We start from the raw sequence: 72,089 nt of genomic DNA on the forward strand, positions 1-72,089 counted from the left end.
AGGGCTCACCTGCTCCTCAGCATCTGTGCAGACTTTGGGTTACTTTGATTTTGCATGAAAATCAGGCTTTCTCTTTAGGTTTTTAACAATGCTTTGTATTTTGGGACTACAGAACCATATATCAGGACACTTCACACAATGTTATTTTCTTAATGAAAGGAAAAAATCCAGAGCTCTCCCTTTGCAGCTTAATTTCTTCCCTTCTCCAGAACACAAATGACTAAGGGCTTGACAAATCCAGGGATGGCCTTAACATCTGTACCTATGACATGGGGATGGAGCTACAGTGCTCAGCAGCAAAGACTGCTGCAGAGTTATGCGACGAACTGAAGAGATCACCTTCTCCCATCCCAACCTCTGTCTGAGCAGTGAGCTCAAAGATGGTCAATAGGCTGTCCGTTATCTCCCGTGTTTCAGTCAGTGCTAAACACAATGCTAGTGCTTTAAAACATAGAAAGTAACAATAATAGACTATCATATCAGTGTTATGCTTCACTGGAGCTAACCAGACCCGTTCCAGAACAAGCAATATCATTTTTCATGGGGATTATATTACCTGAGGGCATTATACACTGGGAAAAAAAATAATAAAAAAAAAAACCAAAACAAACCACCAAACCACAAATAAATCCTGGGATCATCTACAAAACCCCCACTCTTATAATCTAGGAGTTGCTTTCCCAATTCACACTAAAAAAAATAAATAAATCTTTATCTCTTTCAAACAAAGAACAGCTCCAAGCGATTATCATGCATGTGTGGGCACAGGCCCATATATGTATATCTGCACATGTTGCACATGTCCCAGCACCACAGAACAGCTAATTCGGCAACAGGACATAAGGTGCTGGGCAAACCATGACAAATGCTGCAGCGTGAAGGGCAGCCCATGTGACTGGCAGTGATGTGAGAAGTCACGCAATTCCAGTTCTCAGAAGTCTTTTGCCTCCTGGAAGGCTGTAAATAAAAGGGGAACTATCATCTTTGGCCTGAAGATTGTCATGTTGTGATAAACAGAAAATCTAATTAATCAGGAGCACTATGTCTGATTTGTGCAAACTTGTGGCTGAGCAGCTATAAATTATATCACCATATTCAATTACTGGAAACAACATTTCCTGCGTAAAGCGACCTCTGCAGTCTGTAGGGAGATCTCCCAACTTCAGATGTACATTTGTTAATCACTGCTTTAATTTTTCCACTTGAAAGGGAAGAATATGTGCAGAGCAGGAAGTTCAAAAAGTCTTTAAACGTGGAGTGTTAAACCATTTGACCAACTTTGTGATCTTTAAGCTCATAACAAATACACATAGTAAACAGGCGTCTTAAAGATACCTTGACTGATGTACACAACTAATAGGAACATTTTCAGTTTTCAGCCATTCCATAAAATGGTGATTAAATCAAAGCCAAAATGTTTCACCCAAATGTACTGATTGTGATGAAGTTTGTAACAGAAGGTCTCAAAGCTCTAAGGTAGACTGTAGCCATTTCTTGAAACAGAACTGAAAACTTTATCTTCTCCATTGAAAAGCTTTGAAGTTATTCCAAAGCAGAGTGGAAACAAAATTTAACACTTCAAAAGTTGTTCCAAAAAATTGAGGTCTTGTTTGGAGGCTGTCCCCTTGTATCCAAGTATACCTTCAATGTGCATTATGACCAGGAATTCATTCATGATTGTATATCCATGCAGACACACACATATCCGAGTGTGAGGAATGGCAGGCCTGATGAAAGGAGCCAAATGGACATCCCTTGAGACTACTTTATAAGAATCCTATTATACATCTGGCCAAGAACTGCAGAACATCACTGTATCACAGGTAAAATGTTAGTGTCAAAGCAAGGACTGACTGGGTTGCAAGTTGATGCCTCAACACAATCAGTGCTCCAAGAGGTACTGGCAGAATCCAGAAAATCAGATGTTTTGATGGCACTTTTTACAAGGCCAGAGTGGACACAATGGTAAACACTGTCCCTTGGCAGGGTGTCATCCAAAGCAAACTCAGGCACAAAAGCTCATCCTGGCTGCTAAGCCTCCCAGTGTGTCCTCTTGGAGAAGTCACAATGTTCTGCAAGGAATCGAGGCAGCAGAAACTAGAGGTACAGGCCAGAGAGACATCAGCATGAAGGAGGTTGAGAACAGCAATGAAATGGGGTACACTGAAGACTGCTTTTATCTTGGCTTCTCGGTGCCTGAAAGTAAACCCTGCCAAGCACCTCTGTCATCACTCCTGAGAGTTTGGGATTCCTGTGTGCTGACGTATCTTTACCTTGAACTTTGCTGTACAGCATTGCATGAGCCTTCGCTCCAGCTCCACTTCTCTCATCTCAGACTGGCAGAGTCCTCTCTTTCATATCCCAGCACTTTACTGGTATTCACAGCCCTGAGGCTAGCGAGACAACAAAAGCAAGAGACAAGTGGTTACAGCAAAGACTTTGTGAACTGGAGAGTCCTAGGCCTCTTTCCTCTCTCATACAGTTTGCACTCTCTGTAACCCCAGTGATTTATATCAAGTTACTCTGGCATGACAACTGTAATTGGTGGTAGTAGCTCCTCTTAGTTTAAATCCCAGGAGAAAAACTGACTGCCCTGGTCTACTTTGGATTTATCTTCTTCAAAATTCCCAATGTTATATCTCCAGCATTGCCAAGAAGAACATTTAGTGTAGATAAGACAATGGCTGCGACCAATTACCAAAAGCCACTTTGAACCAAGAGTTTGGGCAGAGGTGGCTGAAAGGCCGATAGCTGGTACTCGCTTGTGCTTTCATTATTGTTGGCTCTAGAATAGAGGTTATAGATTTTGCTTTAGATTGCCAAATGCTGAGGGAAAAACCAACACTGCCACCAGGGCCCACGAATGGTCATCGACATCTTTTGAAGAAAGGAAAAGCAGAGGTATGCAGTGAATTAGTAGGGGCAGTGAGCCCCAGTGGTTATACTTCTTGTACTTTCATTGAAGAAGTGCTGTCAGAATACACAGTCTGTGGAGACAGTTGGAGTTGGCCAATCCATGCTTAGTGAGGCACCCAGATGTGTGGCTATTTGAAATTTGAAAGCATGGAGTTGATCTTAAATGCTTGTACCACAGTCACTGCCGTTATGCTAATCTTAAGATTTTCTGCAAAACTGACTAGGAATGAGCAAGCAGTCAGGAAGTGAACTATGTAAAAAAAACAGATCGCTCTCAGCCATGTCCAAGAAATGAGAAGCTCAGCAGGAGGAATCCCCTTGTTCCTCAGTCAGCTCTGAACTTGGCACTCTTCAAATGGCACTGACGGCCCACGGTCCAGTAGGACTTTCCCAGTAGCAGGGACTCACTGGGTCAGTCAATAGCCTTCCCTTCCTCTCAGTGTTTTGGTCAAAGAACAATCAGGAAGGACATGTCTTTCTGGAGCTCCACCTTTTCAGTTTCTAGGGTGGTGGATGCGGTATCTTTCATTAGCCCTGCCATGGCTGACACACTCAACCACGTTGAAGTAAAGCAGTGGAGATTAACGGGATAGCTGTGTAAATAACACCCCCTTTAGCAAACAAAGCAAAATTTCAAATACTGTCAGGGAATGATTGCAACAGCAGTGAAGCTATCACTAGGCATCTATTAATGTAACTCCCTGCCAAGATACTAACAGCAGCAGCCAGGGCTGGGTTCAAAGTACCTGTGCTTTTTGTCTGTAGTAACCAGTGACGCTGGAACAAATGGCCATGCTAACTTCACAGGCAATATTCTTCCTGGTGCAAGTAGTTGGAAGCCTCAATCTCTTATCTATTCATTCAGATCCTTAGTCCTTCCTTCAAATATCCTACCATCTGCTGTCAGCAGAACGCTACCAACTAGATTGAGTCTACTTGGGGACCACCTGCGTTCTCAGATAGCAAGACCCCATTTGAACACCACTCAGGCAACTCTGCCCATTTTGCAGTGATCATATTAAACCAGCTTGCCTCTCACATGTAAATGGAGGGCTGGAAGGCCATCGACCTAGAATTACCTTAATGCCTCTCATCTTTGAGACATGCAGAGAGAAGACAGGGTCATGTTTTCCCCAGAACTGCAAGACAGTGAAGACAGTCCTTAAGGAAGTGAGGGACAGATCATTAACTGGAGTGCAATACCTCATCCAACACAGATTTGGGAAATAAGGCTCCACCTATAAAAAAAAAAAATATATTAAAATTAGTCAGCGTTTCCCATTCCATCACTCTTTTTCTCAATATTCTGAGATTTATCACCAGATCTTCAGACAAATAAGCAAGTACACTGAGGGATTTTTTTTTTTGTGGATAATGAGTACCTGTCTCCTTGCTGTTCTTTCCTTCCTACCCAAGATTGTTCCCCACCAAGCAGACCTCCAGAGGACCACCCTCCCACAATGCAGCATCCAAATGCTGGCACTGTCCTGTCCTGTTGGTCTCGTGCACTGCCTGAAAGTAGTGAGAACAATTGATAATATTTTGTTTACTGTCAGGTGGGACAAGGCAGGAGACTGGTAATAAGGAGATAACCAGGAAGCAGTATGGTTATGCACATTGCATCTTCCTAGCTCCACCCTTGCTTTGCAGTGAAATCTCACAGAGGCAGATGCAAAGAGCAGACTCCTTCCTACTTATGCTTCTTCAAAAGAGCAGCTATGGAGCCTACCTTGTGCTGAAGTTACCAAAAATTTGCTGGAATAACTCATTCAGGGCAGTGAGATTGCAACATGATCTTCTTCCAGTCATCACTGAAGGTCAGAATGACCCTTTCTGGGGCTCCAGCTGACTGCAGTGTGCCGTCACTGATCATTACACAAATACTTTCTACTATGGATGAGTGCTTGATGGGCTTTTATGTAAGGTACTCTGATATGCAGAAAGAGACAGTTGGAATTAGCCTGTCTTGTCAATGACTGCATATGAGAAGCCCGATTGTCACTCTGATACTCATAGAGAGGACTTCCATTATTGAGCCCTGCACAGCCTTACAATTTGGGGATTAAAAAGCAGAGGCTATAGTAGCCCTGTAAACTTTAGCCCTTAATAACCTTAGCAGCAGATTTCTTTATGAAGCAAATACTCGCTACAGCTTTATGTCAAAAAAAAAAAAAAAATCCAACAAAAAATCCCGCAGAAGCATGAGAAACAAAACCACAAAACCTGCTTTAGGAAACAGCTTGGGACACAAAACAAGCAGGGAACCTCCATTTTCGGTTGACCACTGAGACAAAAATGAAAAGCTTTAAAAATACATTACTGCAGTCCACCAGGTGAGAGCCACAGCATGGAACACCTCTGGAGCTGTGTGGCTGCTGTGGGTTAGCCTTGGCAGGCCACTAAGTATCACACAGCTGCTCGCTCACTTTGCCCCGGCTCCAGTGGGATGGGGAAGGGAATCAAAAGGGCAAAAGTTGGAAAACTCATGGATTGAGGTAAAAACAGTTTAACAGGTAAAAAAAGGAAACAAAGAAAAGCAACACCAAGAAAAAAAAAAAAGCAAAGCAAAATACGCCCCCCAACTGCTCACCACCAACTGACTGATGCCCAGCCAGTCCCTCAGCAACAGCAGCCCTGGAAAACTTTCCCCCCCAGCTTTTATTACTCAGCATGGCATCATATGGTATAGGATATCCCTTTGGTCATTTGAGGTCAGCTGTCCTGGTTGTGTCTCCCCCCAGCTCCTTGTGCACCCCCAGCCCACTTGCTGGCAGGGCAGCATGAGAAGCAGAAAAGGCCTTGGTGCTGTGTAAGCACTGCTCAGCAATAACTAAAACATCCCTGTGTTATCAACACTGTTTTCATCACAAATCAAAAACATAGCCACATACCAGCAAGGATAAATAAAACGAACTCTTTCCCAGCTAAAACCAGTGCAGGCTTTGACAGGGTGATGCAGGGCTGGCAGCATCTTTTACACCCTACTATAACCTTCCCTCACTTCACAAAATGCTGGGCTAGGAGCAGAGGAAACAATTTGACTTTCTGGATATTTATCCCTTTTTGCTTCTGATATTTGTATTTAGAGCTGCCTGTGATATGCTTGAATAGCTGCTGACAGGTATGAGAGAGTGTCTGTGATTACGGGAATGTTACCAGTTGAGGCACCACCATCAAATGCTGCACAGTGAGTGCCTGCATCCGGCTGCCCTTCTGAGACTCTCTGGGTCTTACTTCTCTCTCTCTCTCTCTCTTTCAGTCATTTACCTTTCAGGCTGATTTTCAGCATCACTGTTCCTTCTCCTCCCTGAAAGGATATTTTGGAATGTATGGCTGATCGCTGTCAGCTGTAATTTCTCAAAAATGTAAATGTGCTTCAGAGAAGAGGAAATACAGTATCTGTGACTCATCCATACTTCAAGCAAATTCCTAGTTCAAGGGGAAAATGAAAAGACAGGCCCTAAAAACAAAGTAGGAAGCCGGATTAACAAAGTTAAACAGGAAGCGATACTGAATACAGTCAACAGGCTTCAGAAGCTGCAAAGGTCTGATCCACAAGCAAGTAACAATAGGCTGAAAAATTAATTATTCCAGATGTACTGTATATCCTGCACACAAGTGGAATAGCAGACTTCAGCTCACAAACACGTATAGCCTATTGCGCTTTGCATGAGGACAGGCCAGCTTCTGACACACACGCACACATACACACACACACAATGCGCAACACCTGGCCCCCACACAACTCCATCAACTGCTGTGTGAGGCAGGGCAGTAGCGCCTGGCTCTCCACCAGAAACCCTCTCGGTTGGAAACAATTGTGTGGTGCTGTGGTATTTCCTTTCTGTTTCAGCTGGTGTCCCTCTCGTTTAGTCACTGAGGTCAGACACGACGGCTTTAAAGGGCCACAGGTTGTGTGTATGCAGAATCGGTGGGACAAACCGTTGTCATCCTTCCGCTGCTGCTCATGAGCAAGACCTTCAGTCCTATGAAACAATGCCACTGTGTCACTGCCCGCCACGCAGTGACAGCTCGTACACGTCGCTCCCTATTCCTGGCTGTCCTGAGGACAACAGTTCATCCCGTGCACTCACCCCGGGCTTCTGGGCAGCTGCCGGTGGCATCAGGGTGGTCACTCCACTGGCTTATTTAGTATTGCATTCACTGCTGCTTTTCATGAAAGACATCAATTAGTAAATCAGGATTCGAGTGCATGATTCTACCTGCTGTGGCATAAACGGAGTCTCAGGTAGATACAGAGGAACTTGCACCAGGCTCCACTGGCATGAACAAGAGTGAAGGCAGTCTCATCTCAAAGCAATGCAGTCCTTCGTGTTTCAGGTCCCAACTCATACATCTGCAATCCACATTTTCACATCTCTCTGATGACCTAACGGCAGGCAGTTGCTGGAAGTGTTTCCATGGCAGACTGGCTTTGCAACAAAAAAGCATAATAGGTGGTTGCCTAGGGCAGCAAAATATTAGGAACTGCACAATGTCAGCGCAGCCTGTGAACGGCAGCAGGTCTGGAAAGGCTGGATGTTCTCCAGTCACACCGCTGACTGCAGTGTTGGATGCTCCACTTGTACGCACCTCTCCAGTCCAAAAGGTGCAGTGCCAATGATGAGCATTGACAGCAAAGATATGGTCAGTTAATACGCAGAAGGACCCATTTCACTGAGCATTAACAGGCTTAAGGGGAAGCTATTGCTTTAACGGATTAGTCAGCAGTAATATTTTTTCCCAGGCAACTAAAAAGGGACTATCCCCAGGACATCCTGCTACTGTCCTTTTCACTGAATGGCCAAGTAGAAGACTATTGTATTACTTAAATAAAAATGATTTCTTGCGAGAAAAATTGAAGCCACAAAGTTCACATCTGCATTTAGATGCAAGTTTTTGCTGTGTTTTGATGTAATGTTCATTGTGCTCGTTTGAGGTAGAAGCCAGTCTGAGCATCCAGTTAAAATCTTCCCAAATTAGTCCCCAGGCCTGCTTTTTCAACATAAATCCATCTCCAGGTTTTGCATGACTTTTTTGTTTAAATTTGTATTTTTTATTTTTCCCTGGGATAAGTGCAAATGTAATCTCCCACTACCACAAATTATACAGCCAAGTTTCCTAAGTTTAGGGAATTCAGAGAAGGGCTGACACACCCACAATGTGAGGGAGGAGCCTTCCCCTAGGAAACTCCCTGTCTGATCATGGTGTCTTCCGTACCACTGCTGGTAACCCACCAAGCAACACCCTTCCTGCAGAGTCACTATTCTGATCCGGCACGGGGGATTAGTGTGCTTTAGAAAACCCCCAGACTTTAGGAATATCAATAAGCGTGGTTCCAGAGAAGCACCTGCCTTATCTGCAGCTTAGCATAGACCTTCCCCTGCTTTTCCAACAAAACACGGAGTCCTTCATTCCGCTTTGCTCCTCACAGCTCTGTTGGCTGTGCTGAATACACTGAAAAACCTGTTATTTCGTTTCACTGGAAACATTCCCATTGCTCTCAGAAGGCACTGGGTGGCAGCTTTTGTACTGGGTGTAAATGAGCATGACCTTACTCACGTTCCTTTTCATGAAAGGCAAATCTAGCAATTTATGTAGCTGGAATAAAAGGTCTAAGGATCTCTGCCCTCCAATCCCCACCAGCACCTTGGAGCAGTCAGCAAAACCACTGCCTCCACCGAATCCAGACATCAATGCATACTAGGGAAACCCAGTACCCAGTGTAATGCTACCCAAAATATATACACCTATATTACACTTATGGATATACATATACATATATTATGCATGCTACACATATATACGTTTTGTATGTATACACACACAGAGTAACAGTACAGTATTACTCTAATGCTGAAGAATGATGAAGTTCGTATGTATTCTCCTACTGGAGGAAAGGAACTGACTGGAGAGCTGCCCATAACCAACCACACCTCAGGGAAATTGCCTTAAGAAAGCTGTTTTTCCCCCAACTTAAAGACGACTGCTTGCCATGCAGAACAGTTTCCAAAAAAGCTGTTCACTGTGATACGATCTGCTTGAAAAGCTAGCTGAGGTAGCATTTTATACTTACCTTGGTTGACACCTTAATATAAAGATTTACCCTTTGGGATGATGTTTGGGAGTTGGTTGGCATCTGTGCTTATTCGGCTTGACTTTCCAGTCCCTGACTTTCGATTTACTCCTTGACATCTTGCAAAGGGGCTCCAGAATCCTTCCAGGCAGCAAAAGGGAAGGCATTTTTATCCTCTTTCCCCATGAAGTGGTGCAGGTTGGTTAAAAGTCTAACTAGAGAAATACCTATTTGGATGAAATATGGGTAAGCTGTCTGGAGAGAAAAGCCCTTCAAGAAGCCCAACCTGTCCCATGGCAACTGCTCTGCCCCTCATTCCCCCTCCCCACCCCTCTCCAGAAGAGCTGTCCATACCCCCTAGTTTTAGTGCTCAGGTTGCCCTTGATGACTCCCTGTGATGCCTTGTCCCGGGGGCAGACAGGGAAAAATAATTTGCAGCTTGGTCCAAAGCCAAGCAAGGCAGTTGCATGACTGTCAGACGATGGGGGATGCAGCTCCATTCATTCACAAGTTACATCTTCCTTTTTCCTTCCTTTTTATCTTTTCTCTGTGAGTTCCTGGGGGGTGCCTGCAGGTTCCAGCAGCGGAGTCGCCAAGGCGATGTGCTCCGGGGGTGAGGGGTGCAAAGGAGGAATGGGGTGCTGGGGCTAGGGTGGGCAGCACCAGAGACTTCATTGCAAATAATCCCAAAGTATAACAAACAGGAAAATAGACTGCAGCTGCTGTTTCCAGGGGAGAAGGTAACAGCCATCAAGGAAGAACACACAAATCACAGTGGGGGAAAAAACAAACAATGAAGAAATTCAGGCAGTTGCCATCTTACTGGCATCGGCTTCACTGATCATGTCTGTTCCTGAGGGGCTGATCTGCTGGCAGCTTCATGCAAGCGCTGCGCAGGGTGACATGCCTGGGCCAGGCAGATGGTAAGGTGTTAAAGGCAGCAGCTTCCAGCAGATGCCAAGAAAAACCATCCTGCCCTCAGCAACCACCGGAGGAGGGGGCTGGGGTGATGCCGTTGGTGTACCCCATCCTCTGCACTTCGCTGCCCAAGTTTCCTCAAGAACCGGCTGAGGGAAGTGTGAAAGTAGCTGGAAGTGAAGGCAGATGCTGCCCTCCGGCTCACACAGCCATAGCCGCCTCCCCGCTTACAGGCACTGCTGCTTCTCCTGTGGCTTCCTCAGCCCTCGCATCTCTCCTGTAATTCAGCCAAGCATCCATCACTAGGGGAAAGCTTGAAGGGGGACCAGGCGACTGCAAAGAACATGAGGGTGAAAGCTGTGCCACACAGACATGCATTTTCCTCAATCTGTATTCTATGAACTCAGGGCTGGGATAGCAGTTACAAAAGTCAATCAGATATCAGGAATTATTAGGAAAGAGATACAAACTGAAACAACCAAAAAAAAAAAACCTCACACAATTATGTTGATACAGTTTTGGAGCCCAAAAGTACTTTTTTATACTTGGGGGGGTCAAAAGACCCAAAGTACTTGAAGATGAGATCAGGTTACTGAAGAGTACTCTGTCATGCTCTGGAAAATAACCTGAAAGCAACTGGGTATTGGAAGAGAGGAGCATGGTATGCTCTTGCCCCAACATTATTCCTCCCCATCCCTCTGCCTATGGCACAGTCAGAAACCAAATGGTGGGGCAGAGGGACCCGAGGCCTGAAACGGTACAGCTGCTCCTACGTCCTGCCTTCGGTGCATCAGTCACGTGCAATGAACATTCTGTTAATAACCCAACAGGGACAGGCACTTGCCAGAGAGGTATGCAGGGACACGCATTTCTGTCTGTGTGAAATGGGGATAAAACACCACGTTTTTCTAATTCACTCAAGCAGAAGTGGTGGAGCAGGTCGTGCAGGATTCTGCTCTCACCCCTGGAAATGTGCTGACACTCATGAATTGCTCTGCTAGGAGACCAGAAATGAGGCTGGAGGTGCAAGGCCTTGGCGGATTAGACCCAGAGGGTTTCTGAATTACTTGTTCTCCTTCATTCCTACTCTTTCCTGCTTGGCAGATTCATTCCAGTTTTGAAAGGTCAAGAAGTCTCGCAATGTTATGTTTGACTAATTGACCACATAACTTTGCGTTCAGGCTCCCCAGTTGTTTGGACACGGTCAGGAGTGTCAGGCTGATTTTTGTTAACTGGAACACGTTGTCCAGAACAGGAGGGCTTCCAACATTGCTACTTTCAGCCCTAGAAGTAGCTGGGGAGTGCCAGCCTGGCCTGGCTGCTCTTACATAGAAATGCCCTTGTTTCCAGGCTGCACTGGTGGCAGTTAGGTCTGGTTTGCTAAAACCAACTATTTTAAGTCAGAGGTGGTTTCCCAAAACTTTCCTGATTCCTGCCACTTCTTCCAGGGGTCAAGTTTTCCTTATTTAGCTCAAAGGATAGTCCCTCCTCTTCTGCCTGCCCAGGCAAAGCCAGGCCTGGAAGTCTCCAGGAACGGAGATGCATGTGGAAGCCTCACACCCTCACGCCCTTCCTGACCACTGCTCCCACAGCAAACCAGTATCCCTCTCACATTGCACCTCACTGTTGCTGCTTTGCCCTCTATACCCATTGCTAGGAAGAATGGGTTATAAAAATACTCCTGTCATGAGAATACTTTCTGGACAGGTTGGTTTGGTTTATGTTTTTGTCTGAAAACAGAAGTGGCATGCTGATGGAGGCTTTTTTTTTTCCCCCTCTCTCTCATGTTATTTGGTATTTTTGTGAAGTCCCAGTTTCTAGAATTATGTACAAAGACCTCAGCTCTCATTTTAAAAGACACATTGAGCTGTTATCCTCATAACTATAAAAAGTGAAGCTTGTCTCTCCAAAACCAAGCGGCAAATGACATCCTTTACTTCTGATTCTTGAAATCTTACTAATTTGAAGACAAAATGATGATGTTAGCAGTTACAGCAAGGGTTCTGGTTATAATTTTGAATATTTAGAATTGGTAATGCTGTCTTTGTGATTTCATGAGCACAGGGAATGGAGGACACTGAAAAATCATTTCAGACAGCCTGGGGCTGAAAGCAGTACAGGCTCTCCTCCAGCTTATCAGCTGCTAGAACGCTATCCTCTTACATGAATGTGCACTCCTGAGTGAATAACATACACTGAACCTGAATATTTTAGTTTGCAACTTGAACAATAATCAGAATGCATATTTTGTAACCCATTTCCGTCATAGGAGAAAATAAGCCTCCCAGAAAATAAGCAAGAACAAACCCTTTCACAGAAAGGCTGACACTGGACACAGGACTAAGCAGGACATCTTGGGTTACTGAATTCAGTCTGACAGGTGCAAATTATCACTTTTATCACTTTCGTAAATTGATACAATTATTTTTTAAATTATCTGGGTTTCTCTCAGGTCACTTGCTCTGATAAACTCCCCAGAATTCCTTTCCTCTGATGCTTTGACAGCTTGCTTACATGCAGCCTCTACTTAACTGTGGCTACTTCATAGTTGTTTGATCTTACACCACCTTTGTCCTTTAACCTACATAAACCTCCTTTTGTAGTGTGTTTATTTGTAGATAACAAACACATGGCTTCTCATCCTTTGTTTTGCCATCTTTGTCTCTTCCAATCTAATAGACCGTCTTCCCTCCCCTCAGTCCTCCCCACTCAGCCACTGCCCACCCCACCCCACCCCCCTCTGCTCGGTCCCCCATTCTTGCCTTTTTCTTCAGCATGGTTGACTGGAATTGCACGATGACTCCAAAGGAGAGGTTTGGTTTTTTTTCTGTGTTGACATTAGTATTCTTCTAATTCAGCACACTGAAGTTCTGGGGGTTTTAGGAAGGGAAAAAAAAAAAAAATCCCAGTGTACAACACTCAAATATATGATAACCCAGCACTTAAATCTAAAGTAATCAAACAAAGTAAAAGAGAAAAAGCTATCATTTAAGATTGCAAATCATTCACCCACAAAAGGATGCCAGGAATCTTTAAAACCTAAGTCCAGTGAATTTTATAGATAATTGTGCACATTTTATGTAAACCAGGATAGCACCTGATTTTACACAGCACCTTCCACATCTAGAAGGTCTTAAAGCTCTTTAAATAGTATCACTTCCCAGATGGTTCCATTTAGTAGATTACACCTATAATTAGCAATAAGAGGCTAGGGAATGCTTCCTGTAGGGCCTGTCTCCTCAGAGAGACTTTACTCAAGTATGTGGAGATGTGCCTAATATACCTCTGTAGGACTGGCTGTGAGAAACAAACGTAATTCCCACTTCTTTTTGCAGAGACTCAAGCCCATTTCTCTCACCTCCTGCAAAAAGGTTGCCCAACCTGCTAGCTTATGGGCTATATGATCTACCTCCGCTTCTCCCATTTTACAAAAAGACCAGAAGATGCATTAGATGGGGGAAAAGGAGTAAGCATGTGAATTATTCTGTAATCCAGTGACACAGGTATTCACTCTGTGGGGAAAGAGGAAACAGGCAGGCTGGATAGTGGGTCTTGTATTTTATTATATGTACTGGTTAATACAAAATAACAAAACATGGAACAGGGATGAACTCTAGATCTCTTCTCCCAAGCACCTAAAAGTGATGTGCTGAGAGTTGCAAAGCCTTATGTTCTTCTGTGGATCTGCTCCTAACTCCCCAGCAATAAAAAAGGGGTTCATAACATGCTGTTTCTCCTGTCCTGTGTCTCCCTGTCAAATATAAGAGGAAAGGACTGTTTACTCTTAGAATCGTTTTGGATAGACTAGCAACACGGTACTCCTACGCATTCATCAGCAAGGCAGAAGCTTCTGAGAAGATATGCCTGCCTTTACCCTAGGCAATTCATACAGTCCCATTAATGTACTTTGGCTTCCAATGGATGCCAGATCAGCCAGAAAAAACCCCAAACCCCGCAGATTAATTACATACAGGCAATAATGCTCAGCTATTGTACGTAAGCCTAGACTCATTGACTTTAGTGAAAGTACACTGGTTCACGTCGGTACAGAAGTGACCTTTGAGACTGAAACAATCCTAGATTCTTCTCCTATTACAAATTTACTGGAATCTCTAAGACTTCACTCTGACAACAGTGCCTCTCCACAGACAGTAATAGCCCATCAGCCAGCAATACAGCTTCCCGTCAATTAGCTTTTAAGACGAACAGAGAGGAAGGGCCATGTATGACTTTGTGCATTTGGTGATGTTCAACCCACTTATTTCAAACTCGCTGGATTTACCAGGCTTTAAATCACAAACACGCAAAATGTGTGTGCAGGTCTCTGCACAAGGATGTTCTAGGCAATCAGTAAAAACTCTAACTGGGGAGCATCTGAGTAAGCGTAAGAGAAAATTACAGTGTGTAATTCCCAGAAGGCTTTAATATGTTTGTACGTGGGATGAAGAGATCATTTGTATTGTATTTGCTTATAAAGCAACCTTAGATGTCTGCTTGACTAGGATATTTGGGTAAAGTAGACCTTGAGCATGGAGGAGTGCAATTATTTGTAAAGCGTTCACCACTGTTTTGTGGGAAATCAAGGATAAGCAGAAGCCCTATAATAAATACTTTCTTTTAGGACTGGGCATTAAGCAGACCTTTGATAGTTAAAGTTCTCCATTTGGAGAAAACAAACAAACATTTCCATCCCTCTTTCCAGAATAGGAAGATTTTAAAAAAAATCTAAACACAGGCAAAGGGTAAGATCGCCTCTGTCTTTAAAAAGTGATGGGAAAATGCATGAAAATGTAGATTTCTGTCACCAAAACTTAAATTCCCAGAAAAAAAAAAAAAAAAAAAAAAAAAAAAGAGTACATCTATTTGTTACAAAATATTTGTTGAATGGAACATGGAAATAAGTAGCATTCAGAATGGACTTGTTAAGAACAAAAATTACAGCATGACAATATAATTTCCTTCCTGTAATGGGTAACAGGCTTTGTAGCTCAAGGACAAGCAGTAGGAGTCACATATCTTTATTTTGTTATGTTCATTCCCCGAGTTCATGCAACATTTTCATAAACAAGCTAGGGTGCTGATGAAACAAGCGCAGGTTGGGCGCAAAACCGCAGGGTTTTGCTCAGCGACTCATACTCTGGTTCACCATTGGAATGGAAAGAGAAACTGAGCAAGGTTTTGTAGGTATCTGCCCTGGATCTAGTCCCGCTTATTAATTTAGCTCATGATCTGGAGCCCTGAATAGAGAAGGAGCTGACTAGCTCTGCAGAAGATATGACGCTGGAAGAGACCACGAGTAAGACAAGATTAGAATTCAAGGTGATTTTACAAGTGTCATCCAAGACTTTATAGACAGGGATGTTGTCTGCAGGACGTACAAAGCTACCCCTCCGTGTGGGCCGGCATTTGTGAGGCCCCAGCAATTGGTTCCTACAGAAGAAAGAATGACTCAAGTTATATATTCAAAGAACTTAGTAAGAGTAAAAGGTCTGAAATAGATTGCCAAGGGAGGTCCCTACCATCTCTTTCCTTGGACATCTTTAGGAACAGATTAGACAGAAGTTTAAGAAATGACTTAGGTAGAGATGATCCTGCCACGGAACAGATGGATGAACTAAAGGAGCTCTTTAAGTCGCATGCCACATTTCTTTTTCTCTCTCAACTTTTCTCCTTGGTGCCCACATTCTTTCTCCTTGGAAACAACAGAATCCAAAAAATGTTATTTGCTTGCCTCATTTCTAACTACAGTGCAATTTTAGTAGCCACTTTTAGTGGCATTTCATGTTACCAAATTGACAAATTGCTGCCTTGGTTTTTAAACTCAACAGCTCATCTAAATTAGATGAAAATTAAGTCACTTGATTGGTCTGGCCCCAGATTATAATGAATTTTGCTGTATTAGTTGCCAAAAGTAGTAACTGCATATAAACACAGGATGCCATAGAATCAAAGAATCATTTAGGTTGGAAAAGACCTTTGAGATCATCAGGACACAGTACTTACACATTACCCCCCCTGCCCCTCGATCCTTTTGAACATGCATTGACCCTTATGGAACTTCACACTGACTTTGCAGCTTTTTATCTGGCTTCCCTTTTCACGAAGCCTCTGCCAACACACTTCTAAGGGGCTAAGGGGAGCCTTTGAGCCTTTGGAAAGCAGCTTTTTTTTTTCTTTTTTTTTCATTTTATGTGCTTCGTGATACTAAATAGATCTTCGCAGAAACTTCTTAGGGAAAAGCAGAACGTCAGAGGCAGAACTCCCTTTGGTAATTCACCATGCCCGGTTTTTGTTAAACAGAGTCATGCTGAAGGAGCAGGTTTCCAGGTTCAAGTTTACAGGTCAGCTTCTCTCTTTATCAACTCACGTCTTAGAGGACTGGAGGGGGGAAGATGATAAGCTAAGCAGGGAAAAAGAAAGATCAGCCATGACATAGGTGAGACTCTCAGCCTTGGAATAGATATGGAAGAATCACTGAGGAAAATTAGTATGCTGAGCAAGTCCAGGGAAGTCACTGAGGCAAGTTGTCAAATAAGTTCAATACCTGAGAATTGATCTGATGGAAAGAGTTCAACCAGACAGAAAGAGTGCATCAAACCCGAGCAGCAAGTCAAACAGTGCTTCTGAACTCTTAAAGGAAGTTCCTAAAATCCCATAGCATTTGGAGCATCAGAATGCTCCACCAGAGAAAAAAAGGGCCTAGTGGCAACTCTGTAGGAAAAGTATACAAACCCCACAAAAACTAACAGTAGGTATTCTAACTCTGTATTTAGATCTGAATTCTCAGTCCTCCAAAGAACAAGCTATTTTAACCCAGTGATTTGCATTAGCCCATTGCCTGCAAAAAGATTCAAGGTATGAAACCCAAAATGAAGACTAAGGCACAATTTGTGACTATAAGCCTAATTTTGCACTACGGTCATTTCTAACGAGTACGTATGTTACCATCTGCTTGTCATAAATTCCACCATGGACTCCCTTCTCTATGAGGCCGCTCTGTACTACTTACTGAGGAAGGCTACATAAGGAACCCAAGCCGTCTGTAAAATAACAGGCTCTCTCCATAAGCATCTAGGGGCTGAACACGTTGCTCGCGTGTGTCTCTGGGAAAAGTCTCAGCAGGAGGGCTTCCTGCCTGAGGAGTAAGATTCATCAGCAGGACCGTCCACAGGAAACTCCCACTGTCCAGTATTATTTCACTGGAGATAAATGTTGCAGTGATCCTTGGTACAGGAACATTAACTTCAGCCCAGGTTATGTTGTTCCAGGCCTCAAACCAGGTTTTCTGCTTATGTTTCAGTAACGTTTCAGTCTGTTACACACAATGAGCAGAAAACACCCTAACTTGATAACCTTCAATGCCAGCTGATTTCATAAACAATCCCGCCACCTTCAGTGATGAAATAGCAGAAGGCCCTTCGTTCTGGGCAAGTACCTGGTCTGGTCCATCTGAACCTCCATCTGGGAGTGCCACTGTTTCCCCATTAATAAAGAACGCACTTAGGGAGCCTAGATGGTTAATTGAGTTGAGTAGCTGAGATGCCTGATCTATTCCCCCATCTTTCCTTTGAAGTTTGTGCAGGTAGGACTTTTTTTCTCCTACCAGAAGGATATTAACATAAAATTGAAAATAAGTAGAAACCATGAATGATTACTTTTGCATTACACAAAGGAAAACATTTCCTCACTGAGAGGGATGCACTGCATGGGAACCGCTTACCAGAAAGGCCATGTAGGCTCCATCCTCGGAGGTTTTTCAAGACCCAAGCTAAACACAGTCATGGCTGATCTGACAGTGCTGGTGGCAGCACTGCTTGGAGTGGGAGGTTGAAGTAAGCGACATCCAGTAGTCCCTGCCATCCAAGATTTATGTGATTCTGTGACTTTTATCCAAAAGGATCAACTTACTGCTTTCAGATCTGCAGCAAACATACAATATAATGCAGTTTGATTTTTGCTTCGCTCAGATATACATACATTTTCAGCAGTCTCTCAATTATAAAAGTCAATTTCACAGTCAGTAAATGGTTCATTTATTGATTCTCATCTACTAAATCCAAGTAGCTCCACAAACAACAATATACTGGTGATGTACTGAGAGCTAAAAGAAATTGCTCACATTTAGAGGGAGAAAAAGCACAAAGCTACAAATTGACAGCCTCTCTTCGGTACTGGAGCTATAATTTCAAATGTCAAAAACCTTTGACATGCTCGTAGATTACATCTTTAGGAGAGCTGTGCTTCTGTTTAAAAGCCGAAATGAAAGGACTTTTACACCCATTTTGAATTGTAATTTCAGCAAACTCTTTAGGCTGCAATATTTATTCTGTTTATCTGAGGTGTGAGTTACTCATGCTGCCAGAGCTCTGTCTTAGCAGAAGCTGATCTCTGTTGGAATTCTGCACCTACACCCAAAAATTAAATAGAAAGGAGGAAGATTTAAGAATACAATTAATTAAAAGTCCATGCCAGGACCTTGACTTGTACAAGAATGTTTGCAAACCAAAACACAGGCTTAAGCTCCACTCATTGCAAAATGAAGCCCTGAACGCTTTCAGCCCCTGGGATTAAGGTCCCCGTGGTTCTCCAATAGCAATGCAAAGGACAAGAAACAGTCGACACCTCCTGGCTGGGTTTTCATCTCTGCAGAGGGAGCCTGCACAGCAGACAGCTAGGTTATAACCTGCACCATTACGTACCAAACCCTGTCTCATTACAGCCCCTGTTCCACTCAGAAGCTACCATGAACAGCTAGATTCATACTGAAGTCGCTCTTGTTTTTTACCATTCCTCTCCAACATAGGAAGGCCTTCTGGAGAAATAGCCCCTGCACCCTGCAGCACCTAAATCCCTGGCTGGTCAAAGGCACCAGAACTGTTCCCAGGGGCCATAGTTTAAGACGGCCTCAAGGCTCAACACAGGTTCAGCTTAAGGGACCTGCAGGTATCAGAAAGTATTGGACATATTTACAGACAAAGCCAGAATTATTTGTGCTGAAAATCAAAATTAATTACCATTCATTCTGGTGATACCCCACCTGGAGTACTGCATCTAGCTCTGGAGTGCTAAGCGCAGGAAAGACATGGACCTGTTTGAGTGGGTCCAGAGGAGGGCCACAAAAACCGTCAGCGGGATGGAACACCTATCCTATGAGGACAGGCTGGAGAGTTGTGATTGTTCAGCCTGGAGAAGAGAAGGCTCCGGGGTGACCTTATTGCGGCCTTTCAGTACTTAAAGGGGGCTTGTAAGAAAGATGGGGACAGACTTTTTTGTAGGGTCTGAAGCAATAGGACAAGGGATAATGGTTTAAACGAAAAGAGGGTAGATTCAGACTAAGGAAGAAAATTTTTACAATGAGGGTGGTGAAACACTGGCACAGGTTGCCCACAGAGGTGGTAGATGCCCCATCCTGGAAACATTCAAGGTCAGGTTGGACAGGGCTCTGAGCAACCTGGTCTAGTTGAAGATGTCACTATTCATTGCTGAGGGGTTGGACTAGGTGACCTTAAAAGGTCCCTTCCAACCCAAACTATTCTGCGATTCTATGATTCTTTGATTTTGTATGCCTATTGACAGACTCATCATGCATGTTCTGGTCCTTTAATAGAGAGCTGTGAATGTGTGTCTTCCGCTTCTGTTGATTAAAAGAAGATGTGAAGAGTTTGATTTTTTAAGGGTTTAGTAATCAGAAAAACAGGTCACTAGTTTGTCTGCAGTTCTCTAACTGCTGCAGTAAACTCCCTGGTGGTCCTTCTCCATGTGATGTAGTTTTACTCCCTGATTTTCTTCTCCCTTGCAGAGCAGAGATCTCACAATGAAAAGGCACTGAGATTTTCTATAGTGTACTCTGGATTCCTTTCTATTAGTCTGTTTAAGAAAAACATTTAGAGTGACTTAAAAAGCTATCTCTGGAAGAGAATGTTTAATATAAAACTTGATTAAGTCAGTCTTTAATATTCAATAATTAAAACTACCATACCTCCGGAAGGCTGGCATGGAGGAATCCATGTTTAGCATAATTTTTGTAATTTCTGACAGTTAAGTATATTGATTTTATTTTTTTTTAAGTAGCCATGGGCATGTTTAGTCCACTCTGGTATGTTTGTTGGCCTTAAGGAATCTAGCAAATGGAATGGAAATGCCTTTTCTCACAGATAGCCTATTGAAGGTAGCAGTCTGTTAGGAACTAGATACTGCTTCTAGATTTCCTGCCCACTGCTCTGGCAGATTTTCCCTCCACATTTCTCCAGAGTTGTCCTACAATGCTCGGAAGTCTTTAGCCTCCTGCTTAAGCTGACTTAACCAAGCTCTAACTCTCTCCTGTAGGAAAGCCAAGGGCATCCATCCACCAGCATATGAAGGACTGAAGCTACTGTTGCCAAAGTCAGCATTCTTCCAGTGGTTGCAGTGGATCCTGGAACAGACTCTGTGAGTGACTTTTAATGGGAAAAAAAAAAACAAAAACCAACAACCAAAACAAAACAGCAAGGATGATTTTCCAGAGAAACAATTTCAGCTGAGACTATCTGTATGCAGTGACTGTGGTACTGCTAAATGACTAAGGAACAAGTGGTAATAGCCAGTCACTTTTCACCTTCAGGTCCCCACTATGTGCCCACCATACCATGGTGGGGGTGACTGATAATGCTCACCATCCTGAAATTAGGGAATGGCTTCTGTGAAACAGACAGAGAGACTGACTAGCAATCTCAGCACTTTTCTGGAGGCAGGTGCACTTTGGTGGAATATTAACAGTTGACAGGAATGAATATGCAAGCAAGAATGCAAGCGAAGTAGTAACTACTCATTTCAAATAAGCAAGAGGTGGAGTTGTAGGTGTCCTGTCTTCCTAAATACTGTTTGTTTCTTGGTTCAAGGCTCACATAAGGACTGACAAAATGCAGAGGAGTTTCTAAACAAGGATGGGATAGGAGTTTTGCAACCCTCATAAGTATAGTGGGGCAGTTTCCGTAAAGATCAGTGCAAGATTAGAAATACACAGAGGGCTTGCTTATCTCCCTACAACGGATGAGAAATGTGAAGCTTGTTCAGAGCAGCAACCATCAAGACGTTCCCAGCTGGACTCCGGTACCTGTTTCCAGGGAGGTCTATCATAGCTCCATAATTTCAAACTACAGGAAGCCACTCAAAAAGGTAACTTGATTTGATTGAACACAAGAGACGCAGACTAATGGGCCTGCAATTAGAGGGATGTGTGTGTGAGAAGGCAGAGCCGCGGACAGGAGGAAAAGGGTCAAGGATGGCTGACAGAGAAACAGTGTCCTGGATGGCTGCATGATTTACTGATACTGGGGCAAGGGAAGGAGTCTGTGTCACCCTAGGAGAGGCTTATGGAGCTTCCCCATATTTTGTGTCACAGAAAAAGCCAGGTAAAACAGGTAATCACCTGCTCCAGGCACATGGTGGTATCTACTGGGATAGGGAAGATGTTTTGTCATCAAAATTTACCGCAGGAAAGAGAACAACAGAAAAATCAGCTATTCTGATTAATTCTAATAGGTCCTATTTGACTATGACAACCCCTTCTCCAGTACCATACTGCACATCAGCCTGTACAGAACAGCCCCTTTTTTATGTTTCACCCTCAAAAGCCTCTGCTTGCACTTCTGCAGCTTGGTAGTGCCTGCTTCTATATGGGGTTATGGTATATTCGGTGACAGAAAGCAGAAGCCAGTGGGAGCAAGGCTTACAGAGGAAGAGGGTCCTGCTACCTTTTATCTGCCATAGCTATTTACATCTATGGCAAGTAAATAGGGTGGTAAACAGGTGGTAAATATTCCTCTTATGCCAGCCTCCAGCCATGGGTGCAACCAATGGACAAATGAAAGATGGAAGGCACCAGAGCGTAAGAACCTCCATATCCTGGGACATCTGCACTGATACGCCTTTAAGTAACCCTGCTGTCCAGGATCAAGCCCCACTCTCCTTCCTTTTCTTATTTCCACAAGGAGATAAATTGGTCATAAGTCTTTGTGGTAGCCTTTCAAAAGCAGGGGGTTCCTGGCTGAGCATTATAGACTCTGTTTTTGTGCTAGCTTGATAGTCGATATTAATAACATAAGCAGCCACCTCTGAACCAAAAAAGGAAAGATGAAAGTACGTGGTTTGGGTTGCTGACAGAGTCCCATCCTCCCAGCCCACATCATGGGTGTGTGCAAGGAATTTCTGATGCAACTTATGTGAACAACCAGTATGCAGCGGAGCAGTTTCCAGTAAATGGCTCTTAAGACTCCATAGCCGCTGCCGTACAAAAGTCTATTGTTCATATGCAGGATCCGCCTCCCTACCCTTTCATTATAAAAGCACAGATCACAACAGTGGCATGTTTATCTTAGCAGGGTGTTAAGTCCTACCAACTGAGTCACAGCCTCTTGTTTAGGATTAGAAACGGGTTTACCCCAGCTATTCTGAAACATCCAAAATGCAGAGCAAGGCACATGTGCAATGTCAGTGCTCAGGCAACAGTTTTAAGAAGGTAAAATATGAATAGGCTGAGTCTGAATCAGATGAAAGCACCTTTATATAAGAGAATGAATGCAAGACAACTCCAGTGGAGAAATAAGGGGTTGCTCACGGGCAGCTGTCAGCCTGGAGAGGCTGATCTCCTTAGCTGTCCTCTGCAGAGAGGTCGGCTGCTACATGAGGCAGGGGCTTACCTTCAAAATGCTTGAGTCTCTCCCTAGCCTAGAATTAGTATCTGTGAACACCCTCATAGACGTGTTCATGCATTGAAAGCTCCAGCCAAGAGAGATGAAAATCTCAGGAGGTGAGTAAAATCTATAAGAAATCCAACACTTAAAGATTTAACTGTTTATCTGGCTCATAAAAATTTATGAGTGAGCCTGGACTGGCATCACATCATCCTATCCTAAACTGAGTCCTGCATTTACTATAGAGACAATACTGGTTATTTGGACAGCTGGATTCAGCAGAGCAGACAAATGCCCTGCAGGGAAAGTCCCCTGCACCGTCCCACTGATAGAAAAATCGCAGCTGTATTCAAGCCTATGGCCTGCACCCTCTCTGCTCTTTTTCTGTTCGGTCCCCGCTTCTACCATGAGCTGGCTCCCAGCCCAGAAAACAAGGCGTCTCTCTTCTTCTTCCTTGAGGGATAGGTAGTGGAGCTGGAAAAGGGCCTTGTGAGATACTAAGAGCCGTGTTGATGGAGGACGGAGAGGGACCTTAGAGCCATCAAGGCTAAAAGTAGTGTAACGACCTGTGAGACTGGAACACAACCAGCAGTTTTCAGGTGACTCCCTTAAGAAGCAAAAAGTCTATTGTCACTCCGGTGACTCCCTTAAGAAGCAAAAAGTCTATTGTCACTCCGGTGAGGAGGGAGAAGTAGAGAGATGAAGGCAGGATGATGGCTAGGGAAAGGCAAAGCAGTAAGGAAGGACAGAATACATCAAGTACATAAGGGAAGATTGAGATAGACAGTTTGGTGCCTCCAGAGAAAGACAGAGGACGTCAGCAGGTAGGATTCAGACAGAAGTGGCATACTGATGTCTCTGCAGCCATGCATGTAGAGGGGTCTTGGAAGAACAGATGAAAGGACAATATCTGTGGATGCACTGCATGGTGGAAAAGGTGCAGTATTTGAAAGGAGAGAATTAAAATACAGGAAATTTGGAAATGAGAGCTTAAATGCTAGAGGAGGGGGAGATAGTTAGACCTTCAGAGGCACGCAGGAGCAATTCACTCTGCTGGAGCCTTTGGCACAATAAAAATTATTCCCCTCCAACGTTGTGGGCAAAATGAGTTCACAGACTAGCAACTCCCTTCTGGCCCCCTTCCCAGCAGAAAACAGCTTTTACTGCTTAATGTGTTCAGCTCAGTGTTATGAATCTCACATCTGAGTTGTGACCCTCTCTCAACATATAACAGCCTGTATTTTCTACGGCCCCTGTCAGGAACGGCTGGGCTTCGCAAGGCACGTGCATCACATTTAGCCATTCCTGCTTCAACTCCAAAATCAGCAGGGCACATTTGCAGGTGAAGGAGGAAGGGAAGAACAGAGCAACATGGCCAGGCTGTCACAGCAAGAAAGGAAACGCTGTGTAGGCAGCCTAGACCAAGCAGCCTTGAATTTAATTAGCCCCTTTTCTTCTGAAGCAGCTAATAAAAATGGAGAACTCAGACATTGGTCTGGCAGGTAGGAACACTGCAGGTATGTCAGGACAGGATAATTTCCTGGGAGAATAGGTCTTTGGGAAAAAAAGGGTGGCTACAGTAGAGTTAGAAGTGCTGGGGCATCTCCTAGGAGTCAGCCATGCTTTCCTACGCCACCTGCAAACTGCGAAAGATTTTTCAAATCCAGATCACTTAATGTTGCCTGTTGTGTCAGGCTTGTGTTTTACAGGTACCCCACTCTCTGGAGAAGTAATTTATTTCTGCAGGACACTCACACTGCTGTGGCCCATGAAGAGTGTCTTCTGTGTGACAGCCCCAGAAGGTGAGCATTTGGAATGGTGGTAGCTTAGTCAAAGGAGGGTCCTGACTACCCCACAGTAGGCTCTGGAAAGACAATTCAGGGCTTGTGTGTCTAACAGGATGGATTGAATAGCATCAGCATGGGTTCAGCCAGCTCAGCATGTGGGTCAGGTAGTTCTCTGTAGCTTACCAAGAAGGACCATGCAATCTACTGTCTTTGTCTCAGTTAAGAGCTCCAGCAGAAGAGAGTATACTAGGGGTTTTCTAGTATGGCTGAAGCCCAGGAGAATAGGCTCTGTCCTGATGTTCCCCTCTAGTACATCTGCAATGCCTTCACCACAGAAAAAGGGCAGAAATCACCTTCATTTCTCCAAGTGGGAATACACAGACTCTGTCTCCACTCTCTCCTCTCCCCATCCCTGTGTTTGGAGGCACCCATGGCCAAGCACTTGTCCTCTGCAGCTCCTGCTCAGTGTCAGCTCCTCAGACACTAGTGCCAGTTAGGGCCCGCTCTGAGAATAGCTCTTGCAACACTTGCCCATATTATGTGCATGGCCAAACCACTGGCCAGCTGGCATATAAAAATACTCATCCTTTCTACCGATAGATGCAAGGGATAGTGTGTAACACCAAGGAGCTAATCAATTAAATGCCTCTTAAGACAGAGAATCTGAGTGTTGGGTTTCTTGTTTTGTTGTTGTTGCTATAATAACTGCCTAAAGAATATACTTAACCAGCAAAGAGTAAATAGGGAAATCATTATTATGAAGCACAAAACTCCCCAAAGATTAGCTTCTGGTGCTATAATCTCTTAAGCAAAGGCTGCCCTCATTTACACTGAGAAAATCAACAGAGGAAAATAAATGTGGGATAGAGTCACAAATTTAACCAGCCTCTTTTATCTTCCGTTTTTGTGATCGTGCTCTGCAGGACGTTTCAGTTTGGTGGCTGCAGCCTCCTGTGCGTAAACTAAGCCCAAAATGCAGTGCACAGCTCCTAAAGCTCACTTAATCTTAGTTAGACCAGCAGAAAGAATGAAAGAGGTGTCAAGGGTGATACACAGCAGGCCTGCCGGAGCCACCCGCTGCCTGGTACCAAAGGAAGAGATCCTCGGCCTTATCAGATCTCCTTGGTAAAGAGTCCACACATTCCTAAGGAGGGGCTCAGGACCAGGCAGTTGGCTAACTGAAAGCTCTGGGCAAGGGATGTGGAACAGGCCGAAATGTCTTTGATCAGTCAAAAGGAGAGAAAAAAAAAAACAACCCGTTCCACACAAAAACCCCCACCATCCCCCGTATGCTCTCCAACATTTGCTGCTAAGCGGACGTGACTGAGCTAGGAGTCAAGAATTCCTCCAGAGCAGAAGTGCTGCTGAGATAACCTATCCAACATTGCATTTTAAAAATAGCACCCAGTTAATGCTGATTTTTTAAAGCTGTGTTGTTATTACTGCTAATGGCAAGAAAGAGCACTGAATTAAATGCTTTTTGAACTGAGCACACTTTGCACTATCCTCGGTTCTTGCCTCTGCCCAAGCAGGTATTAGTTACGCTTTTGTTTATGACAAGCATTATTCTTACATTTTCTCATTCCTTTTTTTAATGATTTTCAACCTATGACCTCAAACCCCTAGAATTTTGCAGACTATTTCTAAAGGGTCCAAAACAGAAACAAGCATGTTATTACCAAGTGTAAATGTCTTATGCAGGGGTCTGCACTGGAAAATTGCAAGGGTCCATAAACCCAAAAATATTGGAAATCACTAGGCCCAAGTACCACCAGATTGTTTTATAAGCCTTATAGAGGATTACAAACACTGTCAAACAAGAGTAGCATTGTGATCTGACTGAAAGTGTTTGCATGCTGAGCATAGTAGTCTGTAAAATAAAAAGCCAGTATTTCACTATCTAGACTTGCAATATAGAAGTACCGTTAACAATGGAGAATTAAAAGATTATGTTTTCTGCATTATTTAATTCAAGAAGATTATAAGACAAAAGAAGAAAATGAAAAGGCACATACTGGAATTTTCTCCAAAGTAGAAACTAGCTGTGACCTCTTTAATGTATTAAATGAATTAATGCCTTAAAGTTTCCTCCCCTTACCCTCGAATGTCCCTCTGGGAAGCAAAATTGTGCCATCTAGTGGGAATTACACTGTCTTAGCTGTTCATTCCCACTAGACACCGTGGACACCCTACAGACCATCTCCACTTGAATATGTTAATGTTATGACACGGACTTTTTTGGGTTCCACTTTGCTCCCAAGTTTAAATCCCTCCTCAGCTACAGCTGCAGGAAGGGTCTGTTCGCCAAGCCTGGCTTAGGGGCAGAGAGGGCTTTGTGTGCTCAGAAGGGGAGTGGTCATGTCCTGGTTTAGGCTGGGATGGAGTTGGCTTTCTTGCTATCAGGTGGTGTAATGCTATGTTTTGGAGAGTAGTGTGGGTAGCACACTAGTGTTTTTAGTTATTGCTAAGCAGCCAAGGCCTTTTCTGCTTCTCACACTGCCCCACCAGCGATCAGGCTGGGGGTGCACAAGAAGTTGGGAGGGGACACAGCCAGGACAGCTGACCCGACTGACCAAAGGGATATTCCATAACATATGACATCATGCTCAGTATATAAAGCTGGGGCAAGAAGAAGGAAGGGGGGGGATGTTCAGAGTGATAGCATTTGTCTTCCCAAGTAACCATTACGCGTGATGGAGCCCTGCTTTTCTGGAGATGGCTGAAGTGGTTCCCACCCTGCCCATGGGAAGCGGTGAATGAATTTCTTGTTTAGCTTTGCTTGCATGGGCAGCTTTTGCTTTACCTATTAAACTGTCTTGATCTCAACACATGAGTTTTCTCACTTTTACTCTTCTGATTCTCTCCCCCATCCCCATCCATATATATATAAAGATGTATATAAATATTTATATATAAAGAGATACATATCAAGGACAGGAAAAGTGGTGGTGTCTTATTGAAAAGTGTAAGATCTGGGCATGACGTAAATGGTATGAAATAAGGGATGGATACTCTCCTTGTTTCAGCTGGGATAGACTTAATTTTCTTTCTAGTGGCTGCTGTGTTTCAGATTTGGTATGAAGGGAATGTTGATAATGCATACTGGTTTAGTGGTTTCCAGATGACTTTTATATTAGTCAAGGACTTTTTTTCAGCTTCCCATAGAAGCTGAGAGGGAGCATAGACAGAACAAGCTGGCCAACAGAATATTCAATACCATAGACACCATGCTCAGTATATAAATGGGGGTTGCCTGGGGGGTGGGAATCCACAATCACTGCTTGGGACAGGCTGGGCAATCAATTCACCAGGTGGTGAGAGCAACTTGTGTTGTATTTCTTTATCTTGTATATTCTTTTACCATTATTATTATTATTGTTGTCATTTTCCTTTTCCATTATTGTTCTATTAAACTGTCTTTATCTCAACCCATGAGGTTTGTTTTTTTTTTTTTTCTTTCCCCTCCTTTTCTCCCACTTCTCCCTACCCTTCTGGGGTAAAGAGGGAGAAGTGAGCAAGCGGCTGCGTGGTCCTAGTTGCCAGACGGGGTTAAACCACTGTTCAAAAGCTCAGTCAGGACTTGCAGGATGGCCAATGTGTTTCAAACAGAGACAATACAACTTCACAAGGGCAGGCTCTGCAAATAGGGGAAAGCAGGAGCAAACACAGCAGGGGTAGCTGGGTAGGGGGAAACTTCACTCCTTTAGCCAGGAAGCACTGGCAAGGCAAAATACATACCACAAAGGCTGTTTTTTTTTCCAGAAGCTGGAGGAGGAGAGGGGAAGCTGTTTTTTCATGTATCTGCTCAATCCACATTTCTTCTTGGCTTCTGAGTTTGGTTTTCACAAGCATGACTTGGTAAATTTGAAACACCAAAGCCATGGGGTTCACTGCAAGTGAAGACTGTCTCGCTTGCCAAGCAGCCAGCAGCCTTGTTTTGGTACACTGCACAGCTATAGAGCTGGTGTATGCAGACAACACTGTAACACAAACAATCTCATTTCCTAGTACGCTTTTGTAACCTTAGTTAAGCAATAGGCCTGATGTAGATTTCAGTACAATCTTTTAAACTTTGCCCTTTATGGATTAGTGTATCTTTATGCCAGGCAGGCATTTCAATGCTTGCAATTTTTTTTTTTTTTTCTGTGCTAGTGATAGGAGAGAGCCATATAATGAATGACTGCAATACTAAAATTGGTCTAAGCATTGCAAGTGACTTATATACCTATCCAATAAAACCACACTGATGTCCTTTGGGAGCACTCATTATTGCCTCAGTCACAACAGGTGAATGAGTAACAACTCTGTAAGGAGTTTTCACTATCAGAAAAAGTAAAGTTCACTGGCCAATCCTCAAATAATTAACAACTCTTTCCTCTACAAATGCAGTGAGAAGTGACCTTTTCCAAGAAAACATAAGCTGTTTTTCTCCAACTCAAAGCATCCCCTGGAATAATTGGATCAGCTCTGCACACCGGCAGACCTTTTGTCTTGTATGAATCGACATGGAAAGGAATCTTAAGAATGTTTTGATCATTTCTTTTGGATTTTTACTTCTCTTCACTGCTTATGGAGGACTCCAAAGCCTACAGGTAAGTGGAGCATCTCCCACTGGTTGGCAGGACAGCTGGCCTGGAAGGGCATCAGGCCAGCTGGTTGTGTGAAACCTGGCAGCCTTTCCCCAGTTTCTGTGAGGGGGGTACACACCATATTTTTTATGAGGTCAGTTAGGACATCAATTTCACACAGGTTAGTATCCCTCACACAGATCCATAGCATTTACTAAATATTTTATTCTAGTACTTCTCAAATAGTTTGAATACTTGTGTTAGACTGCTTCTTCAGGTCCACAAAAGTTGTTTGAATGAAAACTAAATTTCTCTGAGATTTTTCTCAAAAGAAGATTATGCAAAATGGAAAACAAACTTCATTTCTGAAAAAGGTTTGTTCCGAATATTTTGAAATTGCTATGATTTTTTTATTATTATTATTATACAGCAATGTAAAATAATAAAAATGTATGTCCAATCCATTAAATAATATAAGTATTAAAAAACAATAATACCTGGTGTCATGATGTAACATAATAATGAAAAAAAAACTATTTTAAATCAAAGGCAGCTGTGGCTTGTATTTGCATTAACATCTTAAAACACAGTAGCAGAGATGGTTTCCAGAATGACTTGAACACTCAGGATACCACCAGAGCTGGCTTGTTTAGTATAGCGTAACTGAGCGTTACTGTTGCTGTCTGTGCATACTTGAGAGTAAATAAACACAAGGAGGAACTTTTCAGACTAGAAGACTCTTCTGGTGTAATGACAAATAAATGGATATAAGCCATCCATGAGGAAGATTAGGCAGGATATTAAAAGTTGGCCCTGACCAATTGGGTTCTAGAAGGATTTTCTAACCATCGTGGGAATCTATATGCTTTAAAGGTGGAGCTTGATATAGAACATGATACACTAGTTTGCAATAACAAGGGGTTGACCTCATTTCAGCAGGTCCCAGCTAGCTCTATACATCTCTCTTCTCTCCTTGAGCATTTTCTGTTCACTGACACTGTCAAATTCCAAGTTCAGGGAAGTTCTGCAAAAACGGTCCCCAAAATGGATGGAGATGTTACAAGCTGGGCAGACTAACGAGGAGGGGAATGATGAACCCAAGAAGCCATGAGCCAGCCCCACCATCTGAAACGATGCATGCTCAGGTTAAGTGCTGGAACATAAGGTCTCCCCTAATGCGGCAGGGGGGAGTTGTACTGATTCACAAATTGGTCCTCTCTCCATTTTGTCTTGGTGGTTAAAGAGGACTTGCTGAGATGCAATCAAAAGTAGGTTATTTTATTGTATTGTAGTCTGCAGGAGAAGCATTAAAAATATGCATCATTTATTTCAACATTCCACACCTCCCCCCCAAAAAAAAACCCCAAACCCAACCCAACAAACAAACAAGAAAACCCCAGTAACAATTAAGCTAATCATATGATTTTGGAGTCCTGGCTCCTAATTTTTAGAAGCTGTAGCTGACAAAACCAGGCATGTGGTGTTTCAGAAATAAAACCTCGGAGATCAGGAAGCCTCTTTGCCTTTTTGCAAAACAACCATTCCAATTCCCAAGTACGCTGACACTGCTTGACAGAGCAAATTCCCACCTCACTCCACTGTCTTGATGCCTGCTTCTTGCCAAGGGAGCCATGCAGCTGCCACCACAGTCCTGCGCGGCCAGACCACGCAGCCACCCCAGGGCTTGGAAGTGTTCGGTGCAGCTACCAGCTCTCCCCCAGTGCTCTCCATTGCTAGTCCCCATCCCCTGGCCCTGCACCCATTCCCCCCTTCCAAAATCACACTGGATGATGTAAGCTTTTCATGAAAACCTAACAGGAAAATGTTGGTAAGCAGCATCTTGATCATCTCCTTGCAACTTTTACAGTAACAAGATAAGAGGACTATTTTGACCATAAAATTATAAAACCTGGTTAGATCAGTAAAATCTTATTCCTCCCTTGTGAAAATTTGAGTGAATTAATTACTTTCAACCACAAAGGGTTGCAACAAGCATATTGGGATATTTGGACCTTGGCCTCTGAAGAATTTCGAAATTATCAGACCTGTAGTTTAAAGCAAAGAATCTTCCACTGTTGCTAAGTCTGCCCTTGCAATGCAGGTCTGAGGATATTCCACCCTGAGACAAAAAGGGAAGGCCCAGAAAAGAGGTTATCCTTCATTCAGCTTGCTTTCAAAGAGAAATTCAAATGAATTACATTAAATAAACTAAAATCTAACTTACCAAAGTTTTGAATCTGAGCAATCCTCACCTGGTTCTGTATCATATTTTCATAAATGGGCTATCATTGTGACGAAAACCATAAATCCACAATCCAGCTGCTTTGGGGAAATGAGAGAGCAATACCCAGCCATTCTGTGTCTCTCTATTTCTGCCTGAAGCCGCTCTCTGTACACCATAGTAACATGTGCCTGTGATAAAATTTGTGTCAACTGCTGGTTTTGCCGATGCAGAGCAGTCTCCACTCAGAAGAAGGCCTGGGCGTCGCTTCCCTAAGTGTTCTCTATGCTGCACTCATCTTATCATCCATGTTCCTCCCTCCAATCCTCATCAAGAAGCTGGGCTGCAAGTGGACCATCGCAGGCTCTATGTGCTGCTACATCGCGTTCTCCTTAGGGAACTTCTACGCTAGCTGGTACAATTTAAATACTTTAACCCTGTCTATTGTGTTTGAACAAAATTGGTAAGGCAGAAATTCTTTCTTCTTTTTCTTCTCCATTCCTACTCTACCTCTGTGTTTGTATGTTAAAGCTGGATGCAAAAGGTGTTACCTACAAGAAACAGGGATAAAGAAATACAGTAGCAGGTGAAGTAGAGAGGTGAAAATGTGCAAAAAGCCAGAATGAATGCATCCATCCACATACCTGAAGCTGCTTCTCTAGGTCATGCGTGTAGCAGAGATGTCCCTTCAGAAAAAAAAAAAAAAAAAAAGAAAAATCAGAAGATTCATTTAAAATCCAAAGGACTTTTAGGACTGCTTCTGAAAAGATTGAGGGAAAGCTGTTTTCCAGCCAGTGGCTCTGGGAGCAGATGACCACAGAAGAAGGCCAGCTCCTGCCTTGCCCTTTCAGAAGTGGATGAACAACTTCTGCTCTTCAGTGACAGGGGACGCAACTCTGAGGAGGAAAGTTGTTGTGATCCATCTTCTGAAGCACAGGTGCAATTCAATTCTCAGTTACAAGAGGACAGGGCACGTGAGCGCAGACCGAGCCAGCCTAGCCTAGACCTAGCCCCTGGACGCAGCTGGGAGTGCTTGCACATCCTAAGCTTCATAGGACTGGCCTTTTCTTGGTTTCGTGTAGTAGATTTACTGAATCACACAAAGGATAAATCTATTTCTTTGATGTCTATTTTTGCCTCTGGATCTTTGGGCAAATTATTATTATGCTAATGGATGATAACTATGCTAAATAAAGTGTTCTTCGGCAGGTATACACTAATCCCTACCTCTGTGATCCTGGGCTTAGGAGGAGCACCACTCTGGTCTGCCAAATGCACTTACCTCACCATTGCTGGCAATTCATATGCTGAGAAAGCAGGAAAAAATGGGAAGGACATTATCAACCAATACTTTGGGGTCTTCTTTCTGATATTTCAGTCCTCCGGCATCTGGGGAAACCTTATCTCATCCTTGGTATTTAGCCAAGCTTCCGACAAAGGTAAAATATATTTTAAAATCTTGGTGCTTCTAGCTAATAAACATCAGCTAGTTCTAGATAGTTGAAAGGTAAATTTCTGTAGATAAGCTAGTGACCCTCAATTGCCTTCATAGTCAGTGGAAACGGGCACTACAGATGTGACTTTGCTCATCTGAAGGCAGATGTCTGAAATAGATGGGCTAAATTGTTCTATTTTCTATCAACTCTTCATCACTAGAAAGAGAGTTCAGACAGCTAACTCAAAAATAGATGTCTATTGAATTCCTTTTGAATTCCACTCCTGTGTCGTAAAGCATAGATAGGCTGCTGGCAGTGACAGTCTTTCACATCTGACTTCTATTTAAAGTGGTTAAAACAAAAGGCAAAACACTAAAGCAGCCTTTTCGCAATGCTTGTAGTCTTGAATTAATTTGCTGTTAAACATTCAAGGTTAGTCAAGTGATGCTGGTGCTTGCTGAAAATGAGTGCTTTACAGAATTGTCAAGAAGAAATAGAAGTAGCTGTTGGCAGGAGTCTGCATGCCAGGGCTCCTCTGCTGTATTTCAGGCTCAGACAGCAGATGCCAATGTAGCTTGAAGAAATCACTTAACAGTGCTGCCCTCATTTCCCATGCTTGTAATTGGTTTAAGCTTTAAAAGGGCAGTCATGAAGATAAATTAATACTTGGATGCCACCTTAGAGATTCAAAGTGCTACGGTGTATTGTCATTGCAGTCTCCCGTGCATTCCCTATCCTGTCAAAGTCAGAACAGGATGGACATGGAAAGAGCTTTCCAAATACACTGCTACTATGAATAGCAAGAAGTTACCTCTCTTCCCCGGCTCAGTTAAGCAGTGTGCCCTCTGGAGGGTATTCAACTAGGTATTCAGTTAAACCTAAATGTCAGGGAGGTGGCACCAGGCTTTAATCTTCGAATCCTTGGGTTTATGGCACAGTAGTTGTCACAAAGTGTCATACATATGGAGAATCGTGCTTCCTTTAAACTCGAGCAACTATAGATGAAAGACCATCAAAGCAGAATGCTAAAGGACTGTATCAAGGGCAACAGAGCCCTGCTGACCTGATGACTGAGCCACACGATGTCTCAGGAGGGTATGGGCATTCTGATTTCATTTGCAGGGAAAAATTTGCTCTGCCTCACAGAATACATCACGTTAACTGATGTTAATAAGAGGACTAAAATACTCTTTTTTATCTTGAAAATCATCTCCTAGTTTTGCATCTGAGGATGTTCCTCTAAATTCTAATGAAACTCTAAATTTTACTGATTTTTTATCGGTTATATTGTATTTCAGGAAATGCTGTGGTTCTGGGAGGTGTGCTGTGAACAGCTCTCAAAGCCAAAGGCCTTGCATATCTTCACAACAGTGATGAGCAGTCATATTATAAGCTTCCTAACTGAGCCTTCTCAGTGAGACTCAGCTTTAATCTAGAGGGAGATTCTTGCAGGGGGGTGAGGGTCTCCAGACACTCACTTCTTTTCCTCTCCTCTGACAGTGTAGCAAAGTTATCCACCCATATTGTCCATATACTTAAAATCTATAATTTCACTGAGGAGTAAGAAAGATATGGTATGTATCTGCGGAATCAAAATGCATAAAATTCAGATACGTACATACACTTGACATATTGCTTGCATCACTGCATCCAGACACAGCAAGGCAAGCTGCACTATGAGGTAATACTACAACAGAAGAAGGTAATCAATGTAAATTACAAGAGTCATCCTTTCTCACTCATCAATATTGCAGCCTTATTTCCAGAGGAACAGAGCAAACCCTGCCTTGCAGATTCCATATCACTAATTGCTTGTGCATCTTCATCTTCAGATGATGCACGAACAGATAAAAAGCTTGTTTTACACACTTCCACACTTTACCAGTGTGACTCATCTTTTGCATATGGTAACTTTGCTGAGGGTCTGTTTGTTCAGAACTGTGTAGTGGTAACCACTGGCTATAGTAAGGTAATGATTTTCTTTACATTATCAAGTTTTATCTGATGTTGAACCTCAAGTTGTTTATGAAGCTAGTTGTTTAACTAGCTGATTCACATTGCAGCAGCTTTGATTGGAAGCAATGGGGAAAAACTCAATAAAAGTAGTTACACAATAACCCTACTTGAAAAATTACAGATCAAGTCCTGTTTAAGGAATTAGCCAAGGTACACTGTATTGCCCTTTATTATGCTTGGACCAGTGACAATTCTGCAGTGAAAACATTGAAATAATTGTATGTTTTTTGATCACCCTTCCCCACGACACAGCCTATTCAGGCTCACACTTTGGGTTAGTCTTTTTTTTTTGCAGAGAGGGTACTGGAGGAAGTGGGCATGGTGTCATGGTGACACACAGGGTGTGTGAGTACCCGCATGTGTGTGGCTTTGACACATGCTCAGCACAATGCCGATGGGATTGAACAAAGCAAAGGTCTTACTCCAAACCCTGTTAAACTGTTCTAGTTTCAAGTACGTTCTCAAGGAGTAATAAAGCCAGCAATAAAGTAATAAAGCCAGGAAAAGCTAGTTTCTTGGAAGACTGCATTAGTGGGTAATAGTAATTTGAATTTATAATAGAGAAAGATGTCTTGAGGTGGTTTCCGTTCCTATAACATATACAGAAATTACCTGGAGAAGGATAATGTGCTCTGGCTGTAAGAACTGAGGTCCATTAGTTCAGTGGTGGTGTAAACTGAGGGACCTGTCTTGTGGGGTATTATGATTAAGAGGTACAGATACACACTGAAACTTTAAATACTGCAAATTGAGCTTGGATTCAGATTTCAGTCTCTGGCTTTAGTCCATGTCTCCATGTAACCATCAATTCAGAGTTCTGTCTTGAGCAACTGTTTCTATTAAACCAAATTTTTGTGTGTTAAACTGGGATTCTGAAGTTAGACATCTCTAATCAGGAAGGATTTGAAACCACAACCAATCACTGAGCGCTGGATTCCCTTCTCCTTGTATTCTTACATATAGTGTGCACACATCTGATTTCTTCCCTGTCCTGCCTTTCTTTTGGTTCTTACTGAATCAGTGGAAATCTCAGAAGAAAACCTGGCATGCTGTGGAGCGTATGACTGCATGACTGATGCCACTAACACCACTGGGTCAACAGAACCCTCCAACTCCTTAATCTACACTCTGCTAGGGATCTACACTGGTAAGTAATCCACCCAGTCTTTAATGAATATCACTGATGGGGAACCTACTACTTGTGAAACCTGGCATGACTTTGCAGATTAGGTTTCCAACTTCCTCCTTCAATCCAATTTGCTAAAAGGAAATAAGATATGAGAGCTGTAAACAACTCCTTCCTAAATAGTTTCAAATGCTTTGTGCCAGTGCTGTATCATTTTTGTCTAAAGGAGCAAGACATTCTTTATACTTTTCACCTGGAAAGCCAGTACGGTGACCCCACTGTTTCACCCAAAGTCAGTATTGCTCTGCAGACTAGAATCAAAAGTATGCCCACATTGCAATTAGAGGATTGCAGCAGCTTATCCAGTTATGCATGAGATAGTTTTAAATTCACTACCTTCTCAATTGGCAATAGTGAACTAGTTTACTGATGGAATTGGGTGGATTTATACATGTATCCAGAGGTCCAAGATGCTAGGGGCAGCTCTGCTAGTGGTACTTGAACTCACCAACTTCTAGTCATCTGGGGATGCCTATCAGAACTGGCTGACATCCTACCACGTGTAAAACAGCTTTAGCAAAAGAACTGCACTGTAATTAGAGGTGGACCTGAACCATGGCTCCCAGAACATGCAGTCATTTGGGGGGAGGTTTTTTGATCCCTGCTGAGATTTTACAACTTCAGTCAATTCTCAGCTGTGATGCTTGAATTATAATACCTTAGCATGAAAGGCAAAGATAAAGAGAAGCACTAGGCAAACTGGCACATCTCCCATTTAGTAACTACAGCTGCTATAGACCTCCCTTGCATAACGTTACAAAGGAATCAAAGACAGAGAAGACTGATTCCATCAAAAAATTGGAAGTCAAAAATAAATATGCGAAGATTCATTCAGTGAGGAAAGTTCAAAAAGTATCCATCTCAAAACAAGCTCTTCTCTGGATAAAGGGAAAGTATCTGGCAAGGCAATATGTCACCTTAGCTCTGTTAAAATATCTTTGCAGTCTCTGTACATAGATGTGCTCTCTGTGCTGAGCCAGATGCATGGAATTTGTCATATGCTCAAACAGAGAGTATGTGATCTGGTCAGAGCCAGCCTTCAGTGGACAAGCGCATCGCAACAAACCCTCTCTCCTTCCCCAACCTCCATTCCTAATTGGTGAGAAAATGCAAAGAATATCCCCCCACTTCCCTTCCAGAGTGTGCTGGAGCTGACGCCTTTCTGCTAAAGGCAGGTTTGGCTCACAAGTTTAAATTTAAATTTGATGACTAACATATACAGCACTCCCTTAGGCTTTGCTCATGCAAAATGAATGCAACCCTGCTGTCTACTGACCCCGCGTCAGTAGGGTTTCATTTTTCTTTTAAGCTCTTATTAAAAGATATGTCTTTTCCTACCTCGAGGGAAACCAAATAGCTAAATATTTCATTCACAGACATTTTTAAAATGTCTCCTCTATTTGGTTGCTGAATACATATTTTGCCCAGCTTGGGTGGAGACAATAATGGATAAGTCTTTTGTTGTTTTCTGGAGGACTGTGGGTGTTTCTACTTATGTTCATACAGCTGGACTTGATCTCAAAAGTCTCTTCCAACCAAAACGATTCTATGATTTCAACAACTATTAAGCCACGCAGGTACTTGTTTCCTGTAATTGGTCTTGATTCATTTGACATATTTGTTTGAATATTTGTCCTGTAAATGTGGATGTCCTGCTCTCACCCATATAAGCCCTGCAATCAGCGTATAAGCACTAATAACCACTCTGGCAGAACCAACAACTTACGTCATGAAGCATTTACAGCTCAGCCACAGTAGAGAACCAGGACATTGGAGAATACGATTTCATTCTAGGAGACGTGGATGAGAAATAATAAGCAATAACAAATTGAGGCAATTTACTGTAAATCTGCTAATGTATTTGTACATTAAAAGTTCACAGAAAAGAGCATGCCCATACACAGTAACATAGGAGCACATTAAACAGGTAATGTGGATGGGAAGAAGTGCCTGGTTTTCCCCTTACTCCACTTGTTTCCATGGATGGATTTCTAGTCAACATAAGTAAGAGAGGAAACATAATCATGCCTTCCATCCATAATGAAACAACCAGTTGTGAATCTATGGCTGCTTAATGTATATTATGAGCCACAGTTATTTTCTTGATAACATGAAAAAAATTGTATTGATTCACTCCACAAGCAACTAACCTAGACCAATACATACATGATCATTTTCTGACTAACTACCCCATGTATTCCTTCATATGCTGCTTTTGCTAGGAAATTATGGGTTCAAAGCTGTAACTTCCATCTTTTTCAAGTCACCCAGAGTTGCTCACTATCATCTTTAAAATAGCACATATTCCGTAGTCAAAGCATGGCCCCAAGCTGACCAAAAAAAAAGACAAAAAGAAAAAAAGCACCATATACTGGGATCCGAGACAGCAGTTCTACTTCTAGCCTTTTATTTTTCTTTCCATGTATTTGAAGGAAGATTCCCCCTAGCCATGAAAACCTTGGCACTGGAAGTGAATATTCCTCTCTCGTGTTGATTTAAAGGCTTTTGATAGCTCCTGAGGGAGCTGTTTCTGGCCAGCTCCCCATCCCCGCGACCCCTGGCTTGCCCTGGAAGGGTGAGCGATCACCCTCTGCGGCCATGCAGCTGGCCCGGCGGCTGTCACAACAGGCCAGTCACAGTTAAGCCGAGGGGATTTGCGAGGTGCGCAGCTGTATGCATAAGATGTGAATGTAGATCAAGCCTTCTTGTTTACACAGAAATGGCCTTTACACTGAAGCGGAATCAGATGCGTCTGCCAAAACATCCCACAGAGAGCTAAGCACTAAGTCAGAACAATAACAGCAGCAAGCAACTTCCCATCATTCTTCCAGCATTCCTCATTTTTTTCATGAACTTTTTGTTTTGTTTTTGCAGCTAGTGGTGTGCTAGCTGTGTTGCTGATTGTTATATTTCTGGACCAGATCAAATCTGACCAAGCAGAGACTGAGAAAGAAACACTAGAGACACCATCCTTTTGGTCTACGTTCCTAGCAACTTTGCAGCATCTTAAAGATAAAAGACAATGTCTTCTAATCCCTCTGACAATGTACAGTGGGTTTGAACAGGGATTTCTTTCTGGTGACTACACAAAGGTGTGGATGACAATGAAAATCTATTTGTGTCTGATTGGTTTTTTGTGCCTTTGTGTCTTACTATTGCATCTGATCTATATTTACTTGTTAAATGAAGATGTTTTCAATGGCTATTTGTGGTTTGCTAAATTACTGCTTACTTCTACTTGAATGAACTCTGAGTGACATCTTCAAATAGGAGAGGCCAGCAGTAAATATGTCCCTTGGAACAGCCTTAAAAAGCTGTAGAGAGCTTAACTCACCAGCTAAGGCCACAGCAGAGAGCTACAGGTTCAAACTCTTCAGCTTGTTGTAAATAACAAACTGGGAAAAAAGCCAGAAGTCTGCAAAGCTTTTATATCTTCTGGTTTCCCTAGAGTTAGTGTAAGTGCAAGTCAGCACACATACCACATATTTTATTTTGAGAACCTTTACAGTAAGAGGACAAACCCTCAACATGGCTGGTTGAAAGCCCTCACCAGTCACTAGTGCATCAGGTCCAAACCCTGACGGCCTGAAATGATCAAAACCACCTCTGCTCCTCCAGTTTCTCTACAAACCTAGACACACAGCAGGTGTGTTCTCCAGACATGTGTTGAGAAAGCCTCCAGAGAAAAGGGGGCAAACTCCCTGAGCTGCTTATTTGACACTTAAGCTTTCAAATCTTGCATATAAGCAGACGGAAGAGGGCACTTGCTGCTGTGTTTGAACCGATTGAAAGGGGCACTCACTCCCTGGCCATCTCCATTGTCTGTACGCTCTTATAGGTGATGCCCTCTTCATTTCTTGGGAGCTGCTCTGCAATGACCATAGTGGCAACTGTCAATTTTCATTTCTTGGGCTATGAAAATTCCTAGTGTCATGTCACTTCTAGGAATTCTATTTGCACAGTGAGCAGTGCTCTGGTTTCTTCTCCTGCTTGTTACTGCTCTGTTTGCATGGCATCAGTCTGATTGGGAACTGGGTTAGGAATATCGCTGCTGAAGGCCAACTATGTCAATGCGCCAGGGACTTGTCAGCAAACTCTGTAGCTGTGCTCCTTTGATCCCATCCATGCTGGTTATTTACCAAATGCTCAGGCTAAGACCCTTGAACCTTAGCTGCATATTTTCACTGAAGAAAGCATGTCACCACTGTCTCTTCTCTTCCAGACGTATGTGACCTGTGCCCTGGGGATACATTATGTTGGTTATGTGATGATCTGCTTTTCAGCTGTAAATTCCCTCTGCTCTCTGCTCTTTGGAAAGATCTCTCAGTTCACGGGTAGAAAACTTCTATTTGCATTAGGTATGTAAAGGTCACTTGAAAGACTGATCACCTCATGTAACGTATCAAATCTAGTGCTCCCCCCTTTGCATGCACTACAAAGGGAGAGCTCGCTGTCAGCTATCAATTAAAACCAAAGTCAATCTGGAGGCAAACTTCATTCATGAGAAGAGAGGAAGCAGAGTTAACCACGGTATTGAGGTCATTGCCTTACATGACTTTGCTGGTGGTGTAGTTCACCCTGCTTTTGAGGACACTGTCTACTCAGAAAGTGTCTTACAGCTTTGATGCTTCACAGCTTTAATGCAACTGGTGATAAATGAACTTACAACACAGATGTTGAGCCCTACGCTATACCTGAAAATTATTTCTCTATTTGGGTGAAACCTCCTCACCCTTATGGAGTGAAAGCAACTGCAAACCTTTTGAAATACACTGTTGGTTTCAGTCTCAGGGGTTGGTGAACTTGAAATTTAAGCAACCAGCCTAGGAATTTCAGGAAGATTTTTAAAGGTTGGCCTGATGTCCTTTTCACTGCTTACTCTACAGGGGAAAAAAGAAAAGAAAGAATCATATGCCGGTGTGTCAGGATAGAATAACTTGAGGACCTCTGTATGGGACAGTAACTTTCAGGCTGGCATGAGAAGAGATTTGCATATTTAAGAACATGTCCCTCTCCAGAGAACACTGTTCCAATGAACAACAGAGTAATGGAGTCAGAAAAATACCAAGAAACATTTCATTTGTGTCCCCATATCTACTAAGCTATTCATACTGAAGTGTTCTGATACTTTACTTCCACTACACAGCAACCCATGTCATTAGAAACTTTACTGAGTCAATGTGCATCTAGACATTCTAGGCATTTCCTCCACAGGAAATTTTAAACCTGGACAAGGAAGAAGAAATTTACAGTCTTTTATGCTACAGGTACCAGTTCAGAGATTCTTCTCTACATGTCTGTCTTAGGTGTAAGTCTTACTCTATGAAGCTCATTTCAGATTTTAAAAAATCCCAGATAATAATAACAACAACAAAACCCTACAGTGTTAGTAATGCAAGACCTCTGAACCTCTCTGTTCTGTTTAATGCTTTTTGTACACAGCCTTTAAAGGTTGTTCCTGTGAAGGGAGGAATCAGTGACTTGTTTATATTCTGCTTGTAAAAAGAAAGATGAAAAGTCATCAGACCCTCTAGATATCCTTAACTGTCTCCTCTGGCCCTGAAGGAAACCTACATTTAAGGACTAGGCAAGGAAAGCAGAAGGGTGCTTCCTTCCCCTTTCCCCATGCCTCACATGGTGACTGCAAGTCTTTCAGCAGCCCCTTCTCCTACTCAGTGGCAGTTCTTGTCCTTTGGGCTAACAGTCGTATCAGCGCCGAGGATCTCTCAACTCAGGACGCTGCTCAGAATTATTAATTGAAGCCTGCCAAAGGACTGCATTGTCTTGTATTTCATGTGATATCAACTCAGCCAGCGCAAATCTCAATGAGCCAGAAAGATTTTAAGATTGCCTTGTGCTCCAGTTGGGGGAAGAATTTAAAAGTGTTACTGCCACTATCTGTCGTGTTTGTAATAGCATTTGTATTTCTCTTCTTTCTTTCTAAATCAACAGCCACAGTCACAAACGCCGCCTGTATAATAGCACTACTGCTGTGGAAACCTCATCCTAAGCAGCTTGCTGTGTTTTTCATATTCCCTGCTCTTTGGGGCCTGTCTGATTCCATTTGGCAGACACAAACTAATGGTAAGTCCTGGTGACAATGAAATGAATTCTCTTGAGATATAAAAATCTGCATGTTTGTACTTATAAAAAAAACCACGTGCATAAAAATGATAATGGGTTTAAGACAGCATCTAAAAGAAATATGTTAGCTCATTTGAAAGTAAAAGAAATAAGAACAAGTTGGGAATAAGAAAGTTATAATACTTATTAAACAAATTTTTCCAAGATGAAGAGAGAAGAACACTGCAGAAGATGATAACAGATATTCAGAATAAATATTCTGGAGGAGTACAAGTATTTCAAAGAAAATTAGAAAACTCAGAAGAATGATCCATTTAGTCTGTCTTTTGCAATAAAGGAGAGCACTCTGGATAAAAAATGAACTCAAAGCTTAGCAACAAAAGAAGCAGCAAATGGGCTGTTAGGAGTTATTAGAATAAAATTGAAGGAGAAAACCACAGAGAGCAACGTTATGCAGCCAAGCAAAACCATGCAGTTCTGATTTGCTGCATTTCAAAAATCATAATCAAATGTGATAAGCCATAAGAGGCAATAAAAAGGAGCCGAGTCATCGGAGACTTCCACTTGAAGAAAGACTAACAAACTAGAACACTTTAGCCTGGACAAGTGATAAGTAAGAAAGCAGTCAGTAAGATCATGAATAGTAGGAAAATGTGATTAGAAACTCACTGCTTCTCTTGATAACAGAACTAGTGGCACCAAATAAAGTTAACAGGCAGCAGGCTTTACGGAAATCAAAAGAAATGTTTTTTTTTCACACAATGCATAATCAAAGTATAGAATTCATTGCCAAAAATGTAAATGTTTTTAAGCTGGAATTACATCACTTCAGGGGAAAATGTTCGTGGGGCCTATTAAAGCCTGAAGGTCCAGAGGAAATCTCCAATTCAGAAAGTCCCTATGTCTTTGCCAGAGTCAGGAGGGCACTGTGGGGGGAGAAGATCACTGTATACTTGCCTCATTTCTTGCAATCTTATCCTAGAGGTGTTACTGGAAGTATACTGTTGGACTTCTTATTTGATGCATTACTGTTGTTTTTATAATCCTTTATGTTCTACAGCTTTGTGATACAGTGCAATTATTATGTACTGACAGTTCAGATAATGAGCTGATGCAAACCAACTTCCATAAGGGATTATTTAAACATATCCTTCAATCAAAACTAGAGAAAGTTCTCTTTTAGAGACTAAAGGCAGACTCTAAAGTGCTGGAGATGGCAAGAAAGAGCTGTAGTCTGTGATGACTTGAAGCAGTCTGCTAATCACTGTCAGTCACACTCTTTTTAAATCAATGCCATAACTGGTGTCAGTAAGGCAGTTAGATGCTCTCCCATCTGCTCCCATATTTTGGTTCTTATTTCATGAATATTGTTTCTCTCTGTCTCAAATTCATATTTGGCAGATGCCATAGGAATATGCACGTGACAGAACTAGCTCATCTGGGCCCACATCAGGTTATGTGTCTTGGCCTCCCTCCCTCTGGTCCCTTTGGTCGCTTCAGTAGCTTATATTGATTTCACCCACTTTCACCCATTAACACATTCCTCCTAGAGAGCCAAAGGGAAAACACCATAGTCCTCTGCCTGGCACTAACTGTGATGTCCTTTGCAGCACGTGTGGAGTCTTCCCTCTACACACAAGGAAGTGACCAACCAGACTTCTCTGCCCCTCAAGCAGCTCCAGCTCATATCCCTTAGAGGAGAGCTAATACATACATCAAGTGACAACCTCTCATCTTCTCTCATCCCAACCCACAGCCTTGTGTCTTTGGTACATTTTTAAATCCATGTTCTCATTATTCAGGTTCATGGAAGGACAACATCAGTGAGGATTTGCTCTCTCTGAAGTAAAGCTGTTTACTCATTTCCTACTTCCTCAGCCACAGTCTTCCTGACCGTTCATCAGGCTCCTTCCCAACACTCTTGAGGTCCATATCTTAGTCTTCCACTGGGATAAAGGACCTGCCCTTTATCCTGCTTCTCTCTTCTCCAGAAAGCCTTGCCCTCAGACACTTGGCTTCTTTCAGAATCACAGAAAGGTTGAAGTTGGAAGACACCTCTGGACATCACCTAGTCTAACTCCCCTGCTCAAGCAGGGCCACCCAAAGCCAGTTACCCAGGACCATGTTCAGTCAGCTTTTGAATACCTCCCAGGAGGGAGACTCCACACCCTCCCTGGGCAACCTGTGCCGGTACTCAGTCACTCTTACAGTAAAAAAAGTGTTTCATGATGTTCAGAAGGAACCTCCTGTGTTTCAGCTTGTGCCACTCGCCCCTTGTCCTGTCATTGGACACCACTGAAAAGACCCTGGCTCCATCCTCTTCAGGTATTTATATATATTTGAGTATATAAATACCTCCTCAGTAAGGTCCCTGAATGCCTGATGCAGAGGCAGCTGGTGCCCTCGTTAGGAAAAGGGATAAGTACAGAGGGCCTAAGTGTCAGAGAGGAGGCTGGGAAGTGGCTGCAGTTCCCAACCCCCGGATGAGCTGGTGGACAAAGCTTTGTGCTTACTTGATGGCTAGTGAGCTCTGCAGTGCTGTGGCAAGACTGACCTCTTATTACAGCATGGTAACAGGTCATCTCCGTTCCCAGATTCCTGCATGATACCTGTGAAAATTTCATGTCTGTGTTAGCTGGGAAAACAACAAATGTTCCTTATGCTTGCACAGTATCTTTTTTTTTTGTCTGTACCTTCTTCAGCTGTTCCACAGCTCCCAGTTATAAAATTATACAGTTTGCTTTGTCACACTGTCACACCGAAACATCGAGTGATGACATGAAACCTTAACAGAGAGGTGCAGTGACATTACTCCATAATGCTGCATCCCAGAACAGGATCTTCAGTTTGACGTGCCCATTTAGGACTAAATGTCTTTTCTCCTTCATCACTTTTATACAGATATACATCACATGAGAAGCTCCCAGCTCCAAAAGCTATGAGGCGAGATAAGACCTCTAGAACAACATTGGGGACCGAGGTCTGTGGTCCTTCCTTTGGCAGGCTCCCATGACTGCTGCTTGCGTGTCAGTAGATTAACCACTGAATAAATACGATGGCATCGTGCCACATCCTTAAGGCATTTTGTGGCGATCGAAGATGGCTTACTTTGGCCTGCTGTGGATAGGTAATATTGGAGGTCCCCCTAGAGGACATATAGGCTCACAGTAAAAGAGTCACGTATAAGGGTTTCCTAATATGTTTGTGTACGTGTGCGGACACTCATTTATTTCCAGTGAAAGCTGCTTCATTTCAGAGTGTGTAGTGCCCTCTCTTATCTAACCTGAACACAGTTGCTATTATTATCCCCCTGGCAATAATTGGACTTGGGGCATACCAACTGTGTAGCACAGAGCTATTGGGTAGACTACAGTAAAATTAAGTTCTTTCCAGGTTGATGTGCGTCTTCAGAAAGGATATGAATCAATCTGGAAAGTTTATAAACCTGGATTCAAATGATTTCCAGCAGCCTTGTTATATACCCATGCCTACCAGTACTAGGGGAAGGAATGGGAACACGGGCAGTGGTAAAGAGGGAGGATAATTTCCACGGAACTTAGCTGCAAGGATTCATAGCCAGCAGCCTCTGTACACAGCCAGCTTGGCAGGTCCTGCTAAAGCTTCAGCCAGGCAACTTGTGTTACATTTCACTCGACAGTGTTTCTCATAAGGGCAAATGTTTCGGTTTGAGGCAAAACCACCATTGTGCTCCTATGTAACTGCTAGTTAATACCATATATGCATCCTGGAAACAAGAACTTTACGGCCAAGTGAGCCCTTTCTATAGCTGAACCTCGGACTAGATCCCCACTCAATTCTCCCATTGTTTTTGATCAAAAAAGGAGGCTTCAAAACAGCAAGGGAAAAGGTACCAGCTGAAAGCCAGAATCTTTACACATCAGAAACCCTCCTGTATTAAACCTTCCTCATGAATCCCTTTTCAGAAGATAACACAGGACATATTAGCAAAGTTATATGAACAACATCTACTTGTTCATTTATTAGGCAAAACCATGAAGGATTATCAAATAATTCACACCATGCTACTCTCAGGCAGTTTAACAAACTAAGTACATGTTGTGATGCACTTGTCCAGGTTTTTCGTCATGTCTAAATTGAATCATTCAGTAAATGTCCTCTTATAGTCATCAGGAAGCAGTGAATTTTTACATACAGATGATGTCTCCCCCTTCTTAACAAAACTGAAGGGTTAGTTGAGCCTACCCAGACTTCTAGAGAACTTTGTACTTCTCTGCGCCTTTTGGCTAAATATGCATATTTCAGACAGATGTGTTCTTAGATAGAAAAGTGGACGAGAAGAGTCAAGGTTCATGACATTCCTCCCCTTCACTCCCTGCACACCACAGCTGAGTCAGTGGAAATCCCTGCTTCTTTATCACCACTGGTGCTAGCTCAGCACCTGGAGGAAAGCACCCCTTTCCCTGTGTGCCCAGTCAGTCAGACCCACAGGCTGGGAAACCCTCCCTCACTCCCAGTTGTGGGTGTGCAGCTGACTGAACTCAGTGGGAGCTTTCCAGTGAACACGACTGCATTAGGATGGTCAGCTTAAGGAAGTCTCTCTGTCAAGCAAGTTTTCCAGTTGCTGCCCAGAGGTTCTGTACGCATCAAGGACATTCTTTTCACCCACCCATCCAGGAGCTGAATATTTGAAAACCTGGTTATCTCGGAGAGGCAAATCTCCTTTGCATATTAAATCTGAGCCCAGTTGTAGCGGTCTCCTCAGCTTTCTGATTTAAGTGTTTTGGGTCAGTTTGTTTCTCTTAACTTGGCAAGTATGAATGGCCCATGTTGCTACCATTGGCAGTACTGCGCAAGCCTCCCCTGGGGGCTCCCTAAGGCCAAGTTCTTGTGAAAACAAGGCACATGCATTTTAGGTGAACAGTCTCTGCCTGTTCTTAGGTGGGTGAAAGAAACGGTTTGAAGAACAGATAGACCACGCACGCAGGGTTCATGTAGGTTCTCCACAAAAGTGGTGAAGGATGGCAGCAGGGAGGTCTCTATGGTTCTCTGATCCTTTTTGTCTCACACTGAAAGAGCAACTTGGTCCTTAAGGACTACATCCCTAGACAAAACTGCCTGTTCTTTGAAAGCCTGTAAGGACTTGGTGTAACCTTAACAATAATTATACGTGGAGTCCTACAGTGTCAAGGTCCATTCCTGGCCATCTCCTTTTCCTCCTTACTTGTCAGCTCAAGAACCTTCCCTTTTGTAGCTGATAATTTGAAAAATAAGCTTCCTGCCATCTTACTTCAATAGAACCCATCCTTTCTTCCTTCCTCCCATTTTCTTTCCCTTTTTCTCTGATATTCTCTATTTTGTCATTTTTGCTCTGTTATTTCACTTATAACAATCCATGGGAGGGCAAACATGTTTTAAGACAAAGCTTGTATTTTCCTTTCCCTGACATTTATGAAGGAGATGGCCCATCTTCCCCCTTGTGGTCTATTTATTCCCTTCGCAGAAAATACATCGTTTCAGACTTGATCTTCACAAGCTGTGTCTTTGCTTCCTTCTAGGACTTTACAGCGTTTTATTTGAGAAACACACAGAAGCTGCCTTTGCCAATTACCGTCTCTGGGAATCATGTGGATTTGTCATTGCCTTTGGTTATAGCACCAAATTGCAAGTCTACATCAAACTGTACATTTTATTGTCTGTGCTTGTGTTATCTATGGTGACGTATGGAGTGGTTGAATACCTGGAAGCTAAGAGCTCCCCTGGGACACCTGCTGCTACAAAGAAGGAAAATGTAGGACCCCCTACTCAGGAAACATACATGTAATCCAACAGGGTCAGAGCGATAGAAGCAAAGCAAACTGGCCAGCTCCTACAGGCATGTCTCCAAGGGTGTTCCAACGTGTACTGTCTCCAGAAAGGGGTTAAGGAACAGATTCCAAGGCCGGTGTAATGCAAATGTCTTAGGAGTAAAAATCTCTTTTGACATCTCAGCTTTATAAGTGAAGATTATCTGGCTTCACCCTTTCATACAGACAATGAACTAAATGTTTTCTCTTTATTTAATTAATAAAGTCTTAATAAACGTAAACAAGACTCCTAAAGTCCTCACATTTTTGTATCATCTGTGGATCAGACCTCGTACGATAGCTTTATAATCAAACCTGAAAAGCCCACATGCAACACCAGAAGATGACAGCAACTGGGATTGCTCAGCTGACTGCAGACAACACACATCATTTCGTGGAACTACTATTTATAAAGATTTGTATTGTTCTTATCCTGCATTCTTTAACACTTGCTGTAAATAACATTAAATTATAAACTGACCATATCTACAGCTCATATCTGAACATGTCCGTCTGTCCCAGCACTCTTTTACTTTTGGTTTTCTTGTTTCCAATTTTTCCCTCACCACTTACAGCAGCTTTCTCCTAAAACAGATGCCTTCTGCATAACCAAATCCTTCAGTCATGATGAACTTTCCCCACTTTCCCCATCCATGGACAGAGCTGTTTTCAAGATAAGCAGCCAGGGCATGTTACCTGGGAACCAGCCATGAAGAGGATGCAGATAACAGTGCAAGTCATCAAGTGAGGAGAAAAGGAGGATGGGCCTATGCTGTAATATCTCCTTGAGACCTATATGCATCTATCTGTGGCTCAGATGAGGATTTCCCTCATGTCATTTCAACTTCTTTTTAGTTTTATACGTGTTATATTGTTTCCAGGTTTGGCTTTTTGTGGTTTTACTGCAAGCAGAAGAGTGCTACAGTGCAATTACTGGGCAGTGTCCCTACACCTTGATGAGAAAGCACTATATAGATATCATGATCATTACTGGTAATGACAGCATAATCAGATCCTCTGCGTGAGGCAGACAGCATAAAAGAAATTGAAGACAAATGCTGTTCATCTCCAAGACTGGTGCTGCCCCAGCAATAAACTACATGGCTAGTTAAATTGCCACATGCCATGGAGCTAACATTTGAAACTACTTCTTCCAGTTATTAACCGTAACAGGAGGATGAGGCACCATATGGTGTGACAACATGATAGAAATCAAGAATACAATTTATTTGAAAAAAAAAATCCCCAAATTGTTAGGGCTTTTAAATAACAGTACCTTTCATGCTATTTTACTATCTCTCTAACATTTCTTGTTCCCAAGCACTTGGACTCCCCTCCAGACTTCACCTGTGTTGCTTCATGGCTTTTCACATGATAAGCCTCTTTCCCAGGCCTCATACAATTAGAGTTCATTATGTCCTGCAGATCCACCTTCTCTTGTGCCTTTCCCTGTCAGGTCAAAGGCGTGCTGTTAATCTCTCTGTTGGAAATACAAATGGCAAAACACTGTGGCTGCAGAATCCTGATGGCCTCCCAGCTGCCCAGAGAGTACAGATGGGTTTGCTAGCCTGCTGCTGCTTCTCACCCTGCTCTGCTTTCATCTGATACAGAAACTTGATTTCATCTTGATAACACAGTGAAACACATCTACAAGACCTCCTGTGATTCTCTTTTACACAGCAATGTTCAACACCAAGTGAAGCAAAGAGGATTTTGGAGATGAACCTCAGTGAAAATCTGATCTGTGTGAATGTAACTATTTATTGTTTATTTGTAACAGCTCAACACAGAAACCAGGATCTCACTACGCAGGATACTGTATCTGCCTCAGAGCAAAAAGATGATCCCTCCCTCAGATCTTATACAGCTTGATAAGTTTTTCTCCTTCCTTCTATATCATGTCTGGCTGGGATGGTGTTAATTTTCTTCATAGCAGCCCATATGGCACTGTGGTTTGGATTTTGTGATTAAAACAGTATTGATAACACACCGGTGTTTTGGCTATTGCTGAGCAGAGCCTGCATGGTGTCCAGGTCTTATTTTTTTCCCACTCTGCCCCCTTCCACCCCCCTCCCCCCCCCACTCCCCCCTCCACCCCTCAGTGAGTAGGTTGTGGGTGTGCAAGAAATTGGGAAGTGACACAACCAGGACAGCTGAGACAGATTGACCAAAGGGATGTCTCATACTATACAATGCTGTACTCAGCAGTAAAAGCTTGGGAGAGAGGAGGAGGAAGAGGGGATGTTTCTGGTTATGGCATTTGTCTTCCCAAGCAACTGCTACGTGTGCTGAGGTCCTGCTTTCCAGGAAGTGGCTGGACATCTGCCTGCTGATGGGAAGTAGTGAATGAATTCCTTATTTTAATTTGCTTGCACGCACAGCTTTACTTTACCTATTAAACTGTCTTTATCTCAACCCAGGAGTTTTCTCACTTTTGCTCTTCTGATTGTCTCCTCCATCCCGTTGTGGGGGCTGGGTGGGGGTGGTGCAACCCAGCATACCTCCTTAATTGTTTTGTGAAATAAAACTGCTATTGACTCCACAGATTCCAGCTGAAACCATGAGGAGGTACCAAGGACCAAGAACATGAGGAGGTACCAAGGACCAAGAAAAAAGTGCTCTGATCTTGGAGAGAACCACTGAAACAGAGTCAGCATGGGAGACATGACCTTGTGGTTTGGGGAGCTGTTTTCCACTCTTGATTTTGTCACGTAACTTTACTTTAGACCTTTGCCCAATTATAAAACACGAGGAAAAACAACTCTTCCATCTTACAGGTAGTGTGAGGAAAAACTCTGTTACCTTGGTAATGGACGACACAGCTACATGTGGCAATGCAGTGAACGTGCCTACTTCTGGGACAGGCTGAGGATAAAGGTGCTCGTCTGTGTTGGACATGATCTAAACAGAAAATACCATTTAGGACACATTATGCGTGGACAATACACAGTAATAAAATTTATGCAGTTTTGTTTACTATAAAGGCAACAGGAATTTTGTTGCATAGTATGTCAAAAAAATTTCAGGCAGGAGTTCAGCTAGGAACACCTCTTCACTGAAATGCAAGAAACAAAATGATGGTTGAGGTCACTGTGGCTTCTGCCCTTCCATAGCCAAGGAAGACTCCACTAGCCCCGCTTCAGTCTAGCAGGCACAAAGCAGCATAGGTCTGTCTGTGCTGAGTCCTCAACCAGCAGTAGGTGAAAGTTGATTCACCTTTCTTCACCCCATGTTTCACTACCACACAAGCTCTTGTCTTACCCACAGCAACAACCGGGCTCATGCTGCAGTGAAACAGTAGCTTCTACCACCCTGACTCAACTGTGGGAGGTTAACGAGAGCAGGTGTAGACATCTCAATGGGCACTAACTTTGGGAGTTGATGCTGTGGCAAGATGACTCCCTCTCCAGTCACGTGCCTGAAACCTTCCAGAGCTCTAAATCTGGCAATGTGTAATAAGCCAGGTAATGCTCCTCTACCGAACGCCCTGTGTCCCCTGCTATCCTCAGCCCCAAACTGTGGTTCCCTAGAGGCATAGGAAGAGAGTTAGGCCTTCACGCCAGAGAATGATGGGACAACGTGGGCAATGAGGACACTCAAGTAAGGGGCCACCCATGCCAGGCACGAGGAGCGTCCCTGAGAAAGGGGGGCTGAGCCATTTCTCACAGAGACCTCAGGGACTAAGGCTGGGTCACGCACCAGTCTCTGTTGAGGACGCAGGTGTTGGGGGCACCATGGATCAAAGCATTCACCTGGAATGTAAGATAGTCAGGTTCAAGTAATTAATATTGATAGATTAAGTAATTGCTTTCTTCAGGCACATACTATCATGGTGCCTTATGGCATGAGCCAAAGGTGCAAGCAGCTCGAGGGCCTCCGATGCACACACAGAAGGTGGGAGATGTCCAGAGACTTAACCGGCACCTGCAGCTCCCAGGACATCTACGCCGGCCTCTGCCTGTGTGCGGTGGGCCTACGGAGCGGGCTCCCTCCATGTGGCCTGTGGGGACGGAGGTCCATCCTGGGCAGGTGGCCGGGCTTGAGCCAGCGTGCCCGGACACTCGAGGGAGAGTAGCGCAGCGTGAGCAAAGGCAGCGGGTATGGAGCGAGACCAGGAGAGCCAGGAGAAGGGCAAGCCGCAGGGGACGGGTTGTGGCCGCCCTGGGCGCGTGTCCTTCCCGGCCGCAGCGGGGAAAAAGGCTGCGGGCGGTTAAACAACGAACAGCCCCAGCCCCGGCCCGGCAACAGCCGGCGCAGCTGGGGTGAGCTCTGCCGAGGCGCGCCGCCTGCGCGGCGGCCCTCGGCCTGAGGGAGGAGAGGAGGGGCGGGGAGGGCCAGGCCCGCCCTTCCCCATCGCCAAGCAACGGCCCGCGGCCGCCCGGGGGCCCGCAGCCCGGCCCCGCCGCTCCCCCGCCCGCCTGGGCCGGCAGCTCCGGCCGGGTGTTGGCTGTAGCGGCCGGCGGGGCGTGCAGCGCTCCGGGCGGAAAGCGGAGCCAGCCCGCGGCGGGGCCCAGGTAGGAGGTGCTCCCCCCCCGCATAACCAGCGACCGCGGCTTTAAATACTAATATTTGTTTGCTAATGTGAGCGCGATGTGCAGCAGTTCAGCCTCGCAGCCCAGCGCGGGCTGCAGCCCGACGCCCTGCGGCTGCGGGAGTCGCCAGAGGCAGCTGCAGAGCCTGGGGCAGACCGGGCGAAGCTGGATGGGGCACCAGGCAGAGGCCATCACCTCAAGAAATAATTAAAATGGGTATTTCTGAAATTAAATCCCAAGGCAGGCAGCTCCCAGCCCCATGATTAAATCCCATTCTTTAAACCCTCAGGGTCACAGATTATAGGAAAGATTACTGGTCGGTCTGCTGAGTTTAATTACACCGAGACATTCTGCATTAACTTGGCAAGCTCACATTTTTAATGCTTAACCATTAAGGATCGTATTTCCTCCCATAGGTGTAAAACTGAGCAGCTGGAACGCATGAACAGGCTGGAAGCAGCCATGGCCAGCACAAAGCCCGGGCTCACCTGAGTGCTACCCCAGGGACGTGGGTGCGGGGTCTACCACCACGGCCTCTGCACGGCCCTGGAGCCAAGAGGTGACAGACACAGATAGTGACATCCTGCTCATCTTGGGGAAGGTCCCCACTTCTGGGTGCAGGTCGGCAGCAGCAGTAGGTAGGTAGGTGTTAAACCCCAGTGTGGTCAGAGACAGCTGTAGCAGTTCTTGCGTTGTGGAAGAATGTCTGCAAACACGTGGGCAGGTTTCCAAGTTATTACAGAGTAGGCTGAACACAGAGGGTTCTGTGAATGCGGGCTAATGAGGAGATGGGCATTCGTCTGGGCACCCATTTATACCAAGTCAAGTGAGTGAAATTTGTGTTCGTTCATTTAGACCAATGCCTTATCCTAGAGTTACTGTTTCATAATTGCACTTCAAGAGCTTCCGCTTCTATGTGGTATGACTTCCTTAAAAGTAGGTAGGTGTTCTTTGTTAGTTAAAATGTTTTATTTTCTTTACGCTTAATTATCAGGGAATCTGATGCTGACATTTGTTATATCTAGGCTTGGTGAGCCAATTTCCTGTAAACTACTCCCTGATTGCCAGAGGTATGAAAGCTGTTCCATTAATACCAGCTGACATGAACAAACCACCAAAGAAGGCTTCATTGTTCAGACATTACTAACAATTTATGATTACCTAGTGGAGACCACAATGCAGAGTTTACCACGCACTGGATTCATGTACAACAGTGCCTTTCACTGAAATGCTCCTAGTAGCAATGTTGAGGAGTGCAGAAAAGACAAAGCTAACTGCAGTCTAGAAGCCAAGTCATCCAAATGCTTAGCATCGCTACTTTCAATTACATGTGTTTTTTCTTAGTTTAACAGTCTTTACCCAAGGATTTGTAACAGCTACTATAAAACTTTAGTTGCTTGTTTGGTTTTTTGCATTTTAGCATGTGACATAGTGCTGTTTAGTAAGGACATAGGAAAGAGAACTCCCAGGAAAGACAGTGGAAGCAAAGATAAACATTTCCTGGAACCACCATGTTAGGTTTGTGTGCAAGCTTAGAAGCAAGCCTGGAAATCTGGAAAGCACTGACTGCAAGAGGCACAGCAAGACTGCTTTACCCTTTGTGGCATTTTATGTAAGTCCTATTATATCATGACCGCACTTCAGTACTTACCATGTTTCGCTACTGTTTCGCTGCTGTTCCCTACAGACCCCTTACCCAAGGAAAGCTGTCACTAAGAATTCCACTTTCACTAATTCCACTTCAGTCTGTACAGGGTGGGGTGGGGGGGCTGGATCAAGGGAATCTCTGATCTCTAAGGGAATTCAGAGAAATAATCCCAGTGCAGGTTAGATCTTACTCCCTTCCAACACTAGCTTAAGTCAGAGGTGGAAGGATACTGCAAGTCTGACTGTAAAGCATCAATAAATATATTAATACACATTACTATTGGAATATAGAATTAACATGTTACTTTGGAACATAGAAAGTCATTGTATACAGAAATTCAAATTTTGGCCACAATCTCAGTCCTTTAATGAGGCCTAAAGTCCCTTTCCAATAGGAGCCTCATTCCTCACATCCTGGACCAAAGTTTGCTTCAAATATCTTCATTTTTTAAGCAGTGATTCCCTCACTACAGGATATAGGATAGTCCAGGGCTATTTTTAACCTACCCACTACGTACCTATGGTAAAGTAGCCGTATATGTCTTAACACCACTGCCCTGCTTCCTAGCTTCCCTGAAATACCTCCTGGACCCTTCTCTAAAACCCTCCTCCCATTCAAGCCCCTGTTGAGACGCTCCTGGCTTTGCTCTCTGTGTTGTAATGCATTTGTTACAGGTGTCACAGCACTGCTTGTGGAAGAGCTGTGTGACTGCTTTGTGGTTTCCCCTCAGAGCCTAACAGTAGCAGAATGCGTTGGATAGCCAAGACGTAGGTACATCATACAAGAGAGTCATCAAACGTATGAGTGGAGAGAGAAACTGCCAGAATTTTTGCATTGTTTTTCACATTCAAATAAAATAATGAGAATCTTAAACGGTTTTGTGACTTGCAAAACCTTTGAATTATGTAATTTATATTTTGATAATGGTAAAGCCATTTCACATTGGGCTTTTAGTTTTAAAACTAAATTAGCATTTGAAAAAAAGTCTTTCTGAACCATTGTCTTTTAAAAATGCAAATAAGATTATGACAATTTCAAAACAAGAAAATTGAAATAAAAAAAATGGCAAAAGGTTACTTTTGTTCTCTGGAAAAAAGCTCTCAATTCCAACAAATTGTAATTTTTACACAGAAAAAGCATCCCAGGCCAACTCAGCTGCACATTGCATTGAGTACTTCCAGGTGTGACATGTTCCCTTGGTTTCTGTAGCTGTTAGGAAGGCAGAAGCTACTCATTCTGGAGTCTAAAACTCAGCTGTAAAACAAACAGCAAAGATGTCATTCTGTTAATGGGATGTGAAGGAGTCTTGTGTAGTGTACGTCCTGCCCACTTCATGTTTCTTTTGCTTGCTACTTTCTGAGAGGGGATGGAGGTCGGTACGTTAGTGCTGTGCTGAGGACCATTCTGATACGAACACTCTTCTCTTATCCAAGACAGTCTCTGTTCCAAACATGGAGTCTAATCACTGGGGAGCAGCTCTGTAGGGTTTCAGGAAATTAAAACTGAGAGAAACAGCAACACTCTCAAATCTACAGGTCCATGGGACTTTTTGTCTGCTATGCCACCAGTCAGCAGCAAGGGGGTTTTAGTTTGAGTCTTGTATATATTGAGCTAGCTGGGGAGGGAAGGGCACACTTCATGAACTGTTTATATGAGAATTGCTGTGCCCAAAATAACTCAAGATGTGTTTCTTACCCATGAAAATAGACAGGGACCATCATGTACTTCCACTATAGATACTGGGAAATGGTATTTCATTCAGAATCTACATACATTTCTATGGAATGTTATTTTCTTGAGAGGAAAGTGATGGGACAAGAATGTGCCCTGCTCTTCAGGAACTGGGGAGAACCTCACTGGAGGAGTAGCAGAAGATTATCAGTGATTTAAATCAGTGTATGTCAGAGGAGGAAAAGAGCATTGGAATCAATAACCATTTTCCTACTGTCTACCATCAGTTTTTCATTGGCCTTTATAATCTTAGCCAAAAGAGTTTGCTCAGAGCAGGGCAAGTTAGCAGAATGTCTCAGTAATGCAGCAGTGCAAAATATGTCTTACTAGGCAAAGTTTTAGCCATTAGGCTGAAGGCAGTTCCAAAAAAACCAAAAAGTCTAGGTATCCGAGAATTACAAAAGCTTTGGGACAGCTATTGCTGTAGTAAGCCACCTCAAAGAAAAATTAAATAAAGTGTGGAGACATATAACTTTGCAGCAATCAATGCTTTGTGCTATCTTAACAGCTATCTGGAATCGATGCCCTTTTATATATATCTTCGAGCTTGAATGCACCCTTTGACTTCTCAACTGTGGACCCTAGAAACACACTGGCGACATGCATTGAGAATACTTTGAGAGTGACAGGCATTAAGAATACAGTGACGGTGATGACTGCTAGCACAATCTATGGCATTAATTTCACTGTTTTCTTCCTGGTGATTCTTTTTTCTTTCAGCTAGTAAGATGGAAATGATGGCAGATGACTATGACACAAGAGAGATCTTGAGGCCGTTGGTGTTTCGTCTCCATGAGAATGTCCCTGCAATAGTCCGTGAAGTTTTGCTGGAACGTGGCTGGACTGAATTTGACAAAAAGGAGCAAGATGATGCAGACTGGAACCTATACTGGCGGAATTCACCTTTCCGCATGACGGACCACCACAGCATTAAACCCTGGCAGAGACTCAATCACTACCCAGAAGCTGTCCGGATCACCAGAAAAGACTATTTGGCAAGGCATCTGAAACGTATGAAAGGAGCATATGGATCAGCTCTGTATGAATTTAGTCCACTGGCATTCATCATGCCCAATGACTATGTCAAATTTGTAGCAGAATACAGCAAGGATTCTGTAGACAGAAGACCTAGCTACTGGATTTGCAAGCCTGTGGATCTCTCCCGTGGAAGGGGCATACTCATTTTCCAAGACATTAAAGACTTAGTGTATGACTGTACAGTCATTGTGCAGAAGTACATTAGCAACCCACTGCTCATTTCAGGGTATAAACTGGATCTGCGCCTTTATGTGTGTGTCACCAGTTTTTGCCCCCTCACCATTTACACTTATGAAGAAGGACTGGTGAGGTTTGCCACTGAAAAGTTTGACCTCAGTTCTCTGGACAATGTCTGTGCCCACCTAACGAACACCAGCATCAACAAATGCGGAGCTTCGTATAAAAAATATAAAGAAGGGATTGGCTGCGGCTGCAAATGGACATTCAGCAAATTTCGCTCTTACCTTCGAATATTTGGGGTTGATGACATTCTCCTTTGGCAGAAGATCAATAACATAGTGATTCTCACACTGCTTGCTGTAACACCCTTACCAGTGGCTTCCAATTGCTTTGAGCTCTTTGGCTTTGACATCCTGATTGATGACAAATTCAAGCCGTGGCTTTTAGAAGTCAACTACAATCCGGCCTTGTGTTTAGACTGTTCCATTGATGACACTGTGAAAAGAAAACTTCTTCACGATATTGTTGAACTGCTGAACTACAAACAGATTGACACTTTCAGGCAAAACCAAGTGTCGGGGACAAAGGCTGGCAGAAGGCATGTGCCCTGGAGCACAGCTAGTGAGAGTGCCTCCGGGGAGGCTCCTGGCTTACTCACTTGCCGAAAAGTGGCTAAATGTACTTCTGCTGCTTCTGTCCAACCTGCACTGCAGGCTGCAAGAGGATCAATTCATAAGGTGGCTACCCTGAGCAAGAAAACTGCCAGAGCACATCCAAGAAAAACATTGACTTCCCAGCTGCGGGAAAGGATGAACATGCCAAAAACGCCCTCCCGAGCAAAAGCTGAAGCTAAAAATAAACAACTCCCAGGAGCTGGGCATTCTCTGCAGAAGTCTGCCCCACTCAGCCACTGGTTACCTACACCTGACTTCTGCAGCTGCAAGTTAACTACACGTCCCTATTTCCTCTCAGATAAAGACCAGAGGCCTATCCCCCGAGTAGGAGATTTTGTCCTTATTTTTCCTTTCAACGAAGCTGCACTTCAAGCTTCCAGGGATGGGACAGATGTAAAGAGCATCATAAAGGAAATAAAAAAATTAGTGAGCAAACAGTTACCATCAAAACAGCAGAACATAAAGAAAAGAGTAGGCTGTTTAAGTTCTGTGTAACTTCATGATGTTAGGTTATCTAGACATATCGTAAATGACAATTTTATCTTGAAGGAGGTAGATGTACACTGAAATTGTATTAGAAAGAGAGATAACTCAAACAATAGACAATTTAAAAATTGTAATTTAGCAATTACCATGAGAGATTATTTTTTAAAATTAAAGTACTGGCTATTTTTTTTTAAAGTAATTCTTGAAACATTGAAGTAATCCCGGAATAAACATGGAGAATTTTATTTCTCAAAACATCCTCAGAAATGCCATTCTTTGTTTGTTATTTTTCTCAGCAATCTTTGCTGCTTTTCTTTTCCTAAGGGGGCTTTATGACTTGAAAAACTGGTCACTTTACACCAGGGAGCATTCTACATGCACTCAGTTTACAAAGGTGCACGTAATATGACTGATGCAAAACCGTCATGTTTTTGAATAATCCAGTGAACTTCCCAACATTCATTTCCAGAAATTAATTTTGCATTGTAAGAAACACCAATATGAAATAACTTCCATTTTATGACCAGTAGGGTTCCGTAGAAACTCTTATGGAAGGTAATTTTTAAAAAATCTCTATACTGCTCCAGTGTTTTGATTCAGATAAACTCTTAGTAGAGAAATAATTAGGCTTCCCAAGGTACCAGAGGGCAGAATACAAACTGGAAATATCATGTTCAGAAGACTGGATCGACCCTCTCTCTCTCTCGCAGAGTCTGCATTAGCCACCTGATGGGTACAGTGGTTAGGCAGCTTTGTTTTGCTTGCAATAAAACTTTGGTGATCAGCTGTGCATGCAAGAAAACTGAACTGAAGCATTTGAGATGGTGATCAAAATACCACCCTGCCCTTGTACATCTCTGCTGCTCCCAGCTGTTTGAATGGAAGTAACGCTGTTCAGAAGTCACAGCGTATTCTAAATTTGAATCAAAACTGAGGCCAAATACTGGCTTTAGCATTCTTCTGCTAATGCCAGAAAACCTGTGGAAAGATGAGAAGTGGGGTTTCCCAACTGTGTTCCATCTCCCTGAAGGATTCATAAGATTTTGTTCACTATCAACCCTCTAGAACAAAAAACAGAGTAAAGTAGGTATGTGTATTCCTACAGTTTAAGTACATATGCAGTCACGCTTAAGTTGGATTATTTGTGTTCAACAATGAACTATGGCTGGTAGACCCATTACTGCTTCTGGTCACCTAACGCAAGTGGAAGGTAGAGGAGATAGGATGTGAGACTCAGCCTGAGAAAAATAATGTGGCATGCGTCATAACTGGTCTGTGAAGGACTCCCAGTTATAACATACCTGACAGACTTGTCATTTAGATAGGTGTTTTTCTGTCTCCTCCTTTTCACACCAAATTTGTGCCCCTGATTTCAATAATCCCTTTGCTATTACACTATAAAATATTACTTGAAAAACATGTCTTGGTAAATATGGTGGCCACAGACTGGTTGACAAAAGTACTGTGAAATGCTCAGTGGTCTCACCCTTTGATTTCACCAATGGAAGTTTTGCCATTGATTTCCAGAAAGCAGAACCATCCCATGCTTATGTACCATTACGAATTCCTGTAAGCAGGTCCTAACAAGGCGCATGCATGCGCTGGCAAGGTGAATGCATACACTCTCAAGGTGTTTGCACACATGCATGTCTGCATGTGTGCAGTTTTAGAGACTGACATGCGCATATCCCCCATGTGTTGCACCTGTGCAGGACTGCAGGCCTAATTATTCCAGAATCAGAAAGCTTCCTGCAAGCGCAGTAGAGAGTGCTTAATGAAGCAAGGAGCACGCAGCATACAAAATACTTCCTTATTTAATTTCCAACTAGAAGGGATTATATGCACAGATTTATATACACCGGTTATTGAATGGCAAACAGTGATTTAAGGCTAAAAGCTACAAACAAAGCCTGTTTTCAGTATTACTATAGAAACAAAGAGAATGTCAGCATATTAACTTGAGAACAGGGACCTTTTGTTAAAAGGAATTCCTGGGAATAAAAACAGTGGTCCTTTACAAAGCACTAGTATCACATCTAGTTTCCCAGACAAAATGACACATTCACTTTTTTCATGATGCTTAACAGAGAGAACAAAACAAATGTAGATTTCTTCTAGTCAGAATAAAGCAGCACTGAACTGAAATTCTTAGTAAAACACATGGAAAAAAGTGATCTCTGATTACTTTTAATTAGAGTTTCCTTTTACAAAACATATAAAAGGTACTAAACGTTTCAGTAGTGAAAAACACAGGTTTATAAATTGTTCCTTTGTTATACAGGAGTAAAGGAAAAACAATGCAATTTTATTATCACACCAGTTGACAATAAACTGCATGGATGTTCGAGGCATCATAGTTACATTCATAAGACCCAGCATGTGTATGGGCAATATTAGCAACGCTTCTTGCTCTATTCAATCTATTTCTTCCAAAGATGCTCTGTAATTTGAATGGTGATTTGTCCACAGTCTGACCCACTAGAAACTGAAGAGAAGAAAAAGCAATTCCATAATCTTGCAATTATTTTGCACTTAGGTTTGACAAAAGGCTAAAGCAGCATGCTATGGAAGTGTGTTTGTTGCTCCAGGAATTTGAAGGGCCTGAGGAGATAATTGGTCTTCTCAGTCAATAGGCAGGTGATGAGCTGAGCTCTATGGGGGAAATGCTTCAGTGCTTTGGAAAAATTCGAGACAGATGATGGACAGGCAGTCTAAGGGGAAGGCAGCTGAAAGCAGCATCTGATAAATGATTAACCCCCTTAGGTATCAAGTGCAATCCAAAGAGCCTTGAAGCTGGAGAGACCCACTGACCAGAAGCTTTTTTCCACTACTAGGAGAATAAAGGCAGAAATGGGAGAGGTTGATTCAAAAACAAAGCAACACAGAGGAGGTCTGAGGAAAGACTGCAGGAGGAAAAAGAAAGGTCTGTTTCATCCAGAATAATGACCAGGGTGGAATAAACATTCCATTTTGTCTTCAAATGCATGAGACAGAGTTCTTAGATTATGATCATATAATTGTTGAATAATTTATTTGGAAGAGACGTGCAGAGGTGTGACTGTTCACTGAACTCCTGCTCAGGTTTTGGTCTAATGTACAGCTCATGATAAGGCCTGATGCATGCTGGGATCTTCTGCTCCAAAGAACCCAACCAAACTGAAAACATTAATCACTTCCACATTTTTTGTTATTTGTTTTAGTCAGCATAAGACAGCACTGAACTCAAATTCAAAAAGCTTTTAGATTTCAGGTTCTTATGCCATGCTCTTTAATTGTAGTCATTTTGTAACTAACCAGCAGAAAACCAAGGGGAAGTGTGGTCAATATCATGAAAAAAAAACACTTTGATGAGAAGTACTATGGACATTTATTTTAATGTTACATACACAAATAGGGCATGACTGCATTTCCTTCAAGTCTCACTCAAGAGACATTTCATTTGGGCAAGGTTATTCCAAACTGAGCACCAGTTAGCAAACCAAAGTAAACTTCAGCCCTACAGATCCATCCATTCATTTTCACAAGGCTTAAATTTTCCTAACAATTTTGACATTTCAGGAAAATGGATTCAGCAACTTACGTACAGCACAGCCCTTTGAGGGGTGGAATCACTTCTTGTCTAGGATAATATTACCGTCCTCATCTTTGATTCGAACTCGTCCAGTGGAGTACTTGGTTTCTTGTCTGCCATTGCAGTACACAGTTTTTACAGTGCCATCTGGGTACTCCCTCCTCTTGAATTGCGCAGTGTGAACCTCCTTTTGGCCATTACTGAATACCACTATTTTATCTCCATTCCTGAAAGAAATAGCAATGAATGAAGTGATGAGAAGGCACTATCTGTTATTAAACTATCTCACTGAGCTGTCTGGTGTGACACAACAAAAGTGAAAAACGATGTCAAGTGACAACTGTCTCAGGTTATAATTCACCTCAAAATTTACATGGGATGGCATTAGAAATCTGATCTCACAATAAGATTTCAATACAAAGGTACTTCAGTACATAGTATAATGCCTAATGGATGGTGGGATCTGAATTTTACATTAATTCTTCATGCAGGGACCTCAAAGCATTTTGCAAGCAAGATTTTATTTTACAACAGGATCCTCCCTAAGCCCAGGAGAGGCATGTGTAATAAAGTCCTGTTGTTATTTTTCCTCATTTTACATGGAGGAATAGAGAGATAATACCTGAAATGCCTTGCCCAAGATCAGAAAGGGAGCCAAGAAGCTAGCAATTGAGTTCAGGAGTCCTCATCCTGAGTCCCTTAGTATCCACATTGTTAACACAGACAATTGGTGATCTCCCAGCAACCCTGGCCAGTGTAAAGTTACATGGAAATAAATAAGGAATATTTCACAGTCACTTTGCCAGTGATAAATGGTCATCTATCATGCAGGGTGGAAGTGAACAATTTTTAATGCCTCATTGTAGCAAAACCCTCGTTATTTTACAAAGCCTTTCTCCTTTCGTCTGGAAATTTCCCAGCCATGCAGAACCAACCACAGTTTCAAATGTCAGTATCATTGTATCTGTGCCCAATTCCTGGTTCCTGTCATTAACATGAGACTTACTTTTCTACTTTTACTACTGTACCATCTGGGAAAAAAGTTTCCTTAAATCCGTCACTATACAGGCATTTCACTGTGTGATCTGGGAACACAATTTCTTGTGTGCCATCAGGATAATGTTTTTCTGTGGAAAAGAAGATGTAAAAAGTCTATCTAGTATTCTTTTTTGTTGCTTTACACAGAGCTAGATCAGATTTTTGTGGATGTTTTAGGGATATGATATCCAGCATACTGCTAAAGAAATTAAAGAATCAAATAAGCAGATAATCAAAATTAGAAGAGAGGCATTTACACCCCATTAATATCTTTGCTTTGTAGAAGGAAACTGAGCAGTAAAGTGATGGAACATACTGGAAGTCTAATGCAAAGACAATGCAAATTGAGAAGAAAAAACACAGTCTGCTGGAGTCAGAATCAGATGACACTTTCATAATAGAAACCTTCCTGCACAAGTAGTTCACATTTATGAGCTCTTGCATACCTATCTGATTATTAGGGAACTGCAGCACCTCCAGGCCATCTGGATAAGCAGTGTGGGTTGTCTGTGCATCTGCATAATAATAAATCTGGAAGGAAAGTGAAGTGTTTGTAGCATGTTCACAATATTTGCATAAGTAGATTCAACCATAACAATGTGCTTAAAAATAAGCCATCTTAAAAAAGTCATTTCAAGGTCATTTTCTGTACCTTCCATCTATAAAAGCAGCTATGTTTGCATTTCTGTTCCTTCCTCTCATTCACCCCCCTCCTCATGGCTGTGTCTAGATGTTGTTACTTTCATCTCTGTAGTATACAAGACAACAGTTCACGCATGAAATTCATCTTCCCATCTCTTTGCTTTGGCTCCCATCCATGCACTATTAATTTAAAGTAGTCCCACTGCTGCCAAAGCCTCAGTTATTTCCAGTCTAGCTCACATTATTATTAACAATTTATATTTACATAATGCCAAGAGGGAAGTACCGCCTGTGCTACCAACCCTACAAACGTATAAAAACCGGTCCTTGCTTCAGACGTCTGCCCCTGCCCTTTGCCTTCTTTCAGTCTCCTTTAAACTGTTTGGCCAATTACCCATTTGTTCCTTTGACTGTTACCTTCACCTCTTTCCACTTTTGTCCTTGTAGATGAAGCCGTCTCACCACTCAGGGTTGTTAAACTAACACCTTCATCCATTTATCCCAGAACTGATAGATCAAGATAAATAATAGGACCTTGTTGGAAAATCACTTAATCATTTAATTTTCCTTGAAGAAAAAAATGTTACACACCACTCTTTGATCTGGCATGATCTTCTTTACATCTCCATTGAAAAAGCTGATCGTAGTCGTCCGTTTGTCAGCACTGATCTCTTTTTTAGTACCATTGCGGAAAGTGATGATTCGACGTCCATCAGTAAGCACCTCTTCTACCTTCAAACACATAAAGCATCTAATGTAAATGAAGTTAAAGGACATGAGTAACATTGCATTGCATTCCAATTAAATTGGATCTTGAATTAAGTCATGCTGTACCTTTTTATTTCAAAAGCTATCTTTGTAGCACAGGTGCATTATTTGTCCCTCATTTGTGCGTAAAAGAGACCTAAAGTAATTTAATTTCCTTTTCACAAAATGAACTCACTTCTAGCACTCGGCCCAAGTTGTTCCCACCCCACCACCTTGGTTTTCTGTTCAGCAAGATAAGGCACACACACAGCCCTGTGGCAATAAGGAAGCCATTCAGGTTTTTCCTTGACCAACTTCGGTGAGTTACTCTCTGTACTAATTTCATATATGCTGGTACACATTCCAAGTCACTCAAGAGACCCCAGTTCTGGATTGTGTGAACCAAAATGATTAAACTTGATATATTAACACAGACTGCTGATATACGTTAACAACCATTTTATTCCAAGTAACATAAGCCTGTACGGACATTCAGTACTACAGAATTAAATGTGGCTGCATGCAGAGGTCTGCAGAATTGCTGAAGACCTCTTAACAACAGGGGGCAATAATGTCATCTGTGTGCTCTTCTACAAACAATACATTGGTCAAAGAAGACTTCATACCTAGCATAGCCTCTGGTTAATCAGTTTTCCTGGAATTACTATGGCAGCTGGTTCTGTTCACCATGTATCAAATCCCATAATATAGTTCATCTGGAGAAGTCCAAGGAAGAGAACAACCAGAAGGTGCCCTATAGCTCTACCATATGCCTCAAATTTTAACACACCCTCCACAAAAAGGTAATACCTTCCAAACAAAACAAGCCAAAAAAGAGTAAATATGCTTGGGGGAAGAGAAATGTGGTATTCCCCCAAACAGGCATTGTAATGATTACTGAGGGCAAGATTTTAGTTTTTTAGAAATTACTTTATTTAAAAAATTGTTAGTTAGTAATGGAAAGATGTTCTTACACCTGCTTTTTTTTTTTTTTTTTTTTTTAGAATGGTTTGGGTTGGAAGGGACCTTGAAGATCATCCAGTTCCAACCCCCCTGCCATGGGCAGGGACACCTCCCACTAGACCAGGTTGCTCAAAGCCCCACCCAACCTGGCCTTGAACACTTCCAAGGATGGGGCCTTCACAACTTCCCTGGGCAACCTGTTCCAGTGACTCACCACCCTCATTGTGAATTTTTTTTTACCTAATACCTATTCTAAATCTACCCTCTTCCAATTTGAAGCCATTCCCCCTTGTCCTATCACTACATGCCCTGTAAATAGTCCCTCTCCAGCCTTCTTGTAGGTGCCCTTCAGATACTGGAAGGCCACAAGAAGTTCCACATAGTTTAAATGAGAGTTAATATCTCTTTCTAAAGGCATCAATCCCCATTTTGATCTCTCTGTCTGGTTGCACAAAAAAGTTCAACCCACCACTTGATTTTATTAATAAGATCTGGTGGTAAAAATATCAGAGTGAACTTTTTTTCACAATTAGTTTTCTTTTGAGGATCAAAACAACAGATACTGTAGTTTCTACTTCTATGAGAGCAAATTGTGATTGGCAGAAGCTTTCACAAACCTCATCTCAGCATTAGCTATAAAAGAATTGGCATCTCAAACCAGTATTCCCTGAACAACTTTTATATTGCAAAAGCCATTTCTATGACTGCTCACTGGAAGGTACCATTAATCAATGCCTATATCAGCAGGGTGAGAAGAGAAGCCCAGAACCAAACAGACACAGAAACTGAATTGCTGTCTTAACTTTATCTAGCCAAAAGCCTTACCCAGAATTGGCAACTGTAATTGGGAATAGATTACCCTCAGTTAATAGCAAGGGAATGTTTTAACAGGATAAGCCTGCTTGGAGTAGTGTCATCGAAGAGACACCTGGGACTGAGTTCAGATCTGGCCCAGATGAGCAGTTACACTGGTGGAAAGAGTCCTTGTCTATGAGCAGTGAAACTAGTACCAGCTCACTTGGTCACCTTGCTGACAACCTTTCCCAATAGCAGTGCACCAAATTTCCAATGCATAGAGTCGTCTACAGAATCAGCCTTTCAAGATCATTCCTGAGATGCTGTGCAGGAAAGGTGATATGGTCACTCAGGAACGAATTATCCAGTTTGGTGGCAGGCAGTGAAGGGACACAATGGCAAGCCAGCAAGAATTGCCTACGCACCCCCTCCTGGAAGACAGGGATTTCCAGAAAAAGGGCAAAACCAGCTGCCACACTGAGCTATGAGCCTCAAGACAAGGGGCAGCTGGAAGCAATCTTGAGATGTAGCTGGGGAATCACTGGGGATTTTGTCAGGTGGCTTGAGCAAACTGGACAGGCTGCATCAAGCACAACTCTGCTGATGCTACTCTGTGTGTAGCCAGTTGTGTGGTGTGTAACAAAAGACGTCTCCCACAAGTGGTGTCCAGCTGGCACAGCTCACTGCCCTTAAATTCACTTCCAAGGAGACAAAAGAACCGCCTTTAGTCTTGTACTACAAAATACCATTGCTACTCCACTAGCACGTTTTCATTTCTAAAGGTAAGCATATCATGCCTCCCAGCCCACAAAAAACCAAAAAGGACTTGGTGAAATTCATAGACTAAATCCATGTGGGAGATAAGAAGATAATTTGGTTACTTGATTTCCAGCCCATCAGCTATACGTACGTATTTTCTACCATTCATGGTGTGAACTTTACACTTCAGATCTCCTTTAATGCACAGATACTTAATTGGAAGCTGCTTGAAGCAGTGATTCCCATCTATACTGCAGTCCTATTGGTGATCTCTTCAAGTATTTTTGCATCCTATTTTACCTCACCTTTCCATCCCGATGCTCTATTTTTTCCTGCGCCTCTTCCTCACTTTTTCTTCTTTCTTGATATAACACTGATCTTCTAGATAATACTGATTTTGGAGGCTATATTATGAAAGCATCACAGTCAGTGTTATATAAATAGAAATGTTTTTAACATATTTTCATTAATTTTAATCAGCTATGCAAGAAACATTTACTTTCACAAACACAGAGGTAAGCTGCCCTTCTTTCTGTTATTGCCTTGCATTTATCATGAATTTTGGTATTTTATTCCTAACTAGGAAGGTTGCACTTTAACTCCAATAATTTCACTTTGCAAAGCAAAAGATAGCACAGAGAAAGTCCAAAAACAAGGAGACAAGAGTGCATTCTGGCAAAACAACACTATAAGAAATGGAGGGATTAAAAACAGGAACAAAGAACAGAACTATCTCTGAATATTGGCTTACTGATTTGCAAAGGTACCTGTATTAGCTAGATCCACTCTTCCAAAACAAATTACGTGGTTCTTAGCTGTAGGTAATGCTAACTATGTAACTAAGTGCTATTCAGGATGTTACACATCCAATTTACCATTACAATGAGTGTTCTTTGCACTGTCTGGCAGCATAAAGGAGCCTTAATTTAACTGACATCTGGCACATAACATCTGGAACAGTTACTAACTAATGTTAATTACAGTTTGAAGATGTGATGTATTTTGAATTGTGGGATCCAAAGAAAGGGGAGTACTGCTTCCCACAGGGCAATGATATGCTCCAGTAAATAGCTGTAAACACAGTGCTTGAAATTGCCAGATGCATCCCTAAAACTCTGTGTCCATTGCATGGAGGATTTTCTTTTTCTTGGTGTGTTTTATTTCAGTTCACAAATGGAAAGGATGACAGTTGCTAATCATATAAGAGCCAGAACCATAAGTTGCTCAAACCTTTGCTTCAGCATCCGGAAAAGCAGGACAACTGTCTGCAGGTACTGTGTTGTCATACTTAGTTATGCCACTTCTCCTGTGTGTGGTCACAAAAGTGACTTTATTCTGAGGTTTTAGCATTTTTTCTGTCTTTTTAAGATTAAGAGTCTCTTCTTCCTGAGCCAAAATTAAAATGTTAACTAGCAACATAAATTTTTAATGTCCAACAGTTGTGCAGGGATATCTTGATAAAGAAATCTGCTGTATTGTTTGTAAGCCACTGCAATATTGTTTTAAAGACTGTACTTATCACGAGTAGAGGCAAGAAAATAAAGTCAGTATTGTTCCCAGCTAAATGGGCATTAGCATGCTGTATATGAAAACTGAGATCACAGACTCACTAATTATTTTATAGAGTTATGTGGTGAAATACCTCTGTTTCTTCATTGTTACTGTAGAGTTCAAAGCTGCAAGTGTTGTTGCTGAGGTTATGTGAGAGGGTCATGTCTTCTGAGCTATCTGAAATGGGCAAAGACCTGCCTATGAGAAAAAAATAAAGTAAAAGGAGTCATTGAAAGCATATGAAAATTGCTAAATCACCTATTTCCATACCTATTTCAGAAGTTTTTTTAAAGATGCTAGCTCTCAGATTCTTGTAGCACATTGCTTCTTATGCTGATAAGGTTTGCTAACAGCTTGCCCATCCTCCTGAAGGTGCTTTGTCCTGGACCAGAGGAGTGCAGACTGCGCCTCTTCTCCCCCTTCTGGGCTTCCAGGACAACAACCTCAATGAATAAATTGCAGGCAACAGCACAATCTGTTCTCCTTCTCTTGTAAAATACAAGTTTTACAATTCTTCAAAGTCTCATAGGAGAGTTCTAGTGACAACATATTACCTGTGAGCCAAGAGCTGGGGACCAGCATCTCCAAGTCATTTGCAGACCACTCTAAGCAGGCAGAAAGTTCCCACAAATCTTACCTTTTGCACAGGAAGATGAGTTAGGCTCCTTAAAACCACTTAGATGTGAGACAGCTCCAGGGGATTTCTTATCATCTGTTCTTCTCCCAGTAGGAGAGTGTTGATGTACAACCTGAAGCAAAATGGAGAGGCCCTGACATACAGTCACGCTTCACTGTAACATGGGACCTATCAGTGACATAGCCAGAGTGCACTTCCCCTTTCTAGGAGTTTAGCTGCCTGTGCGCATGACCAGTTTGCTGACATGGTGCAAGTGCCTCGCCTTGGTTCAGACTGTTGTAAAGAAAGAGATGTGGGTGAAAGAGCCGGAAGAAGCCCGAGGCAGCCCCCTCCCCCCTTTTCTTGAGAGCTGCATTTCAGCTGTGGCTCTTGCACTTGGTCCTTGTTGAGTTGCATCGCAGCCATACCTGTGCCTGACCATGCACCTCATTGATCCAAACCCCAGCCTGACCCATGGGCTGACTTCCTGGTGTAACCCCAGACCTACCTCATCACTACGGGCTTTGACAATTGGGATTCTGGCCTGACCCTGACACCCATCCCCAGCCTGCCCTTCTCCCTGGCTGGGGATGGGCCCTGCCCTGCCGGAGCCCCTCAGGAGGTCCCTTTCACCCCCATTGCTCCCAGGCCCTGGCCCACAGGGAGCCACTGGCCATGGAATACCCTGGTGCTTGGTGCATGTGATCACCTCTGAACTTTTTCTGAGGGCAGGGGCGGCAGGTTTCAAAGCATTCACCCATGCTCTGGCCTGCAGGTGCCCAAATAGCTCAATGTACAACAAGTCTGTAATATAATTTCTGGCAAAACCCCTGCAGTACCAGGGAAAGAAGACCAAGCAGCAGCTATGTGGGGATCATGGTCCTCATCCAGCTTCTGAACAGTACTGTAAGAAGAAAATAAAGGCAGCCTAAATAGACCTTGCTACTGGCTTACTTTTTCTGGTTCAAAAGGTGTCAGTCTTCCCTGGTGAGGTGATTTCCTGCCAGTCGGTGTTGTGCTTCTGCCAAGGGAGTAGTTGGATGGTTTCTTTTCGTGATGTTCCTTTATCACTGATCTCAAAGGATCAGCCCTTTGCACAGAGTTTTTTATTGCCTAAAAGGTTTGAATACATTTGTGTTAAGTTGATATAAACATCTTCAAACAGCATTAAAAGTCCTGCAATAGGTGCATCATTAAGTGTTTAAAATTTTTAAGAAAATATTTATTTTTGTCTGTGGGCATACACACACATCCATAATTCCCTATTTGGGGTCTTATTTTGCTTCCCATATTTCTCTCTACTTGGACAATGATGCAAGTCAAGGGCAATTGTAGGAGCCTAGTGCAAGGCCAACAGCTGCTCTCAGGCTCTGATCCCTCAGCCCAACCACCCTGCCAACAACAGGAAAGATATCCTTCCCTGGGGTACCACAACCGAGCTGATCCCAGTAAAATATATTGCACGACCATTCATTTTTACTTGCTAGATGTCCACACTTTTTACATTTCACTCTCATACCTCTCCATCAACCAAGGCTGACACAAGCCTTGTAGGACCCTAAGATAGATATGAGACACAGAAGGGAAGTGAGATGTGAACAGTTTCAAACAAACTATAGAAAATATTTAGACTGGAAAGATCACAGTTGCTCAAAAGCACTTCCCCGTTTTTTCTTGGGAGACCATAGATCAGAGCACAGAGGAAACATACCATATTCCGCATGACCACCATGAGATATATAGGATTTACACAATGACTGCCAGGTTACGTTGGTATGACAAGAAAACTGAGGTTGCATTCTCACCTAGACGAAACTTTGAAGTATACTACTGAACCTGATGTAGAAATGCCTGGCAGTATGAGACAAAGGCATAGTATCACTGCCTACATTGCTGAAATTGTCCCAGAAATGGCAAAAGATGATGTCAGTGTCTGTCAGGACTGACAGCAGAAGAATCTCTAATGCATTAATCTGTTGAATGACTAGGAGTGAGCACATGATGGTCAGAAACAAAGAAACATTCAGAAAACGGTAGGCCCATGGAAACGGTACCAGGTACTCTGATTTTGAAATGTCTTGCACACTAGAGAGTGCCCGCTTGGGACGATGAGTGTGAGCAGTCCATGGAAAGAATATATTTGCCATCAGCTTCATTTGCCCAAGTCCATGAGCTATTGCTCAAGGGATATAAGACTAGCAAATAACAAACAAGGAAAGACCGCACAATTCCTTCTCTGACAACAGTCACTATGGCCATTTTTTGACAGCTGTAAAATTTTCTCCATTTCATCAATGAAATTTAGGGGATCTGTTGTTGTGGATAGTATTCTCTTATTTATGTTAATAAATGACACTACAATTTAATGGATGTTCTTACAAGGAAGGAGCCACGAAAGAAACCCTGTTGCAACACCAGAAATCTGTAGAATTTTAAAAGGCTAAATCTTTTCCTTCAAGCGTAAAACGGTTCTGAGCAGGAGATAGGCAACTGATTAACTCTTTCCCACAAGGATACTAAAAGGAACAGAAATTAATAGAATTAATTGTTAAAGGAATATGAATTCTACTTTGAATTTGGAGGTGTTTTCTGCAGGCAAGTTCTGTGAATAAGCCTGAGTTCTTCGAATATAATCATGATTTCAAATACAAGTGAGTAGGCAAACTGTCAAAATATGCCTGGGACTTCAGCTCGAGACAAGTGGTACAGTACTAAAGACCTTTAAAACTATTTTTCATGAAGAGATATTATCTCAGAAATTGCAGCTCCTAAGACATCATTTTATTGCTAAGGATCTCAAGACTGAAATACTGAGTGGTTTAGGAGAACTTGAAAAGCCAGTGGTGCAGTTTCACAGCAGCTCAAGCCAACCTCAGCCCAATCCCGCTGGAGTCTCACTCCTTTTTGTCTGTCACCAGCCGCATGTTTCCAGCCCCTCCTTTATGTGGTACCAGCAACTGCAGAGGGGGATTGACCTGGCTCAGCGAGTAGAATCAGGCAAAATTTAACAGCTTTTTTCTGCCTGGTTAGTTGTGAGCCAGTTCACCATCATCAGAAAATTCTAACAGGGCCACAGCAGCTCAAATATTCATTAGCTTCAGCCAGACGCTAACGTGTGACAACATTTGTTTTTTGCTGTGATGTATTACAGAAAGAACATTGCAATTAAAACTTTTTAACTACCTACATAAGACTTGTAAACAGAAAATACTTTATGGCAAGAGTTTTAACACAGAGCTGCCTAGAAAGCTTATTTTAGAAAAGAAGACCTCATGAGCTATCTAAAAACCACCTTTGAAAAGGATGTTCAGAAGTCAACATTTACTAATGCAATGCAATTCAATGAGTGATGCCTTAACAGAGGGACAGAGAACTGTATGGGCCTTACAGTTATGACGAGAAGAGACGCATGCT

General features: G+C 42.8%; 2 protein-coding genes across 2 annotated transcripts; both read left to right on the forward strand.

The window, feature by feature from the left end:
• Window positions 1-28,873: 28,873 nt before the first annotated feature.
• Window positions 28,874-47,682, forward strand: UNC93A (unc-93 homolog A; the record flags this gene model as incomplete). Its single annotated transcript, XM_082480672.1, has 8 exons — window positions 28,874-28,960; window positions 31,391-31,572; window positions 32,367-32,596; window positions 35,631-35,756; window positions 38,670-38,887; window positions 40,018-40,153; window positions 41,748-41,879; window positions 47,417-47,682. 8 exons carry the CDS (start codon window positions 28,874-28,876, stop codon window positions 47,680-47,682), a joined length of 1,377 nt encoding a protein of 458 aa, XP_082336798.1.
• An 8,661-nt stretch (window positions 47,683-56,343) lies between these two features.
• Window positions 56,344-57,970, forward strand: TTLL2 (tubulin tyrosine ligase like 2; the record flags this gene model as incomplete). The annotated part of the gene is given in 2 exon segments (XM_082480335.1): window positions 56,344-57,939; window positions 57,941-57,970. Coding segments are annotated over 2 exon segments (1,626 nt in total).
• Between the last annotated feature and the right edge of the window lie 14,119 nt (window positions 57,971-72,089).

The sequence above is a fragment of the Vanellus vanellus genome, assembly GCF_965231255.1.
Source record: "Vanellus vanellus genome assembly, chromosome: 3".
In the NCBI taxonomy this organism is placed as follows: domain Eukaryota; kingdom Metazoa; phylum Chordata; class Aves; order Charadriiformes; family Charadriidae; genus Vanellus; species Vanellus vanellus.